Source organism: Coregonus lavaretus, assembly GCF_964263955.1.
Source record: "Coregonus lavaretus genome assembly, chromosome: 18".
NCBI lineage: Eukaryota > Metazoa > Chordata > Actinopteri > Salmoniformes > Salmonidae > Coregonus > Coregonus lavaretus.
In genome coordinates, this window is record NC_140005.1 from 41,221,646 (window position 1) to 41,293,734 (window position 72,089).

Consider the following 72,089-nt stretch of genomic DNA (forward strand, 5'->3'; position numbering starts at 1 on the left):
GAGAGAGAGAGAGAGAGAGAGAGAGAGAGAGAGAGAGAGAGAGAGAGAGAGAGAGAGAGAGAGAGAGAGAGAGAGAGAGTAGAACAGGAAGTGTGGACTGTGGCAGGGAATCTGTTTCAAATAGAAGGGGAAGTACAGCGTTGGATGCTACAACGTGTGTGGAGTTTGGCTTGTATCCAACACAACATCCATACTATATATTATTATTATAATACCGTATATTAATAGTGGAGATGTGATATTGAACCATTAGGTGACAGCATATTTGAGATAAGTGACATCTATGTGAAAGTGCCTATGTGACATAAGCAGAAAATATTCTCAATTAAATTACAAATTCAATTCAAATTAGCTTTGATGGCATGAATGGGGGCACAGCTGTTGCCAAAGCAATGCAATTATAGTAGTATAACAATTCAATGATTCAATTAGGTTCATTCATACATTCAATTCTCTCTACCTCTGACTATCTCTCTATCTCTCTATTCTGCACACACTGATTTGATGTAACACGTTTGTGCTGCCTGCCAGTCACCTTACATGATCTATGCTCTCGTTGCTCTCACATACATTTCCCTCTCTGCAAACTGAGGTGAAGTCAATGTTAATAAGTCCCAAATGGCACCCTATTCCTTATATAGTGCACTACATTTAACAAGGGAATAAGGTGCCATTTGGGAGGTACCATTGTGACTGCACAGGACTGGCCAAAAGGCATAACAACCTGTCACTACCGGTTATAGGGAGCACTTTGATGCCACATCTCACTGAGCGTGAGTCCCAAATGGCACCCTAATACAGTATCTTCCCTATATAGTGCACTACTTTTGACCAGAGCCCTATGGCTCCCCCTATGGGCCCAGGTCAATTGTAGTGCACTATAATGGGAATAGGGTGCCACTTGGGATGCAAGTAGAGCACTAGGCTAACTGTAATAACAGCAATAGAAATAACAACAGAGTGCTGCGAGGCATCTATCGTGTCACCACAGTTATCTGGTTACATAACATGCCCACACAGCATCAACTGGAAACGCACCTTACTGTCGCTGAAAGATGCACATGACATGGGTATAGTATACCATTTAGAAATGTACATTGTACTCGTCACAATTTATTCAAGCGTCCAAGATTGGGGTGACATGCACCTGGGCGGTCGTTATAGGTTTAATATATTTTTGGGGAGATACACTCCCCTACGTATTTATTTGGACAGTGAAGTTAAAACTTTTAATTTGGCTCTATACTACAGCATTTTGGATTTGAGATCAGAATTGAAAGCACTTTATGTATCTAGTCCCCCCATTTGATGGTGTCATAAGTATTTGGACAAATTCACGTGTACGTTTTGTCAAAAGTGTATTATTTGGTCCCATATTCCTAGCACTCAATGACTACATCATGCTTGTGACTCTACAAACTTGCTGGATGCATTTGCAGTTTGTTTTGGTTATGTTTCATATTGTGTTGTGCCCAATAGAAATGAATGGTAAATAATGTATTGTGTCATTTTGGAGTCACTTTTGTTGTAGATAAGAATAAAATATGTTTCTGCACACTTCTACATTCATTTGGATGCTATCATGATTACGGATAATCATGAATGAATTGTGAATAATGATGACAGAGGCAGAAATATCTTACCCAAAAAATATGCTAACCTCCCCTGTTATTGGTAATGGTGAGGAGTTCGCATGTTTTGGGGGCATGATCTTTGTACATCTGTAACTTTCTCACTCATCAATATTCACGATTCATTAATGAGTACCCTTAAGTAAAACTGCGAAAAATGTACGGAATATAAAGTGTTATGTTTGGGGCAAATCCAACACAACACATCACTGAGTACCACTCTTCATATTTTAAAACATGGTGGTGGCTGCATCATGTTATGGGTATACTTGTCATCGGCAAGGTCTAGGGAGTTTATGATAAAAATAAACAGAATAGAGCTAAGCACAGGCAAAATCCTAGAGGAAAACCTGGTTCAGTCTGCTTTCCAACAGACAATGGGAGACAAATTCACCTTTCAGCAGGACAATAACCTAAAACTCAAGGCCAAATATACATTGGAGTTGCTTACCAAGATGACATTGAATGTTCCTGAGTGGCCTAGTTACAGTTTTGACTTAAATCGGCTTGAAAATCTATGGCAAGACTTGAAAATGTCTGTCTAGCAATGAACAACAACCAATTTGACAGAGCTTGAAGAATTTTTAAAAGAATAATGTGCAAATATTGTACAATCCATGTGTGCAAAGGTCTTAGAGACTTACCCAGAAAGACTCACAGCTGTAATTGCTGCCAAAGGTGATTCTAACATGTATTGACTCAGGGGGTTGAATACTTATCTAATCAAGATATGAGGGTTTTCTTCATAATTTTTTACAAATGTTAGAATTTTTCTTCCACTTTGACATTATAGTATTTTGTGTAGATCGTACAACAAATGACTATTAAATCCATTTTAATCCCACTTTGTAACACAACAAAATGTGGAAAAAGTAAAAGGGTGTGAATACTTTCTGAAGGCACTGTAAGCTTAGTATTCACAGTGAAGCACACAGACAAAGTTCTAGCTTATTGTAATAACGTGCTCTACGGCCCTTTCAAACTCTTCGGGGAAAGATCGATCATGACTACCAAGGGGGTGTAAATCTAGAGCCTATCTAAGTACAGTTCCAATAGCTTTGTCTTTATAGCCATTTGACCTTTTTAAATAAAACATGTGGGGGGAAACGTATAAATAAAGGTTGCAGTGAATGTCTTCCGCTTCAGAAGAGACCGAGCGGCTGCAATTACCCTGTCAGTGTCCCAAATGGCACCCTATTCCCTTTATAGTGCACTACTTTTGAGTGTTAGATTCCTCCAGTGAACTGTCTAGTCGACCAAGTAACTAACCAGTATGAGTCATGAGGTTCCACATACTTGTGATAATATTTAAAGGAGGTTCTTGATGTTTGTCCTGGAAGGGAAGTGATGACCTAACAGAACCAGGGCTCTGTCACAAATGGCACCCTATTCCTTATATAGTGCACTACTTTTGATCACGAAGGAGGTTCACCCAGGGCAAGGCTTGACCATTACAGTCTGGCCGTGCTGACCCTTGCGAATTCCCCAAATGTGGAAATCTCAACTGCATTATTTGTGGTAGTGGGGGACTGCTTCCACGCTGTTCCCTGATGAAAACAAACAAATGAGTGTAGGAGTTACTACGGTACTTATGAGTCAACTGTAATTATGAGTCAACGGTACGGTACTGGTACTCCCTGTATATAGCCATGTTATTTTTTTTGTTGGAAAAGGACCCGGAAGTAAGCATTTCACTGTTAGTCTACACCTGTTGTTTGATTTGAAGAGCTGAGACACAGCTTCACAGGAATTTCTGTCATTATAGAGTTTATTTCTCCATTGTTCCCTCCTGGGGTCCAGTTGTTTATTAGACCTTGTTGAAATCCAGCAGTTACATTTCCCTAACTGCATCCCAAATGGCACCATATTCCCTATATAGTGCATTACATTTGACCAGGGCTCTGGTCAAAAGTACTGCACTATATATTTGTATTTATTAAGGCTCCTCATTAGCTGCTGCCAAAGCTCCTCATTAGCTACTCTTCCTGGGGTCCAAACAAGATTAACGCATTTACATCACAAAAAATAACAATTAAACAGTACATCATACAACACATTATTACACTACATATCTACAATACAACATTTATAATACCACAGTACAACAATATTACAACATTACAATGTACGTGTGTGTGCGTGTGTTAGCGAGCGTATGCGTGTGTGTGTCTGTGTGTGTCTCTTCACAGTCCGCATTGTTCCATAGGTGTAGTTTTATCTTCTTTTTTTAAAAATCTGATTTTACTGCTTGCATGAGTCACTTGATGTGGAACAGAGTTCCATGTAGTCATGGCTCTATGTAGTACTGTGCATTTCCCAGAGTCTGTTCTGGACTGTGAAGAGACCCCTGGTGGCATGTCTTGTGGGTTATGCATGGGTGTCTGAGCTGTGTGCTAGTCGTTTAAACAGAAAGGTTGGTGCTTTCAACATGTTAATAGTTTCAGTTTCAAGTTGTATTAGTCGTATGCATGGTATACATCGTCCAACGAATGCTTACTTGCAGGTTTCTTCAACAATGCAACAACATTAAGAATACGAACATAAAGTAAATGGCAGTAGAATAGAATAAACATTTTAGCATAAGTATAATACAGGAAGGCACAATTTATAGTACAATTGGGGAAGGGGAGGATGGGGGACAAGTATATACATTGAGCATTATAATAAAAGTCTGGTAGTAGCAGTTGTGATGTGTGCTAAGGTACGGAGAATCAGAGCAGGTGGTCAGTCCAGTTCAAGTGTTCAGCAGTCTGATGGCTTGTAGATAGAAACTGTCTATTTTGAGCCTGTTGGTATCAGACCTCATGCTCCGATAGTCTGCCTGACTGTAAGGGAGACAACAGCTCATGTCCGGGGTGTGTGGGGTCCTTGATGATGCTGCGTGCCTTCTTCAGGCACTGTTTTGAGTAGATGTCCTGGATGGGTCCCAGTGATGTACTGGGCCACTTTCACCACCCGCTGGAGGGCCTTGCAGTTGTGGACGGAGCAATTTCCGTACCAGGCTGTGATGCAACCGGTCAGGACGCTCTCAATGGTGCAGCAGTAGTATTTGGAGAAGACCGGGGCGGCATTCCAAATTTCTTCATCCACCTTAGGAAGTAGAGACTCCGTTGCGCCCTCTTGACAAGAGTGGTGGTGTTGTTGGTCCATGACAAGTCCTCGGTGATGTGGACGCAGAGGAACTTAAAACTCGTGATGCTCTCTACTACAGTCCCATTGATGTGGATTGGGGCATGTTCCCTCCTCCGCTTCCTGAAGTCAACAATCAACTCCTTTGTTTTTCTGAAGTTGAGGAAGAGGTTATTGTCATGACACCACAATGCCAGTTCACTTACCTCCTACCTACAGGCTGACTCGTCATTGTTAGTTATCAGGCCTACAACCATGGTGTCATCAGCAAACTGGATGATGGAGTTGGTGTCGTGCAAAGCCACGCAGTCGTGGGTGAACAGCGAGTACAGTAGAGGACTGAGGTCACCCCTGGGGGGGCCCAGTGTTAACAGTCAGTGTGGAGGAGGTGTTATTGCCAATCCTCACAGCCTGTGGTCTGCCCGTCAGGAAGTCCAGGATCCAGTTGCAGAGGGTGGTGCCCAGACCCAGGGCTCTGAGATTGATGTCGAGATTGGAGGGAACATTAGTGTTGAATGCTGAACTGTAGTCAATGAACTGTAGTCTCACATAGGTGTTCCTCTTGTCCAGATGTGTTACGGCCGTGTGAATAGGGATGGAAATGGCATCTTCCGTGGATCTGTTGGAGCGGTAGGCCATTTGGAGTGGGTCCAGTGTGCCTGGCATGCTGGACTTGATGTGGGCCATGACCAGCCTCTCGAAGCACTTCATGATGACTGAGGTGAGCGCGTCTGGGCGATAGTCATTTGGGCATGTCACCTTGTTTTTCTTGGGCACTGGGACAATGGTGGTCTCCTTAAAGCAGCTGGGGACTACAGCCTGGGACAGGGACAGGTTGAAGATGTCTGAGAAGACGCCCGCCAGCTGATCAGCACACACTCTGAGGACGCGGCCAGGGATGCAATCTGGGCCGGCGGCATTGTGAGTATTCACTCTTTTGAGAGTTTTCCTCACGCCAGCCTCAGAGAGCGAAAGCACCTGGTTGTCCAGAGCAGCAAGTCTTCCTGGATGGCTCGGTATAATACCTCTCATAAAGACAAGAAGTGATGCAGTCAATCTCTCCTTTACTTTGAGCCATGTTAGCTCTCCGTGTACATTTAAGGACCAGCCATGCTACTTTGTTCTGGGCCAACTGTAATTTGCCTATGTCCCTCTTTGTGGCACTTAACCATATGACTGGGCAGTAGTCCAGGTGTGGCAAAACTAGGGCCTGTGTGACTTGTTTTGTTGATAGCGATGTCAGATCTCTCTCCAGCTTAGCTGTCACGCCTACTCCTGCTCCCTCCCTCCAGCGCTCAACGTTGCTGGTGTACTAACCACCAGTCCTGGCAACCCACATTGCGCACACCTGGCAACCATCATTGCGCACATCTGCTCCCCATCGTTAAGCACTCCTGGACTTCATCACCACCCTGATTATTCTCCCTTCATAAAGCCCTCACCAACCTCAGTCATCAGGCAGTATTGGTTCTGTTTTCATGTCCAGATGCTTCTCTTGATTTGTAACTCTCCATGTTCGTTATTATTAAACTCACCATATGCGCCAGCTTCCTGACTCCCTGCGTCTTCGTTACATTAGCTAAAGTTACTAAGGGTTGGTAGCAGGCTGATTGGTCGACTGTTTGAACCAATAAAGGGTGCTTTGCTATTCTTGGGAAGGGGAATGAGTTTTGCTTCCCTCCAGGCCTGAGGGCACCACTTTCCCGTAGGCTTAGATTGAAGAGATGGCAAATAGGAGTTGCAATATAATCCGCTGTCATCTTCAGTAATTTTCCATAGAAGTTGTCAGTCCTAGGTAGTTTGTCATTGTTGATAGACAACAATAAAACGATTTAACTCTTCCACACTCACGTCACAGAATTCTAAATTACAATGCTTGCCTTTCATAATTTGGTCAGTTATGTATAGATGTGTAGGTTCAGTTTGTTGTTGGCATGTGATGTCATGCCTTCGTTTGCTAATCTTGCCAATTAAAAAATGATTAAAGTAGTTGGCAATATCAGTGGGTTTTGTGATGAATGATGGAGCTGAGTTCACCTTTTTGCTCAAAATTTCATTTAAGGTGCTCCAAAGTTTTGTGCTATCATCCCTTATATCATTTATCTTTGTTTCATAGTACAGTTTCTTCTTCTTTTTGTTTAGTTTAGCCACATGATTTCTCAATTTACAGTACGTTTGCCAATTGGCTGTGCAGCCAGACATAATGTATTTGTCATTCCTTTTGCCTTGTCCCTCTCAACCATACACTTTTTCAATTACTCAGCAATCCATGGGGATTTAACCGTTTTTAGTCATTTTATTAATGGGTGCATGCTTATTAGTAATTGAAATAAGCAATTTCATAAATGATTCAAGTGCAGAGTCTGGTTGCTCCTCATTACACACCAATACATAGTCTCTACATCTAACATAGGAATCACTACAAAACCTCTTGTATGACCACTGATTCACTATATTTGGCAAGCTTTTGAAACTTTGGTTTTCCTAGATATGGCTACAATGTATATTATGATCACCACATCCAATGGATGTGGATACCGCTTTAGAGCATTATGTTAATTCTTTTGTAAATACCCTGGTAGGTTGACTGATAACCTGAACCAGGTTGCAGGCACTAGTTACAGTTTGAAGCTTTTTCTTGAGTGGACAGCTTGATGAAAGCCAGTCAATTTTTAGGTCACACAGAAAATATACCTCTGTTGTATCACATACATTATCAAGCATTTCACACATATTATCCAGATACTGACTGTTAGCACTTGGTGGTCTATAGCAACGTCCCACAATGATAGGCTTTAGGTGAGACACATTCCCCCATTGGGAAAGGGGGATACTTAGTCAGTTGTACAACTGAATGGATACAACTGAAATGTGTCCTTCGCATTTAACCCAACCCCTCTGAATCAGAGAGGTGCGGAGGGCTGCCTTAATCGACATCCACGGCGCCCGGGGAACAGCAGGTTAACTGCCTTGCTCAGGGGCAGAAGCCCAGATTTTTATCTTGTCAGCTCGGGGATTCAATCCAGCAACCTTTCGGTTACTGGCCCAACGCTCCTACCCGCCAGGCTACCTGCCTACTTGACTCTTCCGTAGATATTATAACCATGTATTGCTACCACTGTATCATAAAAGGAATGATCTAATCGAGTTTCAGAGATAACATTCATATACTGGCTATCTGTTACAAACAAGTTATCGATTTCATGTTTCTTGTTTCTTGGGCTACATATGTTCATGTGGGCTATTTTTAGCACTTTTCTGAGATGCTTGATTGCTTTTATCGCTTTACTGGGAGGCTTATCAGAGGTAGACATGACAGTGATATTTCTATTTGAGCTGATAGTGCAGGGAGAACTGCACACAGTGGGGGAATATAGAGTACCATTTAGGAAGCAACCTTGTGTTTATTCTCAAGGGAGCCCGTGCTGCTATTTTTGTCCAGTGTGTATACACAGAGAGACAGACACATGGATGGAGACAGAGACAAGGGCATGGTTTTCTCCCTAAAAATACTCTAGATTTTTACAGCCTACAACTATAGAGAGAAGACCTGTCAGCAGAGTCCCTTTCTCAACATTATGTATTTGTGAAACAAATTCATACGGCAAACACACACTCAGTAACAGTCGTGGGTTTTGAAGCATTTTATACTAAAGGCATAAGCTGAAAAACAGAGGACACTGAAGGGAAACACCAGTCAAACTCCAAGAACAAGTGATGCCTTGTTGTCCGTGGCGTGCACCAGTACACACACACACAGGCAGATGTAAGAAGCATAAAACACACCCTATATACTGATGTCATCCAGCTCTTTAAAAACAGAGTAAGTGTAGCAGGAGAAAGTGAGGAGAGCTGTAATGGGGAACCAAAGCTCTGATGGCCTGTACCACATCAAGCCTGGGGCTCTGGGTATGGTTTTCCTCCTCTCTCTATGGAACCCCCCTGAAAGCACAGTGTTATTACAGTCCAGAATGATCATGTTGCTGGGTGAGGCTTAGGGCCAAGGGGGAGGGGGTAGGTAGCAAATTGGGAATGGCCCATCTTGTTTCTAGATTAACTGCACTTCCTTATCCAGGGGTGTGGAGGAGGACCTCCCTAAAACCACCCTACATGGGTAGGGGGGGAGGGGAGCGCTCTAACCCTAACCTGAGTCACGGTTTCCACCTCAGTGGTGCTGGGCGCATTAGACCACTAAAGAAAACAGATTTCAGAGGTTCTGCTTTTCCCACACTGGGAAACGCTCCGTTTCTGGGCTGCGTTTCAGAATTCAACACATGAACTTAATATACCATTTCATTGTTTATTTCAGCAACTGTGTTTTTTTCTTTGCATGATAATTTCCTGTGAATCTGATTCTGTACTATTCAACAAGCATGGGATAACTCTGGAAGTCCAGTCCTTTTATGTATTTTTACTTCCATACAGCACAGCACACATCTATTTAAAGCCCCAGTCAAAAATGTGATTTTCCTGTGTTTTATATATATTCCACGCTATGAGGTTGGAATACTGAGAAATTGTGCAAATTATGATAATGCGCTTTTAAGAGCTGTTTGAAAAGGCTGCTTGAAATTTCAGCCTGTTTTGATGGGATGGGGTTTTGGTAAATGAGTTAATAGACAAATAAGAAAGAGAGTTCCGAACCTCTCTGCCAATAACAGCTAGTTTTCAGTTTTCCCCCTCCCAACTCAGACCACTCCCAGACAGTCCTAGCAAAATTCTTGCTTGAGAAATGTCTCTTGCTAAGAAGCTATTTTTGTAAATTTTTTGACCATTTTAATTGAAAACAATCACAGTAAGGTACTTAATTGCTACCCAGAAATTGATATTGGCTGAATTGGGCCTTTAAGTAATTAGTGGGAAAGAGAGGTATTTTTGTGTTGAGGCCTGCCTGTTTGACTTGAAGCCCCTGGTCCAGAAACCAGAAGGGGTTTGCTGCCTCAAACCACAAACATCCAGCTGAAAAACAACCATTTGTTATATGATCCTGCCTCTCTCACTGGCTGACTGGACCAGAGGTGCAAGGATGGATGTTTATGTGCGTGTGTGCCCTTCTTCTGCCTCCTGTGTGATTAATGAGGAGAGTGAGTGTAGTGCTATGTGAGGAGTGACCAAACACAACACTGCAACTCAGCACTACACATCTATTGTGACACGACAGCACTACACTCACTCACTCTCTTACAGCCAATAAGCGGGATGGACAGAGACACATGTGTATACAATATATATACAGTGCATGTCACAGGGACGGCCTGTTCAATAGGGCGATATGGGCGACGCACTGCCAAACGGGAAAAGGAAGGGATTTTTTTTCTAATCAATTATATCACGGCAACAGTAGTTATCAGTGTTCACGTCTGATCTGCCAGCCACTAAATGTCAAATCAGGCTAAAGTCGTGTCACGGTTCAGACAGACGACCAGAGGACCACAATTGCGTCACACCAGAAAGTTTATTAAAACTTAAGGGAAAAGGGAAGTAGGGAGTGAATGAAGGCTCCAGGGGTAACAGGGATCCCGTCCAATGTGCTGGGTCTGTGCCCCCCCCAGTGGCAGCGATGCGTCCTATGAAGCCGGTGGTGGGTGGTCCAGAAGTCCTGGGGGGGGGAGACACAGACACAACAGGGCGGAATGAAACAAGGCAGCAGTACAGTTCAAGGGACATCCAAAATACGTAGTAGCAAGGCAGAAGGCTGGTCAGAGTTACCGGGATTGAAGAGTAGTCAGGAGTCGTAATGGCAGAAGCAGGTCTGGATCTCCTGGGGCAGAAGAGTATCCAAAAATCAGGCAGGTCCGGGGTCACAAAACCAGGGTGAGCCAGAAGCGCGAGCAAACAGGTTCCGGGTGTGAGCTTTGCAGACGATCTGACACCGGAGAGCTGAAAGACAGGGCCTTAAATACTGGGAGAGGTAGTGGGTAATGCAGCGCAGCTGGCAGAGTAATTAGAGCAGAGCAGAGCAGGGACAGGTGGAGCTAGTTAGGCTGAGTAGAGAGAGTGGTGAGCAGAGTGGAAGAAAATAAAGGTGGTAACCCGGTGGAGTGAGAGGCCCATGACAGAACCCCCCCCCCAAGGGACGGCCCCAGAAGTCCCAAGAGCAACACCACGCCGGGCGGGAGGAGGGGAGCCGGAGGAGGGCTAGAACTCCTCCGAACGGTCCGAGTGAACGTCCTCATCCTCGGAGGAAGCCGGAGGGCCGTGGTCGGGAGATGGGACAGGTCCCGAGACAGGATCAGGCACAGGACAGGAAGCCGAGCGGGCAGGACGGTTAGGGACCCCTCTGGGGCGGCCCCTACGGATTGCAGGTTGATCAGGATGCCGTTGGTGGAAAGCGGTGATGAGAGTCCTATCCACAATCCGACTAGCTGGCACCCAGGTCCTTTCCTCAGGTCCATAGCCCTCCCAGTCAATGAGGTACTGGAGACCCCTACCCCTCCGTCTGGACCGAAGCAGGCGGCGGACGGTGTAAACCAGACCACCATCGACGAGCCGTGGAGGAGGAGGACAAGGCGCAGCAGGGACCAGCGGACTCTCATGGATGGGCTTAATCTTAGACACATGGAAAGTGGGGTGCACCCTCAGGGAATTAGGCAGTTGGAGCCGGACAGCAGTTGGGCTAATCACTCTTATGATAGGGAATGGGCCAATGAACCGAGGTGCCAGCTTCTGCGACTCCACCCTGAGTGGCAGGTTCTTCGATGACAACCACACCCTTTGACCAACATGGTAGGTGGGAGCAGGAATTCTCCGACGGTTGGCCCCGGTAGTGTAGCTGGCAACGGATCTGAGGAGTGTGGCTCGGGCTTGTGACCAGGTGCGGCGACATCGACGGGCAAAAGCAAGTGCAGATGGGCAAGTAACCTCCTCTTCCTGGCTGGCAAATAGAGGAGGCTGGTATCCATAAACACATTGGAAAGGGGACATACCGATGGCAGAGCAGGTCAGAGAATTGTGTGCGTACTCCACCCATGTCAATTGCTGCGACCAGGAGTGGGGGTTGCGTGAAGTCATGCATCGCAGTGCCTTCTCGAGCTCCTGATTAGCCCGCTCTGACTGCCCATTGGATTGGGGATGGAATCCGGAAGTCAGACTGACTGTGGCTCCCAGCAGGTGACAGAACTCCTTCCAAAAAGCGGAGGAGAATTGTGGACCACGGTCAGAAACTACATCCTTTGGCAGTCCGTGGATCCGGAAGACGTGTTCCAGGACCACCTGGGCGGTCTCCTTGGCGGTTGGGAGCTTGGGGAGGGGAATGAAGTGTGCCATCTTGCTGAAACGGTCAACGATGGTGAGAATGACGGTCATGCCACTTGAAGGGGGCAGCCCCGTGACAAAGTCAAGGGCGATGTGAGACCAGGGACGTCTGGGCACAGGCAGGGGCTGCAGCAATCCGGCTGGGGGCTGGCAGGACGACTTGTGTTGGTTGCAGATGGGGCAGGCTTGGACGAATTCCCGTACATCCTTCCTCAGAGAGGGCCACCAGAACCTCTGGGCGAGCAGGTTGTAAGTGCGGGTGGAGCCAGGGTGACAAGCTAGGCGGGAGTCATGTCCCCACTGAACGACCTGGGACCTCAGGTCTTCGGGGACAAAAAGGCGGTCAGCTGGGCAAGTGCTGGGACCTGGCTGGTTACGGAGAGCCTCCAGCACCTGTTCCTCAACAGCCCAGGTCAGAGCTGCAACGATGCAGGGACTTGGCAGAATCGACACAGGGTCCTTGGAGGGGGTGTCATCCTTCTGGAATTGACGGGAGAGGGCGTCTGGCTTGGTGTTGCGTGATCCAGGCCGGTATGACAGAGTGAAATTAAACCTGGTGAAGAACAGGGCCCAGCGGGACTGCCTGGAGTTCAACCGTTTGGCCGTGCGGATGTACTCCAAGTTCTTATGATCGGTCCAAACGAGAAATGGAATGGTGGACCCCTCCAGCCAGTGACGCCACTCCTCCAAGGCAAGCTTCACAGCCAGCAGCTCACGGTTCCCTATGTCGTAATTGCACTCAGAGGGGGACAACCGACGTGAGAAAAAGGCACAGGGATGGAGCTTCCTATCCTCCGCAGCCCACTGAGAAATCACAGCCCCAACTCCCACATCCGAGGCGTCCACCTCCACAATGAATTGCCGGTCCACATCAGGCATCTGGAGGATGGGAGCGGAGGTGAACCTCACCTTGAGGGTACTGAAGGCTTTGTCGGCTGCTGGGGTCCAGGTGAAGGGTTGCTTGGTGCTGGTTAGAGCAGTGAGAGGGGCAGCAACGGTACTGTAGTTCCGGATAAACTTCCTATAGAAGTTAGCAAACCCCAGAAACTGTTGCAGCTTCTTTCTGTTCTCCGGAACTGGCCATGAAGAGACTGCTGATACTTTGGCAGGATCCATTTGGATACTTCCCTCTGCCACTATGTACCCCAGGAAGGCCACTGTCTTGACGTGAAACTCACATTTCTCTGCCTTGGCGTAGAGGGAATTCTCCAGAAGACGATGAAGGACTTGCTGGACATGGCGGGTGTGTTCAGACAGGTTTCTGGAGTAGATTAAGATGTCATCCAGGTAAACGAAGACAAACTTGTTTAACATGTCCCGCAGTACATCATTCACTAGAGCCTGGAACACAGCAGGAGCATTGGTGAGGCCAAAAGGCATAACCAGATACTCGTAGTGGCCTGTTGGTGTATTGAATGCGGTTTTCCATTCATCTCCCTCCCGGATCCGCACTAGGTGGTAAGCGTTTCTGAGATCCAACTTGGTAAAAACAGTGGCTCCCTGGAGCAACTCAAAAGCAGAGGTGAGCAGAGGCAGAGGGTAACGGTTTTTCACTGTGATGTCGTTGAGTCCCCTGTAGTCGATGCAGGGGCGAAGAGATCCGTCCTTCTTCCCCACAAAGAAGAAGCCAGCACCAGCAGGAGATGAAGATGAACGGATTAATCCTGCGGACAGAGAGCCATTGATGTAGTCCTCCATGGACTTTCTTTCAGGAGCAGACAACGAATAAAGACGACCCTTTGGAGGGGCTGTTCCAGGGAGGAGGTCGATGGCACAGTCGTACGGTCGGTGAGGGGGCAGAGATGTGGCTCTTGCTTTGTTAAACACCTCTCTGAGACCATGGTAGCATTCTGGGACATTGGAGAGGTCAGGAGCGGAGTTAGTAGGTGCTGGCCGAGGGGGTAGTGCGGCAGCAAGCAGGCAGGTACGGTGGCAGTCCTCTCCCCACTCCCTGATCACCCCGGTCACCCAGTCGAGCTGAGGGTTGTGCCGGCGGAGCCATGGGTAACCCAGGATGAGGGGTTGGCCTGGAGAGGGGAGCAGGTGAAACTGGATAGTTTCTTGATGGTTTCCGGACAGACCCATCGAGACCGGGGCCGTGACATGAGTGACCGATCCGAGTAAGTGTCCGTCCAGTGCCCGGGCAGGAATAGGAGGTGTCAAACGGAGGTTCTCCAGTCCCAGTTGGCGTGCCAGCTTGATGTCCATTATGTTGGCTTCGGCGCCAGAATCCACCAGAGCAGCCAGGGTGTGAGTTGAGTCAGAGAGGCGGAGGTGAACTTGCAGCAGGGGTTTGCGGTCGGAGGACTGGATGGTCATTGAACTCAACCGGACTCCCCCTATGCCCGGTGAGCTTCGGCCCTTTAAAGGGCAGGTTACCACACGATGTCCATCACCTCCACAATAGAGGCAGAGGTTTGAGGTGAAGCGGCGCTGGCGCTCTGCAGGAGTGAGAGAGGCTCGCCCAATCTCCATAGGCTCAGACTGATCAAGCTGACCTGGGTGAGTGGCAGTAGATGACAGGAGCCCAGTCGGATCTCTCCGAATGCCGGTAGTAGGTGGACCTTGGCGCCCCCTCTCACGACGACGGGTCTGTATCCTTCTGTCGATCCTGACAGTCAGTGCGATGGCTTCATCAAGAGTGGAAGGCAGTTCATGGGAGACCAACTCGTCCTTGATATAGTCAGCCAAACTATGGAAGAACGCGTCCACCAACGATGGTGTGTTCCAAGAACTTCGTCTAGCCAGGGTTCGGAAGTCGATGGAATGGTCTGCGACTGTACGTCTGCCTTGTCGAATACTGAACAGTTCACGAGACGCCTCTGCGGTTGGTGAATCCAGGTCAAACACCTTCAGCATCTCCTCAGCAAACAGGTCGAAGGTTGCACATGCGGGGGTTTGACGTTCGAACTCTGCTGTTCCCCAGAGTCGAGCTCGGCCCGTCAGGTGAGTGATGGCATACCCAACTTTAGCCCCCTCCGTGGCGAAGGTCCTTGGCTGCAAGGAGAACTGAAGTCGGCAGCTAGTCAGGAATGGCCGGACCTGGGTTGAATCGCCGTTGAACCGCTCGGGGTTTCCAATCTTGGGTTCCGGAGCAGCGGCTGCAATGACCGGGGCAGGTAACTCGGGGGCAGGGCTGGTGGGCAGACTGGCTGGGGTAAGGTTGGTGAGGAGTTGAATGATCATGGCGAGTTGTTGTTGCTGCTGCTGGAACTGCTGCTCATGCTCATCGGTTTCCATGTCGGGGAAAGTGTGCGCTGAGTCCATAATGGTCAGATCGTACTGTCACGGTTCAGACAGACGACCAGAGGACCACAATTGCGTCACACCAGAAAGTTTATTAAAACTTAAGGGAAAAGGGAAGTAGGGAGTGAATGAAGGCTCCAGGGGTAACAGGGATCCCGTCCAATGTGCTGGGTCTGTGCCCCCCCCAGTGGCAGCGATGCGTCCTATGAAGCCGGTGGTGGGTGGTCCAGAAGTCCTGGGGGGGGGAGACACAGACACAACAGGGCGGAATGAAACAAGGCAGCAGTACAGTTCAAGGGACATCCAAAATACGTAGTAGCAAGGCAGAAGGCTGGTCAGAGTTACCGGGATTGAAGAGTAGTCAGGAGTCGTAATGGCAGAAGCAGGTCTGGATCTCCTGGGGCAGAAGAGTATCCAAAAATCAGGCAGGTCCGGGGTCACAAAACCAGGGTGAGCCAGAAGCGCGAGCAAACAGGTTCCGGGTGTGAGCTTTGCAGACGATCTGACACCGGAGAGCTGAAAGACAGGGCCTTAAATACTGGGAGAGGTAGTGGGTAATGCAGCGCAGCTGGCAGAGTAATTAGAGCAGAGCAGAGCAGGGACAGGTGGAGCTAGTTAGGCTGAGTAGAGAGAGTGGTGAGCAGAGTGGAAGAAAATAAAGGTGGTAACCCGGTGGAGTGAGAGGCCCATGACAAGTCGTGCTTCAAATGGCCCCGCCCGTTTTTGGGGCGATTTCAGTCAAGTTGAAAATCGCCCAGAAGTCTCTCATAGCCTGTCATGTAAAATCTATTTTTTTCAAATTTCAAAGCTTTCAATACATTCTCTATGGGTGTCTGTGGGCTTGCACTTACGCGCTTTCGTCATACGTGACGTAACCATGAACGTAACTAAGACAATAGCGGCTAGCAGCGTCTCTGTTGCGACCTGCAGTGTGGCGTTATTTTATGTTTTTAATTTGTAGACTTAGTTTACAAACATTCTGCCAACCATGGATTTCCAGTGGTTGGTTTTGGACTGATCTTGTTGATCGTGTACATACCCGCTACGAACGGACTAAATAATGAAAACGCTGCTGGCAGCGGAATTCCAATACAGCTGGGAGACTTGGCTGGATGACAGAGTCCCGGACAGAGAAGTGGAGCCGGCCGGCTTCACCCTGGTCAGAGCGGACCGCGATCCTGGTAAGAGAGCGACTCTGTACCCCGACATTGAACTGCTTTCTGTGTCATTGCGACCTTACTATCTGCCCCGTGAGTTCCCCCAATTGTTTGTTACCGTTGTGTACTGTTGATAATCACAAGTTTACTGGAGAACTGAGACCAAGTAGAGACTTTGGACAGGGTGGATATGGTATAATAAAGGCAGTTTATTCAGAGGTAAAGATATCTGGAATCGCGTGCACGGACTCGTTCGTCAAACTCTTAGGGAGAAGAGAGCCCCGAAAACATTGTGTGCAGACATTTTATACAATAAATGATGTAGGTTGAATCTAGTAGTTCTGATCTTCTGATTGGTCCTGATGAGTTGGGCGAGGTCCCCTCCACTGTTGCATTGGCTCTGAGTCGGGTTCTCTGTCTTCAAATGTTCAGCCTAAAGAGAGGGGATTTTTGTGTGTGTGTGTGTGTGTGTTTAACAGTGATGATGTGTGTGTGTGTGTGTGTGTGTGTGTTATCAGTGATGATGTGTGTGTGTGTGTGTGTGTGTGTCCTCAGAGCAAGAACTCGTGAGTTGGAAGAACTGAGAGACCTATGGCGTGGGTGTTGTCCTTGGCCACCTGCTGACAAGGCTGACAAGATAGGACTCTTTTGTCCATTGTTATAGGATAGGAACAGCATTGATTGAAAACAAACGCCCAACACAAAATGGGTCATGCACAAGATTTTAGTCAGACCAAGCTATAACATTATATATTTACTACGACAGTACATTCAACCAAAAGCTAATATAACAAAGGCATCAGAGATTATTTATAATCTGTCACAGAAACTGGAATCCATCTCCCCAGATCAGTCAATAAATGCTTCTGGTATTGACTTATATGCTGCCCCTGTCTTCATGTTGTTGCTGGACATATATTTTTTAAAATGTGTGTAGGTCACCTAAATCATCAGAAAAATTGCCCCTCCTGAGAATTTTTTCAGGAGCCGCCACTGGTGCATGTGATACATGTATCACGATAGAATCCTCCAGAGCCCATACCAGGAATCCTCCAGAGCTGAGCACCCTCCCCAGTCCATCCTCCGTCCTCTCTACTTCATGACCAGGAAGTCGATAAGTGGTAGAGTGGACGAGGAGTGTGTCAATTCGTTAGTAGGCAAACGGAAGACGGTCCTCCCCTCCTCCATAGCCTCCTTTTGGCGAGGAAGCACAAGTGTATCCTACCGCGGAAGAGTTTTGAAATATGCCACCACGCCCCCTTTGAATCAGCGGTTGTATTGTAGGAGTAGAAAAGCATGCACACATTTAAAATTGATATGCTACTAATCATTTTATCTACACTGAACAAAAATATAAACACAACATGTAAAGTGTTGGTCCCATGTTTCATGAGTTAAAATAAAAAATCCCAGAAGTTTTCCATACGCACAAAAGGCTTATTTCTCTCAAATGTTGAGCACAAATGTTTTTATATCCCTGTTAGTGAGTATTTCTCCTTTGCCAAGGTAATCCATCCACCTGACAGGTGTGGCATATCAAGAAGCTGATTAAACAGCATTATCATTACACAGGTGCACCTTGTGTTGGGGACAATAAAAGGCCACTTTAAAATGTGCAGTTTTGTCACATAACACAATGCCACAGATGTCTCAAGTTTTGAGGGAGCATGCAATTGGCACGCTGACTGAAGGAATGTCCACCAGAGCTGTTGCCAGAGAATTGAATGTTAATTTTTCTACCATAAACTGCCTCCAACTTCGTTTTAGAGAATTTGGCAGTACGTCCAACTGGCCACACAAACGCAGACCAAGTGTAACCACGCCAGCCCAGGACCTCCACATCCAGCTTCTTCACCTGTGGGATCGTCTGAGGAGGGATGGGGGTGCTGAGGAGTATTTCTGTCTGTAATAAAGCCCTTTTGTGGGGAAAAACTCATTCTGACGCTCCCAGGGCCACCCATGGCTGCACCCCTGACCAGTCATGTGAAATCCATAGATTAGGGCCTAATGATTTCTTTCAATTGACTGATTTCCTATATGAACTGTAACTCAGTAAAATCTTAGAAATTGTTGCATGTTACGTTTATATTTTAGTTCAGTATATAAAATTTATTGCACAACTAACTTAATTTGTTTTTATCACTTTACACATTTATTAGGGGGTCCACCCCTATAAACGTAATTTGCCTGATGACAAGTAAGTGGAGAAGGAGATTCTCATTGCATACAAGCGCATTTTCGTCCAGGTTCACTCTCCTCGCCGCCTCTCCTTGTCACGCTCTGGCTCCGGGACTTTGTATGTTGAGCCAGGGTGTGTTCGTTTTGTTGTGTTTTGGTTGTGGTTTCTTGGTTTGGTCAATGACTCCCAATTGGAGGTAACGAGTGTCAGCTGTCGGCTCGTTATCTCTGATTGGGAGCCATATTTAAACTGTGTGTTTTCACCTTGTGGTTGTGGGTTTTTGTTCCATGTTTCAGTCTGTGTACTGTGGACTTTACGAATCGTCTATTGTTTTGGTTTTGGCACTTTATTAATAAAGTCTATCATGTTCGCTCAACACGCTGCGTATTGGTCTGCTCCTTTGGAAGACGATCGTGACAGAAAAACCCACCACAAAGGGACCAAGCAGCGTATACAGGAACACCCGCAGGAGAGAACGCTGATGGATGTCCTCCTCGGCTGGGGACATATTACGCAGGAGGAGGCCGTCCGGTACCGGAGGGCGATGAAGGGGGAGAACCTGGCAGGAGAGGAGCAACGGCGTCAGCAGGGCCATCGTCGGATGGAAGAGAGGCAACCCCAAAAAGTTTTTTGGGGGGGGCACATGGCTTGGGCGGCTGGGCAGCAGGAGGCTGCCACAGGGAGACGTGGAGAGAAGGCTACCGGATTACGGGAGCCATTGGCGAGTAGAGGGAGGGAAGTAGTTGAGGCACGGCGTGAGAGACTGAGGTGTGTTACCAGTCCGGTCCGGCCCGTTCCTGATCCCCGGTTAAGGCCAGTGGTGTGTGTTCCCAGTACGGACCGGCCTGTTCCTACTCCACGCACCAAGCCCACGGTGTGCGTCGCCAGTCCAGCCCGGCCGGTTCCTGCTCCACGTACTAAGCCTACGGTGTACGTCGCCAGCCCAGCCCGGCCTGTTCCTGCTCCACGCACCAAGCCTACGGGGTGCGTTGCCAGCCCAGCCCGGCCTGTCCCTGCTCCACGTACTAAGCCTACGGTGTACGTCGCCAGCCCAGCCCGGCCTGTTCCTGCTCCACGCACCAAGCCTACGGGGTGCGTCGCCAGCCCAGCCCGGCCTGTTCCTGCTCCACGTACGAAGCCTACGGGGTGCGTCGCCAGCCCAGCCCGGCCTGTTCCTGCTCCACGTAAGAAGCCTACGGTGTGCGTCGCCAGCCCAGCCCGGCCTATCCCTGCTCCACGCACCAAGCCTACGGGGTGCGTTGCCAGCCCAGCCCGGCCTGTCCCTGCTCTACGCACAAAGCCTACGGTGTGCGTCGCCAGCCCGACCCGGCCTGTTCCTGCCACCCGCACCAAGTCTACGGTGCGCGTCGCCAGCCCGGTCCGGCCTGTTCCTGCCACCCGCACCAAGTCTACGGTGCGCGTCGCCAGCCCGGTCCAGCCCGTTCCTGCTACTCGCACCAAGACAAGGGTGCGAGTCGTCAGCCTGGTCCAGCCTGTTCCTGCTACTCGCACCAAGCCAAGGGTGCGAGTCGTCAGCCTGGTTCAGCCCGTTCCTGCTACTCGCACCAAGCCAAGGGTGCGAGTCGTCAGCCTGGTTCAGCTCGTCCCTGCTACTCGCACCAAGCCAAGGGTGCGAGTCGTCAGCCTGGTTCAGCTCGTCCCTGCTACTCGCACCAAGCCAAGGGTGCGAGCCGTCAGCCTGATCCAGCCCATTCCTGCTACTCGCACCAAGCCAGGGATGCGAGTCGTCAGCCTGGTGAGGGTCGTTCCGAATCCACGCATCAAGTCTAGGGTGCGTATCGTCGGCCAGGTCCGGTCCGTTCCTGCCTCACGCGCCAAGCCAGGTGTGTGCGTCGTCAGTCCAAATCCTACCAGCTGGGTCAGATCGGACTGGGGGCGCTACGGGGGGATAGAAGAGGGGTGGTGGTCAAGCCCGGAGCCGGAGCCGCCTCCGAGGAGCAACACCCACCCAGCCCTCCCCTGTTTGGGGTTTTTGAGGCGCGGTCGCAGTCCGCGCCTTTAGGGGGGGGTACTGTCACGCTCTGGCTCCGGGACTTTGTATGTTGAGCCAGGGTGTGTTCGTTTTGTTGTGTTTTGGTTGTGGTTTCTTGGTTTGGTCAATGACTCCCAATTGGAGGTAACGAGTGTCAGCTGTCGGCTCGTTATCTCTGATTGGGAGCCATATTTAAACTGTGTGTTTTCACCTTGTGGTTGTGGGTTTTTGTTCCATGTTTCAGTCTGTGTACTGTGGACTTTACGAATCGTCTATTGTTTTGGTTTTGGCACTTTATTAATAAAGTCTATCATGTTCGCTCAACACGCTGCGTATTGGTCTGCTCCTTTGGAAGACGATCGTGACACTCCTCGATTACCTTTGAACTTTTTCCAAAGCAGGCGAGAGAAGAAGGAGGAGAGAGGACGCAGGAGTTTAGCAAATCTAATTGAGAAAAGGCCATTGACACCACAGCCCCTGCTAAACAGAGCAAGTGTAGAAGGCTACTTAAGCTGCAATGAGTGACAGGGCTGATTAGTGGCAAGTAGGGACGTGACACACTCCCAATCCCCCCCTAATCCCACTGGTGTAGTGTTAGTGCTGGTATACTCAAGTAAATTCAATTCACCATTTCCAGGGTTTACCCACCTATTACGCTAGAATAGATGTGTTTTTTGACATTAGATTTGACCCACCTATTTACTCATGGCGATCAAGGTTTACTCACAGCTTTCTATGACTTCTATTTCCGGGGTGGGGTTATCATCCTTTTGGGAGGAACTGACTGAGACAAGCCAGTCACTTTCAATGGAGGGAAATGACATCTCAGGAGTATATCTCGTCCACAAGTCGGCCCTCTGTCTCTATCTCTCTGGCGTAGCAATTGATCCTGGGGATGGGGTTAAACAGGAGAGAGGAGGATAAATATGAAACTCTTGTATTGCCCAATGCCTATGGTCCTCTGTTGGTGGTGAGTGAGGAGAATTAACAGTGTAGTAAATGCAGTAGGCCTACCACATTTAAACAAATTAAAAAATAATTAAAAAATATATAATAATAAACGTTCACATATAAATAGTTTTTATGGACTGAAAAGATACCAAAGTATGTTTTTTTGGAACTGCTGAAAAGTATGCAGGGTAAAATTGCTCCTATGATAGCACAAATGTAAATGTTGATTTTTCAAGACAGTGGAAAATAAGTGCAAGATCGCTCCCCACTGGACAATAGTGGTTTTACAAGATCAAATCCTGTCACAAAAATTTTTTATGAACTAAATGCTTGTGCTGTCCTTACAAGACTTAAGTAAATACATCTATAAATGAGAGTAACTGCTAAAAATGAAACTTCTAGAAGTCATTGTAAAACATCACAGTATTTTGCCCATTGTGAGTCAAGGTACTAGAGAGTTGGATTCAAACATGAGTTGATTCTTTATTTAAAGAAAGCAGTAAGAAAGCGCATGGAAACAGATATTTCAAGCCACATTTCAAAGCACCTTCATAGTTGGTTTGAAGTCAGATACAAATCTGATTCCTGGCTATGTCGCCTAACTAGTGTCTGAATGGTCAAATCGGATTTATTTGCCCTCAAGTGGTTTTTAGACTGTTATTTGGCATACACCATATATACGTGGACACCCCTTCAAATTAGTGGATTCGGCTATTTCAGTCACACCCGTTGCTGACAGGTGTATAGAATCAAGCACAAAGCCATGCAATCTCCATTGACAAACATTGGCAGTAGAATGGCCTTACTGAAGAGCTCAGTGACTTTCAACGTGGCACCGTCATAGGATGCCACCTTTCCAACAAGTCAGTTCGTAAAATGTCTGCCCTGTAAGAGCTGCCCCGGTCAACTGTAAGTGCTGTTATTGTGAAGTGGAAACGTCTAGGAGCAACAATGGCTCAGCCGCGAAGTGGTAGGCCACACAAGCTCACAGAATGGGACCGCCGAGTGCTGAAGCACGTAGCGCGTAAAAAACGTCTGTCCTCGGTTGTAACACTCTCTACCGAGTTCCAAACTGCCTCTGGAAGCAACGGCAGCACAAGAACTGTTCGTCGGGAGCTTAATTAAATGGGTTTCCATGGCCGAGCAGCCGCACACAAGCCTAAGATCACCATGCGCAATGCCAAGCGTCGGCTGGAGTGGTGGGCTTGTAAGTAAGCATTTCACGGTAAGGTCTACACCTGTTGTATTCGGCGCATGTGACAAATAAGATTTGATTTGACTTGTAAAGCTCACCGCCATTGGACTCTGGAGCAGTGGAAACGGGTTCTCTGGATAGATGTATCATGCTTCACCATCTGGCAGTCCGACGGACGAATCTGGGTTTGGCGGATGCCAGTAGAACGCTACCTGCCCGAATGTATAGTGCCAACTGTAAAGTTTGGTGGAGGAGGAATAATGGTCTGGGGCTGTTTTTCATGGTTCAGGCCCCTTAGTTCCAGTGAAGGGAAATCTTAACGCTACAGCATACAATGACATTCTAGACGATTCTGTGCTTCCAACTTTGTGGCAACAGTTTGGGGAAGGTCGTTTCCTGTTTCAGCATGACGATGCCCCCGTGCACAAGGCGAGGTTCATACAGAAATGGTTTGTCAAGATCGGTATGGAAGAACTTTTTTACATTTACATTTACGTCATTTAGCAGACGCTCTTATCCGCTCTTATTTTTTTCGTTTGTATTTTTAATTTTTTAATTTAATTTTTTTTTTTTTTTTTTGGGGGGGGGGGGTAGAAGGATTACTTTATCCTATCCCAGGTATTCCTTAAAGAGGTGGGGTTTCAAATGTCTCCGGAAGGTGGTGAGTGACTCCGCTGTCCTGGCGTCGTGAGGGAGCTTGTTCCACCATTGGGGTGCCAGAGCAGCGAACAGTTTTGACTGGGCTGAGCGGGAACTATGCTTCCGCAGAGGAAGGGGAGCCAGCAGGCCAGAGGTGGATGAACGCAATGCCCTCGTTTGGGTGTAGGGACTGATCAGAGCCTGAAGGTACGGAGGTGCCGTTCCCCTCACAGCTCCATAGGCAAGCACCATGGTCTTGTAACAGATGCGAGCTTCAACTGGAAGCCAGTGGAGTGTGCGGAGGAGGGGGGTGACGTGAGAGAACTTGGGAAGGTTGAACACCAGACGGGCTGCGGCATTCTGGATGAGTTGTAGGGGTTTAATGGCACAGGCAGGGAGCCCAGCCAACAGCGAGTTGCAGTAATCCAGACGGGAACTTGATTGGCCTGCACAGAGCCTTGACCTCAACCCCATCAAACACCTTTGGGATGAATTGGAACGCCGACTGCGAGCCACGCCTAATCGCCCAACATCAGTGCCCGACCTCACCAATGCTCTTGTGGCTGAATGGAAGTGGGGACCAACTCCATATTAATGCCCATGATTTTGGAATGAGATGTTCGACGAGCACGTGTCCACATACTTTTGGTAATGTAGTGTATCTGTGATCAACATCTGTATTCCCAGTCATGTGAAATCCATAGATAAGGGCCTAATGAATTTATTTAAATTGACTGATTTCCTTATATAAACTGTAACTCAGTAAAATCATTGAAAATGTTGCATGTTGCATTTATATTCTTGTTCAGTGTATAATTTAGGTCACCTGCTAAAATTATCTAATATAGCTATTAAAAAAATAGATTTGCCCCTGGTGGGACTAATATACAATGAAATCAATGTGTATTTTTCACCATGTAAGGTACAATTCAACATAAGGGAAAATGGTGTATTCTTATTTGTCAGGATGCCTACATATCTTACTTCCTGTATTGTCCCCATGGGGCCATTTTGTTGCAGTATCATGGACACGTTTAAAGTGGCATTTAAATACAGTAGAAAACAAATTGACAATATAACATTCATAACAGTTACAACCAATAAAAAGAGACTAGCCTGCTGGCCTTACTGGGTCAACAGGAACATTAGCCCGAGCTATTTAGGAGGGATATCCCACCTGGCACAAATGATTGTCTAGTTCTTATTTTTCTGCAGGGGGGCGCCGTATACCTGCACTACACCTCTGCTGTTACTACAGTGGGTGGCAGCATAGGCCTCTCCAACCCAGCTCCTCTTTAAATTACATTTAACTCTTGCAAGAAAACGGCTGACAATCTCTTTAAGTGTTCGAGAACAATATGTTTTTTTTTTTTTTTTTTTCATCATGGAGCCTGTGCACATTCCATGTGACAAGTTGGATTTTGTTGGTCTTTACTTCCAAATTTCTATGTAGCTAAATAATACAAAACACAAACGGATTAAAAGTCTAAATTGCTTTACTGACAATAATGCAATATTAAACTAAATCTGATGTTCAGATCTACAAATGTTTGACATATGACATGTTACAGAGGGTAGTCGTGATCCAGAAAAGTCCAGCATACTGTAGATGAGCAGCCGACATGATGATGACACAATTTACTGTCAACTGTAAAAGGTAATGCAGTAGCACAGGAGTGTGCAGTGCTTCTCAAATGTAAAATGTATGTGTTTCCACACTCTCGTCTTAATAAGGTCATACTCAAGAGAATGCCCTCGAAGACCGCACTAGGAGCATGGGGAGTGAGGAGCACGGGAGTATGCATATTGAGACACATCCCTAGTTTGTCCAAAATAGAAGAACCAGAGTGACCATAAGAGTTGGCAAGACAGCACAAACAGATCTGGGACCAGGCTATTAAAGAACTCCCTTAATAATTGACAACACATTACATGACAGCACATTACCAATCAATAATAATATGGAAGAACATCACACACAGGTGAACACAACATAAGATACAAATCCAAAATACAGTCCACTGCCAGCTTTACAAAGGGGTGGATATTATCTTAACAGTGGAGATTGACAAAACAAGGTTATTTACATTTTACAGCACAATATCTTTGTAACAGTTTGGTGTTGTGAACGCGCCCCAGTATGGCTCTGTTAGGAAAAATCCACTTGAACACCTCTCCAACTGCTAATTACTAGTGGGAAACTCGTTTATCATCCCTGAGCTCCGACTTCTCCCACATGCTGTCCTCTGACGTCACCTACTAAGGAAATGACCTCGATAACATCATTTTCAGCACTTAAATGCAACAAAATATTTATGTAAAGACTCTATTAATATGGTTTTTGAACACTACAACTTGTTTACAAGCATGATAGCTGTACTTTTAGTGTATGGTTGACACAGCTTGTTGGCCATTAGCAAATCGGCATTTGTCAACGAGTTCAAAGTACATGAATGCATCCAACTGGTATTTACGACTTCACAACTGCTAATTACCACTTTCCCACTTGGTTATGAACTCAGTATTAAAGGGGAGCTGAACTTCCTGATTTAGCCTCGGTTTCAATTCTCCTCATTAGGAAATGCGAATGAGAACAAGATCTGGGTTTTGGAAGAGTGCTTTGATGTGGGTGTCTCCTGTGTGTGTGTTCGAATGAGGGAAGGGTTTGTACTTTCACTCTGACAAAACAGTACAGTTACTCACCCTTCTAGATAACTTGAAACCGTCTAACCAGGTCTTGTGTCTGAAAGTAGCCTAGACTAGCTAGCGAACTTATTTAGCCAATTAGCTTCTGCCGGCCGGTGTGCGACGTGGCAAAATTGGTTTGACTTTGGATATCCTATCTTTGGTGCTAGTTAGGGACAGACAATAAATTAGACAATGTAAATGGGAAAATATTTTAATATTGCACACCTTTCAGTATATGTATATGAATTTCTACAATTTATAGTTGGTTTAACATTTTTAAGTAATTGAAATCGGGAGCTATTGACATTTTAAAATATTGCCCCAAATACATTGTGTAATTCTATCTAGCCCCATAGGGATGTCGAATGTCAAACCAAATTGACCATGGCATTGCGCTCTGAATTGATGATTACTTGGGTGCTGCCAGCTGGGGGCAGGATTGAAAAAAACACAACCCAAGTAAAACTGTTACGGTACCCTTCATTCCATGACATACCCCTTTTTCATAATCATCTTGCAAACCTCTGTTATGGACGAGACCGACTTTATGACTGAAATGATCCCATTTACACTTTGTAGTCAATTTTGACACTAGAATAAATTTTTCTGACTCATACCGATGCCACATCAGCTGTTTTTAAAAGGAGAAATTCCTTATTACGTTCAGTTGCGCTTTAATGATCCATATTGAACAATATTCACCAGGGAGGTTTAGCACCACAATCCTTCATACAGTGGTGTGAAACTTAATAAAAACCAGGCAGGCAGCAGATAGCAGTTCCCTTCCACCAGAGATTAAACCGTCCAGTCTTGTAGAGCTAGAGCAGAGCATCGTAACTCAAGTCAACATCTTTGTGTGATTGCTGATTAAAGACCAAATGGAAACATGAAGGGTCCCGAAGAGATTTGATCATAGGTTCCTGTATAAAAGCATGCTAACTGCACTGCACTCATTATAAGGGGGAAAGAGGATCCAGATGTACTACTGCACAATATTTAACCATTATGGAGTATCATGGCGGGTGGATGCACGGTCTGTCAAGGAAGACTTGGATGAAAATAAATTATGGGATTTCTGAGGTACAAAAAGGTGAACAAAACAAACATAGCAAGTACATATTAGATTACATGGAAAATATCATACAATGAAATTATGCTCAAAACACAAGCTGCATATCATTTGTTAAAACAGGGATTAACGCACAAGAGATTCAATAAAAACAAAATAAATGCATAGCATAAAACAGTGGCCAAAAAATTATACAGTTCTACTGCACTCCATACATAAACCTCACCCAATTTATCGGTTCATTAGGGCACGCGATGGAAAACGTTTTAAAACATTTTGCAATGGAAAATGAAAATGAGCATTTTGTATTGGACAAATTTGGATAAACCCTCCCTGTTCCACTCTGTTTTCTTCAAAAGATACCTAATGAACACAACCCTGCTGTTGGGAGTGTACAGTAGCACCTCCAGTCCAGGAGAAAATGCTGGTGGTGAAAGCAGAGCGGTCATCAGAATCCGGAGCACTCCCGTTGAAGCAGATACAGGAAGCAAGAAGTCGCCGGGGCGTCGCTAAGGCTCTCTGTAAGCTGTCTGCTGTAAACTCTACTGCTGCCAGGTCTAATATTCATAAAGCACCTAAGAGTAGGAGTGGTGATCTAGGATCAGTTACCCCTGCTCATGTAATCTTATTTATTATGATCTAAAATGCAAAACTGATCCTAGATCAATATTCCTATTCTGAGGCGCTTTATAAATATGAGCTCAGGCCCCTTCCCCGTCTCCCATGTGCGTTAAGTGGCATCTGCAGTTCCCCTCCAGGCCTCTAGGAGTCCTCCTCCTCATCCTCACGGTTGCCAACCACCCTCTTTCGCAGGGCCTCCTCTGGGTAACCCGGCCCTCTGGCCTCGGGATGGCCCTCTGGAGATGCTCTCCTCCTCCAGACATCCTCCTGTTCTCCATCTTCATCGTCCTCATCATCATCTTCCTCTCCATCCGCCTCCTGCTCTTCCTCTAGCTGCTGAATAAGCCTGGCTTGTTCCATCGTCTGTTTCTCTGGAACAGGACAATAACAAAGACAATATGAATAACAGTACATGACAATAACAAATATGTTACATTACATATCGCACCCTCCATGCCATTGCTCCTAAACTAAAACATAACTGTATGTAATGACTAAGTCACTGGGACACAACTTAGGAAGAATACAAAAAAGACGAATGTCTGTTCTCTGTAAAGAAACATTTATGATGAATTATTACCTATATTCCTCTATACATTCTCTAGGAGTTCTTGCTTAATGTCAGCACATAACAGGGCGGCAGGTAGCTTAGTGGGTAAGAGCGTTGTGCCAGTAACCGAAAGGTCGCTGGTTCTAATCCCCGAGCCGACTAGGTGAAAAATCTGTCGATGTGCCCTTAAGCAAGGCACTTAACCCTAATTGCTCCTGTAAGTCGCTCTGGATAAGAGCGTCTGCTAAATGACTAAAATGTAAATGTAAATGTAATATTTCACAAAGTTACATTTGCATGAACATGGATTCTCTGTCATCTCATACTCACTCTGGTAGTAGTTTGGTGAGTTAAATCGTCGTGATGGGAAGACAAAATCGGCTATGAACACCAGTATCTGGGAAGAGAAGGCACAAGGGATGCTGGTTAGGTTATTGAGGAGAGCAGAGTTGATGTTACTGTAAGATGTTGATATATATTGCTCTCATTGCCACCAATAACCTCCAAAGTCATACACTTTTCCTACAAAATATAATGAGATGCATTTGCTCCATTGTTTACATTTTTGTTGGTGGCCCACTATATGAGGTTATGCACATACTACTAAATAATAACAATACTTTATTTGACAGATGCCTTTCAGGACACCTTACATTATAAGTACATTCAAATCAAAGTGCAAGTAAAATCAAATCCTAGTGCAATTAAAATCAATCAAACAAAGACCAGACGAGACAGGACAGATCACATAGGGATCACATATTAAGGAGTATGATTTTAACGTACCAGTCCCAGGGCTAGGCCAGAGAAGAGAGTGGCCAGTCCAAAGATGACATATGAGCCCCACACTGGAATGCCCAACTGCTCTGTCAGGTAGTTATGGCAACGCTGGAGGGGAGAGGACAACAGAACGTCAATTGTCAGTTTCAGGCAGGAATGCAATAAAAGGTAAGTTAAAGTAAGTCAAATGTAAAATGCAAGTCAAATGGTAAGTAAACCACCCTGACCATGTGTAAGAGGAACATTCTCTTCAATTGTTCATGTCAACGAATCACGTGAAAATGTGTCCCAAATAGCAGCCTATTCCCTATACAGTGCCTTCAGAAAGTATTCACACCCCTTGACTTTTTCCACATTTTGTTGTGTTACAGCCAGAATTTAAAATTGATTAAATTTAGATTTTGTCACTGGCCTACACAATACCCCATAATGTCAAAGTGGAATTAATTTGAGAAATCTTTACAAATTAATTAAAAATGAAAAGCTGAAATATCTTGAGTCAATAAGTATTCAACCCCTTTGTTATGGCAAGCCTAAAAGTTCAGGAGTAAAAATGTGCTTAACAAGTCACATAATAAGTTGCATGGAATCACTCTGTGTGCAATAATAGTGTTTAACGTGATTTTTGAATGACTACCTCATCTCTGTACGACACATATACAAATAATTATCTGTAAGGTCCCTCAGTTGAGCAGTGAATTTCAAACAGATTCAACCACAAAGACCAGGGAGGTTTTCCAATGCCACGCAAAGAAGGGCACCTATTGGTAGAATAAAAAAATTAAAAAAATAAAAAAAGAGCAGACATTCAATATTTCTTTGAGCATGGTGAAGTTATTAATTACACTTTAGATGGAGTATCAATACACCTATTCACTACAAAGATACAGGCGTCCTTCCTAACTCAGTTGCCAGAGAGGAAGGAAACCGCTCAGGGATTTCACCATGGGGCCAATGGTGACTTTAAAACAGTTACAGAGTTTAATGGCTGTAATAGGAGAAAACTGAGGATGGATCAACAACATTGTAGTTACTCCACAATACTAACCTAATTGACAGAGTGAAAATAATGAAGCATGTACATAATACAAATATTCCAAAACATGCATCCTTTTTGCAACAAGGCACTAAAGTAATACTGCAAAAAAATGTGGCAAAGCAATTTACTTTTTGCCATGAATACTAGATGTTATGTTTGGGGCAAATCCAATACAACACATTACTGAGTACCACTCTCCATATTTTCAAGCATAGTGGTGGCTGCATCATGTTATGGGTATGCTTGTAATCGTTAAGGACTGTAGAGTTTTTCAGGATAAAAAAGAAACCTAATGGAGCTAAGCACAGGCAAAATCCTAGAGGAAATCCTGGTTCAGTCTGCTTTCCACCAGACACTAGGAGATGAACTCGCCTTTCAGCAGGTGAATAACCTAAAACACAAGGCCAAATCTACACTGGAGTTGCTTACCAAGAAGACTGTGAATGTTCCTGAGTGGCGGAGTTACAGTTTTGAATTAAATCTGCTTGAAAATCTATGGCAAGACTTGAAAATGGTTGTCTAGCAATGATCAACAACCAATTTGACAGAGCTTGAATAATTATTTTAAGAATAATGGGCAAATATTGTACAATCCAGGTGTGCAAACTTACCCAGAAAGACTCACAGCTGTAATCACTGCCAAGGGTGATTCTAACATGTAAATGAGATATTTCTAGATTTCATTTTCAATAAATTTGCTAAAATTTCTAAAAACATGTTTTCACTTTGTCATTATAGGATATTGTGTGTAGATGGCTGAGAATCCATTTTGAATTCAGGCTGAAACACATCAAAATGTGGAATAAGTCAACCCTAAAGGCCTTGTTCAAAAGTAGTGCACTACATAGAGAAGAGAGCGCCATTTGGGATGCTGCCATAATGTTGGTGTGGTATGAATGGGGTCTAACAGCACGCAGGGAGAAGGCAACAGCAGGACTCACCCTAATGAACATTGACAACTTGAAGAGAGCTGACATTGTGTTCATCCTGCAGAGGAAGAAATACCTTTTAGACTTTTTAATGAGACAGCTAATAATCAACAGCTAAAAACAAAGACTGTAACCTGGTTAAAGTGTCAGAGTGGCTGACAGAGGGGGAAATAAGCATGGTTGCATCCCAAATGGCATCCTATTTCCTATATAGGGCTCTACTTTTGACCAGGGCTATGGTCAAAATTAGTGCACTATATAGGGAGTAGGGTGCCATTTGGGGCGCACATTTGGGTCTGTTGGTTTTGTGTCTATACCGAAAACTAAGTGGCTAAGTAACTACCAGGAGAGGTTGGAGTGTAGCGTTTGATATTTCCTGTGGTTCTGAAGTCTAGTGTGTGTGTCACTGTCAGTGATAAGAAGAACGATTGTGGTTAAGAATGAGTAAATATAAGTTGTGGTCTTCATGAGACGACTCTACATGGAAATGTACGGTAGCAATTTATTCACTGTATCATCTACTCCTATATCACATACTGGGTACAGTCACCCAGTACATGGTATGGTCTTAAATATCTCAACAATCCTTTTAGACCGAAACGACAAATATGTATGAAACATCCTTCCTCTAAGGCAGTCACCAACCTTTTGATTCAAGATCACTTTCGCAGTCAAAAAGCAAGCAGAGATCTGCAGCTCAAATTATTTTTAAAACATGACTTAAAATGTAAGCCTATGCACCACTAACATAATAAAAACAGTTCCGTAGGAATGAGGTTTGTGCAGTAGGCCTAATACATTATCACAGCATATTGGCTATGCTTGGCCTGCCAATATTGTTCTCCTCAGACCATATTATATTTCAAAACTCAAGCTTTGATAACAAAATAGATCAGTTGTTGTATCACTCGCGAGGCACCGCTGAGCATAAATTGAAATAACTTGCTAATAATTAATTTTTATTTTACTGAACTGATTGTAGCTGCATCTGATGGTCAGTCTCAGGGAGGAAGAGAGCAGTAGAGGGTCTGCCTCTCCTCTCACAGTCACTGCTCCTTTCCTCCAGCGAGACTAACCAGAGAGAGGGGACAGTCTTCCAGCTGATGGCGAAACTCGAGTCGCACTGCATTATTTCTGCCTCATGCACAAATTCATGTTGTTCCTATGACCAGAGAAAGTGAAATATTCCTTGGTATTAAAATAAACACTACGAGCTGCTAATACCAAAAACGCAGGCCTATCGATAAACATGAACTCACTCATAAAAACAGCAGCTCTTTGCTGTATTCTTTGAGTCTCTCTCTGGTCATGGTTTTAAAAGTCTAGCCAGCGCAGTAGGTGCACTTGATTTAGCCACAGCTCTCGTGGTCCGCTGGGTAGGCGGAGTTTGTCCTTTCAGACAAATTAAATGGTTCAAAATGGAAACACTGTGCCTACCTGGCGCGAAGTGCTTCTGAATCAAATGCACCTACCGCCAACAGCGCAAGATGAATAAAGAAAAACAGTACACTAAGAAGATAGGCAGAAACTACTTCTCCAATAGAAATCCTCAATCACACTTGTAGGCGATGTCATGGCGACGTTGGATAGCTAAGCGCAGAAACACGTCATCGGGTCTAACGGTCGTCTCCCGCCGAACTGCGTAGGATGTCAAATCAAAAGGCACTCCTTCGATATCAAGTCGTTTTTGATTAAAATTTGAACGTGTCAGTTTGTCACTTTCACAAGGTTGGAGTAATAACGTTCAACTACTTAAGACTTTGGCTCGAATCTAGGCGGTGCCTTTAGATTGAGAAAATTAACAACCAAGGAAGATTTTTTTACTTCTCTCATTTGGCTTCTCAAACCCCAGCCTGGTCTGCTTGGTCTGTTTTGCAAGCTTTCCCAGAAGTCTCGTGATGTTGCGCCTCTAGGTTTAGAAACTCTGTGACAAGGCTTTACCGTTGGCTTTTCTACAGAAATGTTTGGTGATCGACTAGGAATGCGATCGACTGGTTGGTGACCACTGCTCTAAATAGGGATGGGCATTTGACCTTTGAGTTGTCATAAGATTCTTTCCAGTACTCGATTACTGGAATGAAGAAAAAAAAGCTATAAAAAAAAAAAAATAGGCCGGCACTGGATTTTCTTTGTTCACATTCATCTATATGCCAACAGTGAGCAACAATGCCTAATTTATCATAACCACTACAGATAACAAACCCTAATTGCTAAATTGCCTCGGAAAGTATTCAGAACCCTTGACTTTTTCCACATTGTTATGTTACAGCCTTATTCTAAAATGTATTAAATTGTTTTTCCCCCTCATCAATCTACACACAATACCCCATAATGACAAAGGAAAAACAGGTTTTTAGAAATGTTTGCTTATTTATTCAAAAAAACAAACAGAAATATTACATTTACATAAGTATTCTCAGTACTTTGTTGAAGCACCTTTGGCAGCAATTACAGCATTGAGTCTTCTTGGGTATGATGCTACAAGCTTGGCACACCTGTATTTGGGAAGCTTCTCCCATTCATCTCTGCAGATCCTCTCAAGCTCTGTCAGGTTGGATGGGGAGCGTCGCTGCACAGCTATTTTCAGGTCTCTCTTGAGATGTTTGATCAGGTTTAAGTCCGGGCTCTGGCTGGGCCACTCAACAACATTCAGAGACTTGTCCCAAAGCCACTCCTGTGTTGTCTTGGCTGTGTGCTTAGGGTCGTTGTCCTGTTGGAAGGTGAACCTTTGCCCCAGTCTGAGGTCCTGAGAGCTCTGGAGCAGGTTTTCACCAAGAATCTCTCTGTACTTTGCTCCGTTCATCTTTGCCTCGATCCTGACTAGTCTCCCAGTCCCTGCCGCTGAAAAACATCCCCACAGCATGATTCTGCCACCACCATGCTTCACCGTAGGGATGGTGCCAGGTTTCCTCCAGACATGACGCTTGGCATTCAGGCCAAAGAGTTCAATCTTGGTTTCATCAGACCAGAGAATCTTGTCTCTCATGGTCTGAGAGTCTTTAGGTGCTTTTTGGCAAACTCCAAGTGGGCTGTCATGTGCCTTTTACAGAAGAGTGGCTTCTGTCTGGCCACTCTACCATAAAGGCCTGATTGGTGGAGTGCTGCAGAGATGGTTGTTTTTTTGGTACCCTTTCCCAGATCTTTGCCCCAACACAATACTGCCTCGGAGCTCTACGGACAATTCCTTCGACCTCATGGCTTGGTTTTTGCTCTGACATGCACTGTCAACTGTGGGACCTTATTTAGACAGGTGTGTGCCTTTCCAAATCATGTCTAATCAATTGAATTTACCACAGGTGGACTCCAATAAAGTTGTAGAAACATCTCAAGAATGATCAATGGAAACAGGATGCACCAGAGCTCAATTTCGAGTCTCAGAGCAAAGGGTCTGAATACTTATGTAAATAAGGTATTTCTGCTTTGTCATTATGGGGTATTGTGTGTAGATTGATGAGGATTTTGTAATTTTTTAAAATCCATTTTAGAATAAGGCTGTAACGTAACAAAATGTGGAAAAAGTCAAGGGTCTGAATACTTTCCGAAGGCACTGTATATACACAAAAATATGTGGACACCCCTTCAAATTAGTGGATTTGGTTATTTCAGCCAGACCCGTTGCTGACGGGTGTATTATATTATATAGTGGAACACAATCTTCAAAAAAGGTAGTAACCTCAGCAGTGTGGCGCTTGCTTGTAGAAGCCTATGGCTGTGCAATGGCATAGCCTTTTTTGTTAATTTAGCAGACAAGACGCTCTTATTTCCCGAGCACTTACAGTAGGGAAAAAAAGTATTTAGTCAGCCACCAATTGTGCAAGTTCTCCCACTTAAAAAGATGAGAGGCCTGTAATTTTCATCATAGGTACACGTCAACTATGACAGACAAAATGAGAAGAAAAAAAAATCCAGAAAATCACATTGTAGGATTTTTAATGAATTTATTTGCAAATTATGGTGGAAAATAAGTATTTGGTCAATAACAAAAGTTTCTCAATACTTTGTTATATACCCTTTGTTGGCAATGACACAGGTCAAACGTTTTCTGTAAGTCTTCACAAGGTTTTCACACACTGTTGCTGGTATTTTGGCCCATTCCTCCATGCAGATCTCCTCTAGAGCAGTGATGTTTTGGGGCTGTCGCTGGGCAACACAGACTTTCAACTCTCTCCAAAGATTTTCTATGGGGTTGAGATCTGGAGACTGGCTAGGCCACTCCAGGACCTTGAAATGCTTCTTACGAAGCCACTCCTTCGTTGCCCGGGCGGTGTGTTTGGGATCATTGTCATGCTGAAAGACCCAGCCACGTTTCATCTTCAATGCCCTTGCTGATGGAAGGAGGTTTTCACTCAAAATTTCACGATACATGGCCCCATTCATTCTTTCCTTTACACGGATCAGTCGTCCTGGTCCCTTTGCAGAAAAACAGCCCCAAAGCATGATGTTTCCACCCCCATGCTTCACAGTAGGTATGGTGTTCTTTGGATGCAACTCAGCATTCTTTGTCCTCCAAACACAACTTTTTTTTTTTTTTACCAAAAAGTTCTATTTTGGTTTCATCTGACCATATGACATTCTCCCAATCCTCTTCTGGATCATCCAAATGCACTCTAGCAAACTTCAGACGGGCCTGGACATGTACTGGCTTAAGCAGGGGGACACGTCTTGCACTGCAGGATTTGAGTCCCTGGCGGCGTAGTGTGTTACTGATGGTAGGCTTTGTTACTTTGGTCCCAGCTCTCTGCAGGTCATTCACTAGGTCCCCCCGTGTGGTTCTGGGATTTTTGCTCACCGTTCTTGTGATCATTTTGACCCCACGGGGTGAGATCTTGCGTGGAGCCCCAGATCGAGGGAGATTATCAGTGGTCTTGTATGTCTTCCATTTCCTAATAATTGCTCCCACAGTTGATTTCTTCAAACCAAGCTGCTTACCTATTGCAGATTCAGTCTTCCCAGCCTGGTGCAGGTCTACAATTTTGTTTCTGGTGTCCTTTGACAGCTCTTTGGTCTTGGCCATAGCGGAGTTTGGAGTGTTACTGTTTGAGGTTGTGGACAGGTGTCTTTTATACTGATAACAAGTTCAAACAGGTGCCATTAATACAGGAAACGAGTGGAGGACAGAGGAGCCTCTTAAAGAAGAAGTTACAGGTCTGTGAGCCAGAAATCTTGCTTGTTTGTAGGTGACCAAATACTTATTGTCCACCATAATTTGCAAATAAATTCATTAAAAATCCTACAATGTGATTTTCTGAAGAAAAAAAATCTCAATTTGTCTGTCATAGTTGACGTGTACCTATGATGAAAATTACAGGCCTCTCATCTTTTTAAGTGGGAGAACTTGCACAATTGGTGGCTGACTAAATACTTTTTTCCCCCACTGTATCACAGTCAAGACAACTATTTTATAGTAAAAAACATGACACAATAACAGAATAAAATAGAACAGAATAGTGCGAAGAGTGATCAGTTGTTGAAAGAAACATTTTCCAGATTTACAAACCAAAATCGATCTTCTTTTCGATATACAGATGTTCGATTTAGTTTATTATGCCTGTTCCTTGGAATTTTCTAAATGGATTAACAATTCTACATTGAACACTGCATGGGGATGAATTATGTCCAGGACATCTGTTTGGTGAGTAGGCCTAGTCTTAAAGATTCTGATGAAAATACGCACTGTCTTTATCAAACTACTGTTTTTGCATATTACCAGTGTGGAACCTGTCTATGTTTAGGGGGGGGGGGGGGGGGGGGGTAATAGCCTAGGCTAACCAATTCTAAATGCCACTAGCAGTTCGCAAAGTAGGGTTGTCTCTAAAGTTAGTTATCACAACCACAAACTCATAAACCCTGCCTGTTTCTACAATGTTGCTTCTTAAAATCTGATTTTAAACCTAACCTTAACCACACCGTTAACCTTATGACTAACCTTAAATTAAGACCAAAAAGCTAAACAAATATTTCATGATTTTTAACAATATAGACCATTTTGACTTTGTGGCTGTGGTAACTAGTGACAAGCGCAAAGTAGCCTAAGCGGAAAATGACGCAATTTTTCCAAAACTGTTGGAACACATACACCCTACTTCAGTCAACCAGTCCATTTAGAATTTGTGATAAAACTGTCATTATTTGGAAAAGGAATGTAGATTGTGTATCTCATCAATTAGATTGTTTTTTTAATAGGCATTTATTTCTGTAGGCGCGAGAAGTAGAGGGAGTGCGTGAGACATGGAGGGAAAGGGAATTTAGGGAACAGAACTGTGTGATGCTTGGCTTGTTTTTTTTTCTCGTTTTTTTTCCGCAAATGCATATGTACAAATGGAACAATAGAGTTGAAGCAAATGAACGTCGTCTTCGAGACAATTTACCAAATAGTTTTATAGTATTTGAAAAAAAAATTGATCTCTGGTTAAAGATCGAGTTGACGTCAGTTCGAGTACTCATGCCCATCCCTAACTCTAAATGACCTTTTCATAAAATGTCAGAAAGATCCAAAAAGGATTTTGTTTAAGTTTCACACAGAACGACCCAGTTAGGAAAGGAGACTGACAATCAATCAATCCACTCACATGAAGGAAGATGGTCCGAACCAGGAAGACACCGGTTCAATGCCCTGCCACTTCTTCTCATCAATAAAGCTTAGGAAGTCATCTTTGGTGCGAGCCCCCTGGTACCTCCTAAACACACCATCCTTACAGCTGATTTACACACACACACACACACACACACACACACACACACACACACACACACACACACACACACACACACACACACACACACACACACACACACACACACACACACACAGTGTGATCATAGAGATCTAGCACACAATTGAAGACAGGTTAACAAGCCAATATTGTGGCATTAACCACAATAAGGACAGAAGCAGTTTATTTGCCTAATGTGCCACTAAGTTACAGTTGAAGTCGGAAGTTTACATACACTTAGGTTGGAGTCATTAAAACTCGTTTTTCAACCACTCCACACATTTCTTGTAAACAAACTATAGTTTTAGTTGGCAAGTTGGTTAGGACATCTACTTTGTGCATGACACAAGTAATTTTTCAAACAATTGTTTACAGACAGATTATTTCACTTATAATTCACTGTATCACAATTCCAGTGGGTCAGAAGTTTACATACACTAAGTTGACTGTGCCTTTAAACAGCTTGGAAAATTCCAGGAAATGTCATGGCTTTATAAGTTTCTGATAGGCTAATTGACATCATTTGAGTCAATTGGAGGTGTACCTGTGGATGTATTTCAAGGCCTACCTTCAAACTGCCTCTTTGCTTGACATCATGGGAAAATCAAAAGAAATCAGCCAAGACCTCAGAAAAAACATTGTAGACCTCCACAAGTCTGGTTCATCCTTGGGAGCAATTTCCAAACGCCTGAAGGTACCACGTTCATCTATACAAACAATAGTACGCAAGTATAAACACCATGGGACCACGTAGCCGTCATACCGCTCAGGAAGGAGACACATTCTGTCTCCTAGAGATGAACGTACTTTGGTGCAAAAAGTGCAAATCAATCCCAGAACAACAGCAAAGGACCTTGTGAAGATGCTGGAGGAAACAGGTACAAAAGTATCTATATCCACAGTAAAACGAGTCCTATATCGACAGCAAGGAAGAAGCCACTGCTCCAAAACCGCCATAAAAAAGCCAGACTACGGTTTGCAACTGCACATGGGGACAAAGATCATACTTTTTGGAGAAATGTCCTCTGGTCTGATTAAACAAAAACAGAACTGTTTGGCCATAATGACCATCGTTATGTTTGGAGGAAAAAGGGGCAGGCTTGCAAGCCGAAGAACACCATCCCAACCGTGAAGCACGGGGGTGGCAGCATCATGCTGTGGATGTGCTTTGCTGCAGGAGGGACTGGTACACTTCATAAAATAGATGGCATCATGAGGAAGGAAAATTATGTGGATATATTGAAGCAACATCTCAAGACATCAGTCAGGAAGTTAAAGCTTGGTTGCAAATGGGTCTTCCAAATGGACAATGACCCCAAGCATACTTCCAAAGTTGTGGCAAAATGGCTTAAGGACAACAAAGTCAAGGTATTGGAGTGGCCATCACAAAGCCCTGACCTCAATCCTATAGAAAATGTGTGGGCAGAACAGAAAAGGCGTGTGCGAGCAAGGAGGCCTCCAAACCTGACTCAGTTACACCAGCTCTGTCAGGAGGAATGGGCCGAAATTCACCCAACTTATTGTGGGAAGCTTGTGGAAGGCTACCCAAAACGTTTGACCCAAGTTAAACAATTTAAAGGCAATGCTACCAAATACTAATTGAGTGTATGTAAACTTCTGACACACTGGGAATGTGATGAAAGAAATAAAAGCTGAAATACACTGCTCAAAAAAATAAAGGGAACACTAAAATAACACATCCTAGATCTGAATGAATTAAATACTCTTATTAAATACTTTTTTCTTTACATAGTTGAATGTGCTGACAACAAATTCACACAAAAATTATCAATGGAAATCAAATTTATCAACCCATGGAGGTCTGGATTTGGAGTCACCCTCAAAATTGAAAAGTGGAAAACCACACTACAGGCTGATCCAACTTTGATGTAATGTCCTTAAAACAAGTCAAAATGAGGCTCAGTAGTGTGTGTGGCCTCCACGTGACTGTATGACCTCCCTACAACGCCTGGGCATGCTCCTGATGAGGTGGCGGATGGTCTCCTGAGGGATCTCCTCCCAGACCTGGACTAAAGCATCCGCCAACTCCTGGACAGTCTGTGGTGCAACGTGGCGTTGGTGGATGGAGCGAGACATGATGTTCCAGATGTGCTCAATTGGATTCAGGTCTGGGGAACGGGCGGGCCAGTCCATAGCATCAATGCCTTCCTCTTGCAGGAACTGCTGACACTCCAGCCAGATGAGGTCTAGCATTGTCTTGCATTAGGAGGAACCCAGGGCCAACCGCACCAGCATATGGTCTCACAAGGGGTCTGAGGATCTCATCTCGGTACCTAATGGCAGTCAGGCTACCTCTGGAGAGCACATGGAGGGCTGTGCGGCCCCCCAAAGAAATGCCACCCCACACCATGACTGACCCACCGCGAAACCGGTCATGCTGAGGGATGTTGCAGGCAGCAGAACGTTCTCCACGGAGTCTCCAGACTCTGTCACATCTGTCACGTGCTCAGTGTGAACCTGCTTTCATATGTGAAGAGCACAGGGCGCCAGTGGCGAATTTGCCAATCTTGGTGTTCTCTGGCAAATGCCAAACGTCCTGCACGGTGTTGGGCTGTAAGCACAACCCCCACCTGTGGACGTCGGGCCCTCATACCACCCTCATGGAGTCTGTTTCTGACCGTTTGAGCAGACACATGCACATTTGTGGCCTGCTGGAGGTCATTTTGCAGGGCTCTGGCAGTGCTCCTCCTGCTCCTCCTTGCACAAAGGCGGAGGTAGCAGTCCTGCTGCTGGGTTGTTGCCCTCCTACGGCCTCCTCCACGTCTCCTGATGTACTGGCCTGTCTCCTGGTAGCGCCTCCATGCTCTGGACACTACACTGACAGACACAGCAAACCTTCTTGCCACAGCTCGCATTGATGTGCCATCCTGGATGAGCTGCACTACCTGAGCCACTTGTGTGGGTTGTAGACTCCGTCTCATGCTACCACTAGAGTGAAAGCACCGGCAGCATTCAAAAGTGACCAAAACATCAGCCAGGAAGCATAGGAACTGAGAAGTGGTCTGTGGGCACCACCTGCAAAACCAGTCCTTTATTGGGGGTGTCTTGCTAATTGCCTATAATTTCCACCTGTTGTCTATTCTATTTGCACAACAGCATGTGAAATGTATTGTCAATCAGTGTTGCTTCCTAAGTGGACAGTTTGATTTCACAGAAGTGTGATTGACTTGGAGTTACATTGTGTTGTTTAAGTGTTCCCTTTATTTTTTTGAGCAGTGTAAATCATTCTCTCTACTATTATTCTGACATTTCACATTCTTAAAATAAAGTGGTCATCCTAACTGACCTAAGACAGGGAATTTTTACTAGGATTAAATGTCAGGAATTGTGAAAAACTGAGTTTAAATGTATTTGGCTAAGGTGTATGTAAACTTCCGACTTCAACTGTATATAGGGTTATATAATTACAGTTCTTCTACCATTGACAGTCATTTACTTTTTTAGTCTAAACTGGGCGTAGGATCACTACATTAGCAAAAAAGAGATGTGAGAAAGAAACACTAACATTTCCTCTTCCAGACAAAGTCTGAAGCTATCTAACAGCATCTCACATTCCAGTGAGGGTTATAAACTGAAATGTGTAGGTTAGATGATCACAATTACTGATGAGACTGTGTGAGTGTAGTCTACATAGACTGGTTGAGGTTTGTAGGCGTGCATCTGTGAGAAGAACAGGATGAGAGACATACAGTAACTTGAAGTTACAGAGAGAGAACTTACTGGTAGATGGTCGGAAGTGATGTTATAATGAATCGTCCACTCAAACCTAAGGTGCGGGAAGGAGAGAGCAGAATGTTAGTGAATATGACTTAATATCTCTGAATGACCAACATCATCTTGTTCTTGACTAATATTACAGGTCTACAAAAACCTGAGATACTAGGCCTAACAAGTTCTACCAATTGTAACAAGTCCTACCAATGGTAACAAGTCCTACCAATGGTAATAATGGACCATAGCTAGATCAAATGACATGCATTGTCTACACTACAAAACATAGTGGGTGTAATCCTTTCTCTGAAAGGATTAGGGTGCAGTTGCCCATAGACAGTGATATTGGGTCAGTTTTGCATTTTCCCTACTAATAGTTAAGGTTAGGATTGGGGGATGGGAAGCTGATTCTAGATCTGTACCTAGGGGAAACTTCATCCCGGAGCTCTGTGAAACGTGAGAAGGGAAGTAATTGACAAGCACACGGTCAGGCAGGCAGTCAGTCAGGCAGCCAGGGAAGGAGAGTATACATACCAGGCTGTTCAGTAACATCCACTTTCGCTATGTTGACCCCCATGTCCTCCCCCCAATCGGCGAAATCATTCCACACGGGCTGGAGCTGCTGGCACGCCGGACACCACGGGGCAAAGCTGCCGGGGAAGAGTGAGTTGAGGCCAAACATTGGCATGAAAATAACATTAGCTAGACAGTTTTCAAACAAAATAAACTGACAACTACACAAGATTCAATGGCAGCTGTTGTCAACATGTTATGAATGGTCAACATTATCCATACCTATGACTAAAAAAAGAAAAAGTTTTACAATCTGAGTTCTTCATATGGACACTGAAGTATACCTTAGCTAGGTCAACACATAACCTACCCCATTCATTGACGCTAACCACCTTTAGCGCCTATGGACGATAGTATCTTCTGGCAGGGGGAGTTTTGTTAACATTTACATTTTAGTCATTTAGCAGACACTCTTATCCAGAGCGACTTACAGTTAGTGAATACATATTATTATTATTATTTATTTATTTATTTTTTATACTGGCCCCCCGTGGGAATCGAACCCACAACCCTGGCGTTGCAAACGCCATGCTCTATCAACTGAGCTACATCCCCTGCCGGCCATTCCCTCCCCTACCCTGGATGACGCTGGGCCAATTGTGCGCCGCCCCATGGGTCTCCCGGTCGCGGCCGGCTGCGACAGAGCCTGGATTCGAACCAGGATCTCTAGTGGCACAGTTAGCGCTGCGATGCGGCGCCTTAGACCACTGCGCCACTCGGGAGGTTGTTAAGAGCCTCAACGCTCGTTCTGAACGTTAAAATGCATCGCTTGCGGTACGGTTTTGGAAACATATGAAACGTATCTTTCATATTAGCGAGATATAATAATAAAAAAACTATCTAATTTCTTCATATACACCTTTATAGGGTTAGTGTTCCCACACAGCCATATCTCCATGTTACAGTGCTTGTTTACGGAAGACAGAGGCAGCCACCTGTGCTAATTAGCTATCTAGCGTGCTCCAAACACCTGGGTGTAAGTAACTGGTGAGGAAGTGTAGTTCATCAACTGGAGGCACACACAGCGTATGGATCTGTGCAAAACTGCTACAGTAAGTAACTTTTTAATTTGAAAGATTATTTGTCGCTGATATGAAAGATAAAGGGCATAATAGCATATGTTTAAAAAAACGTTTTGCAATCGATGATTATTGATGTTTATAAACGTTAAAACACAGTGTCGGAATTGTAGATCACACGCAGCCAACCGTGGGAGAAGCTAACTGCTGAAAACCAAACTGAGAAGGCTTTTCAAGAGCTATACATAACCTTTCTAGTTAAAGGGGCAATCTGCAGTTCAAATAACAACAAAGTGGATACCCCGCCACCTTTTTGGGTAAACAGAAGAGCTAAACAGCAAGCTATACAGTGTTTGTTTACAATTGTATTGTTTACAAACAATGGAGTAAAACAAGCTTATATTTTGGGTTCTAATGGGGTTAGACTGTTGAACTAAACTCATAAATTATATTCTTCAAGAATCAATGGCTATATAGCTATCATTAAAAGTCAAAAAAAATGTATGTACCCATCGCAGATTGCCCCTTTAAGATCTTAACTACACCATAAAGTAGAGGGCTGTGACCTGCGGATCCCGACAGATCATTGCGGCGCGGTCTGCATGTTTCATGCTGCGGTTAGGAGCGGGCGGTCAAGACAGACAACTTTGGGAATTAACATATTTTTGTTGTCCCGCAGATTATTTGGAAACATTAGTCTTTCTGCTTTCTACTCGTCAGCCTACCTATTGTAATAAAAGCACATCTTTGTTGCATTATTCACACACTCTCAGAATTCGCTGCTTCAAGTTAAAGTAGCCTACCTCTCCTCGTTGGGTGTGCAAGATCAAGTGCACCTAGTATATGTGTGGTCTCCATCAAAAATGCTGACCGTGCCGCAATAATCTCTGTCGGGATTTCCAAAAATGTCATGGCATGGGGCCCCCATACATTTTGTTATAATGTTTGAGTCACTCAGATAGCATAAGAACACCGCATAAGCCATGGCAAAATGTGTAAAATTGCAGGAAATTGGCTTTAAAACTGCACATTTTCTCTCTGCCCCATGACAAAATGTGTAGAATTGCAGGAAATTAGCTTTAAAACAGCAATTCTCTGTGGCCAAGAAGGCCTCTAAATTGTTACGTTTGAATTGGTGCCGTTAGACACGCCCCCCTCCACTCACTAACGTTGCACCTCTGCTGAAAGAAAATCCTAGTGGAAACACTGCTAATTCTATGTAGATACCTAACAACAATACTCAGTATCCAGCAGCCAAACGCTAGCCTTCCACCTCATTGGACCTGATTATCGTGTGTACTTGAAAGCATTTCATTTAGATTCCTAGCTGCAAGCCTATGCAACAATGTAACTAGCTATCTACGCTAGCTTGTTAAGATCAGAAGTAGCTGATTAGGTGTGGTCTGGAAATCAACACGTGCCGATTCAAGACTACAAAAAACGGACTATTGCAAAACAACGTAGCTGTATGGCTAGCTAACCTAGCTAAGCAGTTAGCTTGGCATGCTTGCTAGCTGTACTTACAACTCAATCATCCATTCCCCTGCCAAGATGTCTTCCCAGTTTCCGTCAGTGATCTCTTTGAGGCTGCTCGGTTTGGCCAAAGCTGGCTGCGACGTCAGGTAAATCACCAAAATTAGTGAACATGTTAGAAGATTCGATTTTGATCGCAAAGGTAAAGAAGATAACATAGCATCGCCAATTTTGTGATCCAGCAAGGGCGCCATGTTTAGTCAACTCGTCGTCGCCCGTCTCTACTTCGCTCGTTACTAGTTACCACAGCCACAAAGTCATAATTATGGCTAAACCCCGCCTATTTATACAATTTCTCTTCTTCAAATCAGATTTGAAACCTAACCTTAACCACACTGCTAACATTATGGCCAACCCTAACCTTATATTTAAAAAAGAAAGCAAATTCTAACGATAATTTGACTTTGTGGCTGTGGTAACTAGACTAGTGGCAACTTTTTTTTTTTTTGCATTACACGAACATTGTACAAACCAATATATATCACACATAAGAACAAAAAAAGACAAAATAAAAAAAGTATACATAAAACCAGAGACACAAAAACTACGCTATAGACAAGTTACATTTTGATAAATACTGTAGACACTTCTTTGATAATTTGTGTTTATATATTTTAGGGATGTTATATAATATTGGGGGATTTTTTTTTTGAAGAATATTGAAAATGTATTTTTTTTACCCATGAACTTCATTTTATGGATGAACAATTTCCCCAATAAAATGAATAAATTCACAATGTATTGGCAGTCACTGTGCGTGTATGTAAAATAAACAAGAATATCACATTTGGTAATGCTTATAGGTTTACCCGTCTTATCACTAGTATATATTTTCATATCTGTCCAAAATATTTAACTATGCAAACAATCACAAAATAAATGCTCTATAGTCTCGCCTTCCAATTTACAAAAGCTACATTCCTTTTCTACATTAATTACATATTTAGAAATAAGACTATTACAAAGGATCTTGTAAGAGACTTATCTTACTTTATTAGTTATCAAATATTTATGTGGATTAGTCCACGCACGCTCATTTCACATCAAATGAAGATGCGCATAGAAAAATTGCAGCAGGGGTAAACTTCCTTTTAATAACTTCTCGGACTAAATTGTTATTACATTTCTTATCTAATATATTGATGCCATTAATTTCTACACTATCACTGTAATGGCAACCCTCTACATCCTTTTAGCCCAGCTACCTCTAAAACCGCCCCTCAGCAGTTTTCTAAACAACTGTAAAATATACAGCTCACATTGACAGCTCTTTAATATCACATTAAAAGGCATAATTAGTGGGATTTTATATCCTAGTTTAGCAATTTTTTCTAACGCAAAATATTTGTGTTTGTTGCATAGTTCGCTGCCGCTTTTGGTCACGTGACACGCAAATAACGTGTTGCATTCAAGACCGCAACGTCGTAAAATCATCCCTCCATGCTTAATCTATACCACTAGCAGGTGGCACTGTTGCAGGTCCCCCAGTGTCCGGTCTGGAGCGTGAAATCACGAGCTCTGCTGGTCGGCTACTGTGTAGGAAGTAGCCCTGAATGCTGATTGGCTGACAGCCGTGGTATATCAGACCGTATACCAGGGGTATGACAAAACATTTATTTTTACTGCTCTAAATACGTTGGTAACCAGTTTATAATAGCAATAAGTCACCTCGGGGGTTTGTGATATATGGTCAATATCCACGGCTAAGGGCTGTGTCCAGGCACTCCGCGTTGCATTGGCCTAAGAACAGCCCTTAGCCGTGGTATATTGGCCATATACCACACTCCCTCGGGTCTTATTGCTTAATTAGACGGCCCTTTTGGGCTCTATAATGTGTTTATTATGATCAAGTTCGTTCACCGCTATGAATTCTTTTCAAGTTCACTACAAATCGAGATTTCTTTTAAATATATATATATTTATATATTTTTTTAAATTATTATTATTAACAACAAATCAGTACAAAAGTACATGGGGGAACACAAGTATATATAAACAATATACACTGCTCAAAAAAATAAAGGGAACACTAAAATAACACATCCTAGATCTGAATGAATGAAATAATCTTATTAAATACTTTTTTCTTTACATAGTTGAATGTGCTGACAACAAAATCACACAAAAATTATCAAATGTATCAACCCATGGAGGTCTGGATTTGGAGTCACCCTCAAAATTAAAGTGGAAAACCACACTACAGGCTGATCCAACTTTGATGTAATGTCCTTAAAACAAGTCAAAATGTTGCTCAGTAGTGTGTGTGGCCTCCACGTGCCTGTATGACCTCCCTACAACGCCTGGGCATGCTCCTGATGAGGTGGCGGATGGTCTCCTGAGGGATCTCCTCCCAGACCTGGACTAAAGCATCCGCCAACTCCTGGACAGTCTGTGGTGCAACGTGGCGTTGGTGGATGGAGCGAGACATGATGTCCCAGATGTGCTCAATTGGATTCAGGTCTGGGGAACGGGCGGGCCAGTCCATAGCATCAATGCCTTCCTCTTGCAGGAACTGCTGACACACTCCAGCCACGTGAGGTCTAGCATTGTCTTGCATTAGGAGGAACCCATGGCCAACCACACCAGCATATGGTCTCACAAGGGGTCTGAGGATCTCATCTCGGTACCTAATGGCAGTCAGGCTACCTCTGGCGAGCACATGGAGGGCTGTGCGGCCCCCCAAAGAAATGCCACCCCACACCATGACTGACCCACGCCAAACCGGTCATGCTGGAGGATGTTGCAGGCAGCAGCACGTTCTCCACGGCGTCTCCAGACTCTGTCACGTCTGTCACATGTGCTCAGTGTGAACCTGCTTTCATCTGTGAAGAGCACAGGGCACCAGTGGCAAATTTGCCAATCTTGGTGTTCTCTGGCAAATGCCAAACGTCCTGCACAGTGTTGGGCTGTAAGCACAACCCCCACCTGTGTACGTCGGGCCCTCATACCACCCCAATGGAGTCTGTTTCTGACCGTTTGAGCAGACACATGCACATTTGTGGCCTGCTGGAGGTCATTTTGCAGGGCTCTGGCAGTGCTCTTCCTTGCACAAAGGCGGAGGTAGCATTCCTGCTGCTGGGTTGTTGCCCTCCTACGGCCTCCTCCACGTCTCCTGATGTACTGGCCTGTCTCCTGGTAGCGCCTCCATGCTCTGGACACTACGCTGACAGACACAGCAAACCTTCTTGCCACAGCTCGCATTGATGTGCCATCCTGGATGAGCTGCACTACCTGAGCCACTTGTGTGGGCTGTAGACTCCGTCTCATGCTACCACTAGAGTGAAAGCACCGGCAGCATTCAAAAGTGACCAAAACATCAGCCAGGAAGCATAGGAACTGAGAAGTGGTCTGTGGTCACCACCTGCAAAACCAGTCCTTTATTGGGGGTGTCTTGCTAATTGCCTATAATTTCCACCTGTTGTCTATCCCATTTGCACAACAACATGTGACATTTATTGTCAATCAGTGTTGCTTCCTAAGTGGACAGTTTGATTTCACAGAAGTGTGATTGACTTGGAGTTACATTGTGTTGTTTAAGTGTTCCCTTAATTTTTTTGAGCAGTGTACAAAGGACAAATTGGGCTAGGGGGTACAATATCACATTACACAAGGACCTTAAGGGACAAAAACAGCTTTTTTATTGGTAGAGTATTTAATTGTCTTAAAATATAGTTCAATTTATTTTTGTACGGTAAGAAAATGTGTTGTTTTGTTTGTAAATTTACATTTGTGAATGTGAAATTTGGCCAAAAGATAAACTCGTTTTTCAGCCACTCCACACATTTCTTGTTAACAAACTATAGTTTTGGCAAGTCGGTTAGGACATCTACTTTGTGCATGACACAAGTAATTTTTCCAACAATTGTTTACAGACAGATTATTTAACTTGTAATTCACTGTATCACAATTCCAGTGGGTCAGAAGTTTACATACACTAAGTTGACTGTGCCTTTAAACAGCTTGGAAAATTCCAGGAAATGATGTCATGGCTTTAGAAGCTTCTGATCGGCTAATTGACATCATTTGAGTCAATTGGATGTATTTCAAGGCCTACCTTCAAACTCAGTGCCTCTTTGCTTGACATCATGGGAAAATCAAAATAAATCAGCCAAGACCTCAGAAAAAAATTTGTAGACCTCCACAAGTCTGGTTCATCCTTGGGAGCAATTTCCAAACGCCTAAAGGTACCACGTTCATCTGTACAAACAATAGTATGCAAGTATAAACACCATGGGACCACGCAGACATCATACCGCTCAGGAAGGAGACGCGTTCTGTCTCCTAGAGATGAACGTACTTTGGTGCGAAAAGTGCAAATCAATCCCAGAACAACAGCAAAGGACCTTGTGAAGATGCTGGAGGAAACAGGTACAAAAGTATCTATATCCACAGTAAAACGAGTCTTATATCGACATAACCTGAAAGGCCGCTCAGCAAGGAAGAAGCCACTGCTCCAAAACTGCCATAAAAAAGCAAGACTACGGTTTGCAGCTGCACATGGGGACAAAGATCGTACTTTTTGGAGAAATGTCCTCTAGTCTGATGAAACAAAAATAGAACTGTTTGGCCATAATGACCATCGTTATGTTTGGAGGAAAAAGGGGCAGGCTTGCAAGCCGAAGAACACCATCCCAACCGTGAAGCGCAGGGTTGGCAGCATCATGCTGTGGGGGTGCTTTGCTGCAGGAGGGACTGGTGCACTTCATAAAATAGATGGCATCATGAGGAAGGAAAATTATGTGGATATATTGAAGCAACATCTCAAGACATCAGTCAGGAAGTTAAAGCTTGGTCGCAAATGGGTCTTCCAAATGGACAATGACCCCAAGCATACTTCCAAAGTTGTGCCAAAATGGCTTAAGGACAACAAAGTCAAGGTATTGGAGTGGCCATCACAAAGCCCTGACATCAATCCTATAGAACATTTGTGGGCAGAACTGAAAAAGTGTGTGCGAGCAAGGAGGCCTACAAACCTGACTCAGTTACACCAGTTCTGTCAGGGGGAATGGGCCACAATTCACCCAACTTATTGTGGGAAGCATGTGGAAGGCTACCCGAAACGTTTGACCCAAGTTAAACAATTTAAAGGCAATGCTACCAAATACTAATTGAGTGTATGTAAACTTCTGACCCACTGGGAATGTGATGAAATAAATAAAAGCTGAAATAAATCATTCTCTCTACTATTATTCTGAAATTTCACATTCTTAAAATAAAGTGGTGATCCTAACTGACTTAAGACAGGGAATTTTTACTAGGATTAAATGTCAGAAATTGTGAAAAACTGAGTTTAAATGTATTTTACTAAGGTGTATTGTCACGCCCTGGCTCGGGGGACTCTCGTATGTTGAGCCAGGGTGTTAGTTTCTATGTTTTGTGTTGTAGGTTGTGGGTCTAGTTTGTATTTCTATGTTGGCCTGAGTGACTCCCAATCAGAGGCAACGAGTGTCAGCTGGTTGTCTCTGATTGGGAGCCATATTTAAACTGTCTGTCTTTCCCTTTGGGTTTGTGGTTTCTTGTTCTTATTTGGTTTTGTGTTAAACCGTAGACATCACGTTATCGTCTGTTGTTTTGATCGTGTGATCAGTATAATAATAAATATGTTCACCTTCAACGCTGCGCCTTGGTCTCTCCCTGACGATCGTGACAGAAGAAACCACCAAGATGTGACCAAGCAGCGTGTCCAGGAGCCATCGCCAGGGAGATCTCTAACAGATCTCCTTCGCCTCCTCGACTGGGTCAAGCCGGATGAGGAGGAGAGGGGCTTGACATTGTGGCAGAAGGGCGAACGGCTGGCGAGGGACATGGAGACCTTGGCCACGGGTAGGAGTGAAGCCCAGAATTTTTTTAGGGGGGGGCTAACGCCGTGGACGATGGGCCAGCAGGAGACCGCGGCAGAGCGGCCCAGCGGATTGGCAGAGGAGGCCGCCAGGTTACGGGGGCCACTGGTCGAAGAGGGGGTGGAAGATGTAGAGGCACGGCGAGAGGTACTGGCGTGTGTTGCCAGTCCGGTCCGGCCTGTTCCTGATCCCCACGTAGGGCCAGTGGTGTGTGTTCCCAGTACGGTCCGGCCTGTTCCTGCCACTCGCACCAAGTCTACGGTGCGCATCGCCAGCTCGGCCCGGCCCATTCCTGCTCCCCGCACCAAGTCAGTGGTGCGTTTCGTCAGCCCTGTCCGGCCCGTTCCTGCTCTCCGCACCAAGTCTGTGGTGCGCGTCGCCAGCCCAGTCCGGCCCATTCCTGCTCCCCGCACCAAGTCTGTGGTGCGTTTCGTCAGCCCTGTCCGGCCCGTTCCTGCTCCCCGCACCAAGTCAGTGGTGCGCGTCGTCAGCCCGGCACGGCCCGTTCCTGCTCCCCGCACCAAGTCAGTGGTGAGCTTCGTCAGCCCGGTCCGGCCCGCTCCTACTCCCCGCACCAAGTCAGTGGTGCGTTTCGTCAGCCCGGCTCGGCCCGCTCCTGCTCCCCACACCAAGCCAGTGGTGTGCGTCGTCAGTCCGGCACGGCCCGTGCCTGTTCCACCGGTGGCGGGTCCGGCACCGGTCAGGTGCTGCGTCACGCCGGAGCTAGAGCAATCCGCTCCACCAGTGTTCAGTTCAGCTCTGGTCAGCAGGGCCAGACCGGACCAGGGGTACTTTGGGGGGTTAGAGAAGGAGTGGGGATCATGCCCGGAGCCGGATCCGCCGCCTAGGCGGAGTGCCCACCCGGTCCCTCCCCTGTTGTGTTTGGTTGGCGCGGTCGGAGTCCGCGCCTTTAGGGGGGGGTACTGTCACGCCCTGGCTCGGGGGACTCTCGTATGTTGAGCCAGCGTGTTAGTTTCTATGTTTTGTGTTGTAGGTTGTGGGTCTAGTTTGTATTTCTATGTTGGCCTGAGTGACTCCCAATCAGAGGCAACGAGTGTCAGCTGGTTGTCTCTGATTGGGAGCCATATTTAAACTGTCTGTCTTTCCCTTTGGGTTTGTGGTTTCTTGTTCTTATTTGGTTTTGTGTTAAACCGTAGACATCACGTTATCGTCTGTTGTTTTGATCGTGTGATCAGTATAATAATAAATATGTTCACCTTCAACGCTGCGCCTTGGTCTCTCCCTGACGATCGTGACATGTATGTAAACTTACTTCACCTGTATATATACTGTAGCTAAGAAAGTAATACTAAGTGTATGCTATGTAGTAAGCTGTTAGTAGCCCATGTGCCTCACCCTAATAATTTGGTCCCTTTCCCCCTCCTAACTTAACCTACGGTTTTGACTTGGTGGTGCATAATGTAGCCTATAGCCTGTTTTAGAGAAATGTAATCATCAAATATTGTAAGAGCTTTCGTTGTCTGCTTTTATGCCCTCTTTATTTATCCTACGGTTCTGACTTGGTGTAAAGAGAGAATACTGTAAGAACGACCCATGTTCTGAATTATTTCGCTGTACATTTCAAAAGTGCTGAACAAATAGTTATATTGACTACGTCCATCTTAGCTCGTTTATTAATGTCTTCATCGAAATTACGGATTGCCTCTTATCCGCTCATCGTTCCTGTCACACTCTGGCTCCGGGACTTGTATTTGAGCCAGGGTGTATTCGTTTTGTGGGGGTTTGTTTTGGTTAGGTTGGGAATAGGGTGTGTTCATTTGGGTGTGTGTGGTTTTGGTTAGGTCTTGTGTAGTCATGTGACTCCCAATCGGAGGTAACGAGTGTCAGCTGTCGGCTCGTTATCTCTGATTGGGAGCCATATTTATCTGTATGTTTTCCTTTGGGTGTTGTGGGTTTTTGTTCCATGTTCTGTCAGTATTGCAGAGGACTTCACGAATCGTTCTTGTTTTGTTGTTTTGTTCCAGACTTTGAATTAATAAAGTCATGTTCGCTCAACGCGCTGCGCTTTGGTCTACTCATTTGGAAGACGTTCGTGACAGAAAAACCCACCACACCAAGACCAAGCAGCGTGTCCAGGAGCAGGCAGCCTGGACGTGGGAGCAGATCTTGGACGGGCAGGGGTCCTGGACCTGGGAGGAAATCCTGGCCGGGATGGATCGCCGGCCATGGAGTGAGACGGTGGAGGCGCGCCGTAGAGAGGAGCTACGGCGTGATCAGGGTCGTCGTCGGACGGTCGTGAGTCAACCCCAGAAAATTTTTAGGGGTGGCACACGGCATGGACGACGGGGCTGACGGAGGAGAAAAGGGGGAGTATCCAGGAGGCCACCAGGCCAGGGGTACACCGCCCTGTACGTCCTGTGCGGATGCCTCACACAGAGTGTGTGAGGGTAGGCATTCAGCCAGGACGGGTGGTGGCCGCTGTTCACTCCAGGCCTCCTATCCGTCTCCACAGCCCGGTCCGGCCTGTTCCTGCCACCCGCACCAAGTCTACGGTGCGCGTCGCCAGCCCGGTCCGGCCTGTTCCTGCCACCCGCACCAAGTCTACGGTGCGCGTCGCCAGCCCGGTCCGGCCTGTTCCTGCCACCCGCACCAAGTCTACGGTGCGCGTCGCCAGCCCGGTCCGGCCTGTTCCTGCAACCCGCACCAAGTCTACGGTGCGCGTCGCCAGCCCGGTCCGGCCTGTTCCTGCCACCCGCACCAAGTCTACGGTGTGCGTCGCCAGCCCAGCCCGGCCTGTTCCTGCTCCCCGCACTAGCCCTGAGATGCGTGTCCTCAGCCCGGGACCACCAGTTCCGGCACCACGCACCAGGCCTATAGTGCGTCTCGGCCGGCCAGAGTCTGCCGTCTGCCCAACGGCGCCTGAACTGCCCGTCTGCCCAACGGCGCCTGAACTGTCCGTCTGTCCAACGGCGCTTGAACTGCCCGTCTGCCCAAAGGCGCCTGAACTGCCTGTCTGCCCAACGCCGTCTGAACTGTCCGTCTGCCAAGCGCTGCATGAACTGCCCGTCTGTACTGAGCCTGCAAAGCCGCCCGTCTGCCATGAGCCTTCAGAGCCGTCCGCCAGACCGGAGCCGCTAAAGCCTTCCGCCAGACAGGAGCCGCTAGAGCCTTCCGCCAGACAGGATCAGCCAGAGCCTTCCGCCAGACAGGATCAGCCAGAGCCTTCCGCCAGACAGGATCAGCCAGAGCCTTCCGCCAGACAGGATCAGCCAGATCCTTCCGCCAGACAGGATCAGCCAGAGCCTTCCGCCAGACAGGATCAGCCAGAGCCGTCCGCCAGACAGGATCAGCCAGAGCCTTCCGCCAGCCATGAGCAGCCAGATCCGTCAGCCTGCCATGAGCAGCCAGATCCGTCAGCCAGCCATGAGCAGCCAGATCCGTCAGCCTGCCATGAGCAGCCAGATCCGTCAGCCAGCCATGAGCAGCCAGATCCGTCAGCCAGCCATGAGCAGCCAGATCCGTCAGCCAGCCATGAGCAGCCAGATCCGTCAGCCAGCCATGAGCCAGCCAGCCAGGATCTGCCATTCAGTCCGGTGCTGCCCCTTAGTCCGGTGCTGCCCCTTAGTCTGGTGCTGCCCCTTATCCTGGTGCTGCCCCTTAGTCCGGTGCTGACCCTTAGTCCGGTGCTGCCTCTTCGTCCGGTGCTGCCCCTTAATCCGGTGGGGGTAAGTTGGAGGGTGGTCAGTTGGAGGAGGCTACGGAAGCGGGTAGTGACTATGGTGGGGTGGGGACCACGACCAGAGCCAGAACCACCGCCGAAGAGGTATGCCCACCCAGCCCTCCCTTGGTTAGCCCTAGTTGAGGCGCGGTCGCAGTCCGCGCCTTTAGGGGGGGGTACTGTCACACTCTGGCTCCGGGACTTGTATTTGAGCCAGGGTGTATTCGTTTTGTGGGGGTTTGTTTTGGTTAGGTTGGGAATAGGGTGTGTTCATTTGGGTGTGTGTGGTTTTGGTTAGGTCTTGTGTAGTCATGTGACTCCCAATCGGAGGTAACGAGTGTCAGCTGTCGGCTCGTTATCTCTGATTGGGAGCCATATTTATCTGTATGTTTTCCTTTGGGTGTTGTGGGTTTTTGTTCCATGTTCTGTCAGTATTGCAGAGGACTTCACGAATCGTTCTTGTTTTGTTGTTTTGTTCCAGACTTTGAATTAATAAAGTCATGTTCGCTCAACGCGCTGCGCTTTGGTCTACTCATTTGGAAGACGTTCGTGACAGTTCCCTTATGCCATAGTTTGTACATCTCAATTGTCAGTAGAAAGCACATTTGTCTAAGCAAGTCAGCCATATCAGCTATGTTTTAAAAAAAGGCAGTAAACAAGGCTGAATTAACTGTTTCGCTGCCAGACAAGGCTCCGCTGGTAGCCAGATGTAGCGGTGTTAAGGATTCACTCCATGGTGCTGAAAGGAAAGCTCTGCTGTTGGGACAGCTTTATGTAGGGCCTAACAGTTTGTGGGCACCGTTTGTCACCGTTATAGTGCAATTAATATATTGTTTAGTGTTATGTTGTATAGTGGCTTTGCTGGCATGGCTCTAAAAATATTTTGGGGAGTTTGCCCCACCAAGATTTACATGCTAAAATCGCCACTGTCCGTGAGCTAACAAGGCGCTACACTGGGGCGTTGGGAAAACATTAGGTTTTTGTCTGCTGACATACTAGCTCGGCTCCAGGCATTGATTAGATGAAAGCCTGTGGCAGAAACTATCTACACTGGAAACGTATAGTGAAGCAAAGGCGGTGTGTGTGTGTGCAGAGTGTGAATTATACCGTGACATTTGGGGGTCTTTATTTTCACAGGACTCCCTATTTATGGCAGGCCCGCTCATTAGGCAGGATTAGGCGGCCATTTTCTGAGCTAAACTGACATTTACATTTGAGTCATTTAGCAGACGCTTCTTATCCAGAGCGACTTACAGTTAGTGCATACATTATTTGTATATTTTTCATACTGGCCCCCCGTGGGAATCGAACCCACAACCCTGGCGTTGCAAACGCCATGCTCTACCAACATCCCTGCCGGCCATTCCCTCCCCTACCCTGGACGACGCTGAGCCAATTGTGTGCCGCCCCATGGGTCTCCTGCTACGACAGAGCCTGGATTCGAACCAGGATCGCTAGTGGCATAGCTAGCACTGTGCCACTCGGGAGACGCACCTCCAACAACAACACATAAAACCTCACATAATTTTGCCCAAAAACAATGACAATTTCTCTCAACCATTGGCATATGGACTTTTTAGGTGAGTGCTGATGCCACCCTTTATAAGCATTGCCCACTTTGTCAAAGGCAAAATATTTTGCTTGTCTATTCCCAGCGCGCGCCTCTCCAGGGCACTGTTGGAGAGACGCATCTCTGCAGCACTCCACCAACGTTGCGTCAAAAAAATTATCTAACATATATCATGTAGCAGATATAGGATATGGTAGAAAGAGTATGTGGCCTTTTCTGTAGCCTACAGGCTGGAGATAAAATGTATGACAATGTAATGAGAAGGACACTTTTTACATCATGCAGGTTTCTCAGATCAAATAGCCTAACCTAAATGGCGCTCAATCAACAACAACAAAAAAGAACTGTCATGTTAACAAACAACATATCTGTCACGATCGTTTACTGATGAGACGGACCAAGGCGCAGCGTGATAAGCGTACATTTTATTAAGTACTTAACTCACGACAAAACAACAAACAAACGAAACGTGAAGTCCTAGGTTACACAAAACAAACCTTAACGGAACAAGATCCCACACCGACTAGTGCCAAACAGGCTGCCTAAGTATGGTCCCCAATCAGAGACAACGAGCAACAGCTGCCTCTGATTGGGAACCACCCTGGCCAACATAGATCTACACGATCTAGAAAACACAACATAGAAAATATGACATAGAAACTCCACACCCTGGCTCAACATTTAAGAGTCCCCAGAGCCTTTGTTTACATTTGATAGTTATAAATGCTACAAATAGCATTCTAATTAACTAGCCTAGCGCTAGCTAGTAGCGAACTAAATAAAAGCAGTGACGACGGACATTAATCAAAACGAGGCAGAGGCAGCGAACATGCACGCATGACTGTAGCTAAATCGCTTTGGATAAAAGCGTCTGGTAAATGCCATAGCTAGCTATATTATTATATATTAGAACTGCCACTCATACGCCAGCAATCAGGACAGAATGGAATGAACTAACGGTATAGCTAGCTATGAATGCATGCGTGTGAACTGTTATCAAACACTGTTTACTGAGTCAAACCTGTCAGCGAAACTTTGACGGGATTCGATTATCTGGCCAGGTTACCCCGGTTGGAGGAGTTTGTGTATGTTGAAAAGGGATTGCATTCGTTTTGGAACCCGGCTGCCTCCCGGGCTTGAGCCAGGTCCGCCATTCAAAGCCCATGGCGAAATTGGCTCAAAACAAAAGTGATGTAGCCTAGGCTAGATTAAGCACATGGAGTAATCAGTAGGATTCTGTGTTTTCACATAAATGCTTCATCTGCCTTCCAAATGAAAAGTAGTAAAATATTATTACATATATTTTATGTAAAAGAGATGTATGTTTCTGGATGATGCCTTTTGTTGACAACATGACCGAATGGTGCAGATTACTGTTCCATTTGAGAAGGGCGGTCCTCCCTCACCGCTTTTGCCTGTTCATGTCAAGGGGCCATAGACCGGTGCACTCAGGTTAATAGAACGCCTTCTTTGTGTTGCTAGCTAGTAGCCCTATCAGTGGAGGCTGGTGGGAGGAACTATAGGAGGACGGGCTCATTGTAATGGTTCGAATGGAATAAATGGAACGGTATCAAACACATCACACATGGAAACCACGTTTTACTCTGTTCCATGTATTCCATTCCAGCCATTACAATGAGCCCGTCCTCCTATAGCCAAATTCATTATATTTCATGTAAGCTTTTACATTTGGATATTTACTTTTTTATTTGATAACATACATTTTAATCAAAAGAGGAAAGTTTATATAAAATATCTTGAATCTGGCGTACTACTCATAGGGCTATGGTACTAGCACTGCCTCCATTAAAATATGCTTAGCTAACGTTAGCTTTGGTACTTCTCCCTCACAGAATATGCAAGTTGAGGCTTAAAGTAGCTAGCTACAGATATTGAAGCAGGATGAGCTGGACAGTGGAGGAGTGGAAGGATGGTCTTCCAGGCAAAGCCCTGCAGAAAATACAAGAGATTGAGGGACAGCTGGACAAGCTGAAGAAGGAGAGGACTCAGAAACAGTTCATGCTCGACTCACTGGAGGCTGCTCTACAGAAACAGAAACAAAAGGATGGTGACGACTTATGATGCTGAATTCAATAACGATTCTTTCTAGAAGGGGACATTTTGTCTGACGTTCAATGTTTTAAATGTGTGTGTTCTCCCGGTGGACAGTCAGAAGAGTGAGGCGTCTGCCGTAAAGAGGGAGAACCAGTCCTTAGTAGAGTCATGTGATGCCCTGGAGAAGGCCCGTCAGAAGGCAACCCACGACCAGGGGGCCAGAGAGCAACAGCTCAGCTACCTGGATGGTCAGCTCAACACCAGCAAGAAGACCATAGAACGACTGGAGCAGGAACTCATGAAGTGAGCCGCTTACTTGCTACTACTGTACACTAGGGCTGTACAAGATATTCGTTGGCTTTGTGCACATACTGTAGATAGTTAGCTAGGAATAGGATAGTTATAACATGTTAATAATAACTGTATTTCTCTCCACAGTTATAAGAATGAAAAGGACCATTCTCAGCCCTCCCACTCCTCTGATCTACAGTCCTACAGCACTCCTCAGAAGACCTTCGCCACTCCTGCTGCTACTCCCATCTACAGACAGCATGGTAGAGTACCACAATATGGCCCACTTACACTCTGAACTTAATAATAATAATATATGCCATTTAGTAGACGCTTTTGTCCAAAGCGACTTACAGTCATACATGCATACATTTTACGTATGGGTGGTCCCGGGAATCGAACCCACAATTCTGGCAATGTAAGCGCCATGCTCTACAAACTGAGCCATACAGGAGCACAATATGACTAACTTACTCGACATTTGTCAAGGTGCAGTTGTAGCTGCCATTACTAGTCTCATCTGTCTATTCTAAATGTATGGTGTGTACAGTTTGTCTCTCTCCCCCCTCCCTAGACTCCAGGCTGGAGGACCTTCAGGAGAGATACAACCAGGAGGTAGAGGAGAGGAAGAGACGGAGGCTGAACTCAAAATCACACAGGTCAAAGTGAGTTGAAATTCTCAGCAGCAACACAACACAGTCAACTGCAGTGCAGGGCTACTACATAATAATAATCCACTATGACCATACCTAGTTAAATAAAGGTTACATTTTAAAAATGACACTCTGGAATGGTCCCCTCATTCAGCAGTTGAACTGATCATACAAGCCAAAGATGTAATGTAATGTTGTAATACGATGTATAGTGATACATGGTTCTGTCTTGTCTTCTAGTTGTTGAACCAGTCGTCCGTCAGTAATAAAGACATTGCCGCCCGGCAACAGGCAGGCTCCTCAGTATTCCCAAGGCAACAGCAGGACCAGGGCTGCCAGTCCAAGGGTAATATTGAAACGCCCCTGAAGAGGCGGGGCGGGGGTGGGACATCCTCTGATGGCTTCTTGTGGAATGCAGAGGAGACGCCAATCAAACCCGGCCAGCGATTCAGCACGTCTGTATCGCAGTTTGACTCTGATGGCTCCTCCTCCCTGCAGATGGAACAGCTGATGATGCTGAAACAAGGTTAAGCCACGCTATTTTATACTAAATCTATAGTTTACAAACCCAGGTCACATTCAGTAGGCACATTTGTGAGAAAGCATGTTGTTACGGAAAACAACATGTTCCGACTAGAGAAACTTGGGTAGTGTAGTTTCAAAATTTCTGGTCCTGTTTTTTTTATGTCCTATCAGAGCTAAAGAATAACGTGTCTTAGCTGGAGCAGCGTCGGCGGTCACAGGAGAAGGATGCGAGGCTGCAGAGCGGCAGGCTCCAGGAGCTTCAAGGCCAGCTGGACCAGGCTAGGAGAGACCTGACAGACAGAGACAAGACCCTGGACAAGACCAGGGATGAACTCAGCAAGGTTACCACTCAGCACGAACAGGCTGTTGCCAAGGTTTTCAAAATGTTATCTGCTAATGCATTCCTGGTGTATTGAGCACAAGTAAATTAATAAACAATTTCTGTCTCTTCCCAGTGTGTGTCAGTGGAGCAGAAGTTGAAGCAGGTCTCTGAGGAGATATCCTGCCAGAGGCACAATGCTGAGAGCTGCAGACGAGCCCTGGAACCGAAGGTCAAGGACCAGGAGAAGGAGAGGCAGAAAGTCTGCCGTTGTTCTTTGTATCTTTAGTCTTTGTAGTCTAAATTAATTCCGCGAATCCACATTGAAGGCTCGGAACAGAACGTTTTTCTTTCACCGGTTGACAATTGCTCTGTGGCAACTTCAATCGCTGTTACCATGTTTGTTTGTTTCTTGTGAAACAGCTGTTGCTGAAGGGAGGTGTATACATTGATATTGTGTTTATGTGTAGGAGCTGTCCCACCTCCGTTGTGCATGTAATATGACAAATTATGTAAGTATTTTTGTTAAGAGAGGGATGTGATTTGAGAAGCTATAAGAGATAATTGTTTTCCATAAGCTTTGCACAGTGAGTAGTCACCGCCAGCATGCTGGAACCGCCCCTTTTGAGCAGAATGTATAAATGATAGATTAAGAAAAAACACATCAGACCAGAAAAGCGTGAAGCGGCAGCTACACGTCTAAAATGGTTGGAACTTTGAATCTCAACACGAGGTGAAGAAAAGAAACTCACCTCCCAGACAATCACTGGTACGGCTGATTAGCTGTCCTAAGTAAGGTATCTTCGAAAGCGAATTTAAGTAAGTAGGACCATCTGCTACTCTGCTCCAACTATCGTATTACGCTACTCTCATCACCCCACTGGGGAACCATCGATACGGCTGGCTATCCTATCTTCAAAGAAGCAACTTCAAGAGCGAATAGAAGGGAAATCAATTCTGTAGTTCTGTTCAGGACTACATGACAAGGTAACGGATACCGGACATCTACGAGGAAGGACAACAGTAGAAGACTGTTGGAACCATTTCGGACAATCAGACCCTTACCAGCGTGCCGTGAAAAGGCCACAACCCACTTTCTAAGGCTGCCCTGTCCACCGAGAGATCCCCGGCGCACCCAGGCATTTCACGTAAATACATTCATGATTTCTTACTCAAAGCGGGCGGCGGTTCGTGTGCGAAGTATATGGTTACTGTAGGTGAAAGTAGTTTCTGAATGTACCAATGTTAAGTGTCTCTGTCCCTCTGTCCCTCCCTTTCCATCTCTTCTTTAACTAGCAGCCATGTTGTTGTCATTCTGCTAGGGACCTGTTTTCTCCAGTCAATAACCGGTGCAGAGTGTGTGTGTTTATCCTGTGTTCCCATTTTAATTAGCTAGTAAATAAATAATTAAACAAATTTGTGTAGTACTGAATCATAAGTAAGGCTCTGGTTTTTGCAGATGCAAGGAGGTTATGACTGTTCAGAATAATTATATGATACGAGGTTATGATTAATAAGTTGACTGTTTATAAAGGTGATAGGTAAAGACCTTTTTAGAATTTAATTCGGGAGATGGTACCTCTTTAAAGAACCGCTCTCGTGGTGCCCCAGATCCTAATGAGTTAATTGTCCCTGAGACTGGAACTGCAGACCTCCAAATGTCAGCTCTCTGATGTCATGGAGATGCTGGAGACACTGGAGATGGCCAAAGGTAAGGACCTGACGAAGATCCAACTCGGATCGAAACGTTGTCTTTATCGTGCGTCTGATTAAATCACCATGGGAGCATACCAGAGTTACCCCCCAACACAAGGTGAGTTTTACACACACACAAAACACAAGACAGAACACAGCCCTGTACTGCACATGACACACACACTCACACAAGGGGGGGCAGCAAAGTCCAGAAAGTGAGCCACACACTGCAGATAAATTACACTGAGCGTCATTAGCCAGCAGAGGGCGATAGAAGCCCAGATAAACCATGTGCCATGATGGAGCTGGAGAGAAGGGAGAGAAGAGCGGGAAGGAGACTGAGGTAGAAGGAGAGTGAGAGGCAGCTTTCTTTTCTGACCATGTCATGTCACCTAAGAGAGAGTGGGAGGGTATAAAAGTTTATTCTGAGTGTGTCACTAAAAGAAAGTGTGAGAGATGATGGAGAGAGTTAGGATGACCCAGTCATCCTAACCTGGGTCACCATGTCTGCAATGGGGACCATCTCTCTCCTCCTCTCAGCTTAGAAAATTCCTGCCTGTGGCTTGCTGGAGACCTGACTACACACACATTCACTGACACACACTCACGTCATTGCTACCTCTCCGGATTTTGAAGTAGATTTTTTCCCAAGACATTCAGGAGTAACGCTGAAAGAACACCCTCTCCATAACTTCAGTTTAATGAAAGATCACAGATATCCATATTGGGGGCATATTATCTTGTGGTGAAGCATCCTAAAGCATCCCTGTGGTAGTTGCAGAGGAACTTTGTTGTAACTAGCTCATCGTACCAGGTACCTTAGAAGCCGGAGGGGTATACCCCTAAACTCTAGAAATAGGGGGAGAGTCTGTGCGTGTCTGTACATAACATAACATGACCATTAACCCTTTTCTCTCCCTCCTTTCCTCTCCCTGCAGGTGCTGAAGCCCCTTTCCCTCCAGAGCCCTGTCGGCATGGCAACCCTGACTAACAGCCCTGGTGGCAAAGGCCTGTGTGTTAGTCCCGCCCCCAGAGGCGAGGAGAGGCGTGGCCGTCGGCCCCTGAACACAAGGAATACTCCGGAACAGAGAGAAATGCAGAGAGGCTAGGATGACATCTTCACGCCAAGAGGAGAACTGCCAAGTGCAGTAACATAGCAATTAACCAGTACAATACCAAGTAAGATGAGAGAATACTGGTGTCAGACTGTCTGTTGTGTGTCTGAAATGGCAGACGTGTAAACTGCACTACTAATGTCTATCCTCTGTCTCCTCTCCGTGTGATACAGTAGTACAATGATGTAAGATATCATCCGATTCCCTAATGGCAGCTTAGATGTTTGATTTTTCTGTGTTTGTTTTGTTCGGAACCTGTTCTATATTTTCTATACCATTAATGGCATGAGAGACTTCTGTATTTCTGAGTTTTATTATTTTATAGGGAAGGTTTCCCAGACCCAAATTAACCCTACTGGACTAAAAAAGCATGCTTAATGGAGAATCCATTCCATTGAAAGTACTTTTAAGTCCAGGAATAAGCTTACATCTGTGTCTGGGAACCAGCCCATTACATCCTGTAAGATTCACCTCACTACCTAGTTCTGTAGCGTTACTGGTCTTTTCTGTGTAAATAACTAATTTATATTGATATAACTGTTTTCTCACATCGGTATACATTTGATTTCATTCTTATTAGTGAGATTTGTCTTTCATGGTATTTTCTCACACCCAGCTTTATTCAGTCAGGCAGCAACTAGTCTGTTAACACACACACCCACACACACCTCGGCTCTCTTACACACACACACACACACACACACACACACACACACACACACACACACACACACACACATACACACACACACCCACAGCTCAGGAAATCAATAGATCTGCTCCAGAGGGTGTCAGAGAGGAATACTGCCTTTTGAAGCCAGCAGCAGAAAGGTCTGTAGTGCGAGAAAGTGGGGATTGTTGATTGGAGGAGGAATGTGTGTTTATAGCTGTGTGCGTGAAGCCAGGAGTGTGCTGAGTTTAATTATTATGATCCCAGTGCGTCTTCCTTCTGACACATATATCACTTCTCTCTCTTTCGCTCTTTAGCTCTCTCTCGCTCTCTCTCCTACAGCAAGATTCTCTGGTCCCTCTCAGAACAAACACTCATTATACCATTCTGACAGGAGACCACAGTTTGTGTGTTTCTCTTGCACAAATAATTATACATTCAAAGACTGAAATGTTTTCATAATATTCCATAAGGAACAAAAAGCTCTCAGGACAACTTGTATTTTGTGTACATTACACATAGGCCTATAATGCATACAGTGTGCTATGACTTCACAGCATGCACTCACAATCTATTGGTTGGTCTTTCTACTGCTGATTTAGCCAATCACGTCATGTTTTTATTTGCATACTCATTGGGATTGATCCCTGAGGCCATTTTGAGATATTTTACTTCTCTAAAAAACCTGAAGGCCAAAAGCCAAAACCCATTGGTTCTACTTTTAACAAATAAGCCTTTTATTTAATTCAGTTGTCCTCCAAAAGTTGCTGAATCTCCTCTACTATAGCTTCACAGTTTCACAGTCCCTATTCGTATGTAGTTTCTCTCAGGTAGAGTTTTAATTAGTTTGACCTAAAGAATCTTTGCATGAAGTTGTTCCCTTAGGGATAGAGCTGTGTCTAGGAGAGGAATAAAGCTTGTATGGTTTAATCGCGGTCCCAACAGAGACTGCACTTTAAATGTCTGTTACTTTGACTCCCCCTATCCCCCCCATCTTTCCAACATTTTATTATCTCTTCAATAAAGCAAAAAAATTACGAAAGGTGTGGGACTGCCCCACTCCTCAAAACATACGGTGCGACGCTACCATTATAATGAGCCTCAGGAGTGGAGAGAGGCACATTAATAAAAAGGATACAATTAAAACTATGGGAGGTTAAGGTTTTAAGCTTCATCTTCCATTCTAAGTGACACTTGGCACCCAAATTGTCGAAATGAGATTGTTTTGTAGCCTGGACTAGTGGACCCCCCTCTTCAACTGTAGGAGGAATAATACAATGTACAGAATTTAATGTAGCTAATATTTACATTTTAGTCATTTAGCAGACGCTCTATAATACACAGTGGAAGTATATTTAGAGTTTCCAAATTGTAGAAATGGGATATTTGTGTGAAGGAGCGTCTTTAATATGATATTATCTGTGGTGTGTGTGTAGCATACATATGATTGGGTATTATATATGGAAGATTCTTACTTCTGGACATAGATATAAAAGCCTAGATAGGCTGATGTCATAGACCCCCTATACATCAGAACTTGTCTGCCATTTTAACTGGGTCCTGCTCTGATTGGGATGTCAAATAGAACTAGAATTCCTGTCTACTGTCTATGCTTCTGCAGGGGTCACCTGAATTCTGCATTTCAACTGTGTCTTGGGAAATATGTTGAGATGATTGTGTGTGGACATAGGCTTTATAGGCATGTGGGTGCATATGTGCGAGAACAAAGAGAGACAGAAGATGACAGTTTGGCCCAAAATGCCCTTTTCAGAATCATAAATCTCAGTTTCAAAGGTCACTACCATTAATAAACAGATATTTTGTTTAGTGAAACGTACAGTAGTTACACTCACAGCAGGGGATGGGCCTTCATCTTCAGATCCATGTCAATAGATATTGATCATAATGTTTTGCCAGCTCTGAATATTACTCTTCATCTTTGTGCCCTGCCCTAACACACCTGATCAACCTATGAAACACTTTGTTGAATCAGGTCTGTTAGTGTTGGGCTGGAACAAACATGTGCAGTACTGGGGATCAGATTTGTGGGTACCATAAAGTGGGAGATATGTAGCACTGTCTCAGACTTCTGATATAAACATTGGTTGTCTGTAATAGATTCATAAAATATATGAAGATTTATTTCAAAAACGCTATATCCACCATTATTTTTATATTTGTGTTTTTTCATCAGAAATGTTTGCTTATGGGGTACCTTCATGTGTGTCTATTCATAGATTATAGATTTAAATGTTTTTGTTGTTTTTGCTAAATGCGATATATCCATTGTTTAGCTGGAATGGAACGTTCGTATCCTGTATATTTGACCCTAACATGTGGTTGTCTCACCTAGCTATCTTAAGATGAATCCACTAACTGTAAGTCACTCTGGATAAGAGCATCTGCTAAATGACTAAAATGTCAAATGTAAATGTTTTACATACAGAGCTCATATAACTGTATCGATTATAAAAAATGTATCATTTGTACAGTTCTTTATTTTTAAAATGTAGTTATTTGTTACATTTCACTGTGTAAAACCTAGCAGCACTACTTATTGCTCTGAGAGTGAGGCGGATAGATTGCATTTTGGAGAGAAAAAACATGATTATTTGTCTCTCTGAATGAAAGCAGCAACTCCAGCAACAGCCAGTCTGTTGTAACAGCATTTTACACCAACATTTCCCCAGGCCTCAGCTAGCCCACAGCTCCCATGGCAGACACACACACACACACACACACACACACACACACACACACACACACACACACACACACACACACACACACACACACACACACACACACACACACACACACACACACACACACACACACACACACACACACACACACACACACACACACACACACACACACACACACACACACACACACACACACACTCACTCACTCACTCACTCACTCACTCACTCACTCACTCACTCACTATTTACACTTACACTGACACTCCAACACACACACACACACTTAATTTGCTCACACACATAATATGCACACACATTCATACTGACTCCACACACACATATACAATCATCATATCCGCTGCTGCTACTCTGTTTATCACATATCCTGATGCCTAGTCATCACCTTACCCCTATACAGGGGCTTGTGAAAGTATTCACCCCCCTTGGCATTTTTCCTATTTTGTTGCTTTACAGCCTGGAATTAAAATTTATTTTTTGGGGGGGGTTGTATCATTTGATTTACACAACATGCCTACCACTTTGAAAATGCAAAATTTTTTTTTTTTGTGAAACAAACAAGCGTGCATAACTATTCACCACCCCCCCCCCCAAAAAAGAAAGTCAATACTTTGTAGAGCCACCTTTTGCAGCAATTACAGCTGCAAGTCTCTTGGGGTATGTCTCTATAAGCCCATCATAGAGGGAACCGTGATGTCACCTGTGGAGTGATGACACTGCGTTAATAGCAGGATGTCAGCATGATAACTCTGAGGGGGCAGTAAGGATTCTCTCTCTCTCTCTCTCTCTCTCTCTCTCTCTCTACTGTGTTACTGTACACTGTTGGGCTGGAGAGTGTCACTGGAGAGTCTCACAGTAATGTCTATCAGAGGATATAGGTAGTTCATTTGATTAGGAACGGTGATGAGTGCAACTGCGACTTCAAAATCAGAGTCAGCCCTTTCCCCAATAGGACATTTCCTCTTGGTTTAATGGTCAAGACGTTGGTTTCTCCCGTCGGGCCGAGACCCGGGTTCAGATCCTGTGTGTGTGTGTGTGTTAGTTTTTCCCAGCCACTGTGCTTCTGCATCTGCATTGCTTGCTCTTTGGGGTTTTAGGCTGGGTAACCGTAAAGCAATTTGTGACAGCTGCGGAAGTAAAAAGGGCTTTATAAAATACATTTGATTGATGTGTTTGTTTGTGTGTGTGTGTGTGTGTGTGAGTGAGTGAGTGAGTGAGTGAGAGGGAGAGAGGGAGAGAGAGAGAGAGATACATACCTCCTCTTTGGTCTTCTTAGAGATGACTCTGAGCCAGTCTCCTATCATGCTGAGAACAGCAGCGAAGTACGCCAGCCCCACCAGGATCCAGAACCACACCACAGGCTTGTAGTAGTCCAGATACTCAATCTCTGAACCACCTGGAGAGGACACACACACGCATGCACACACACGCACACAACCCCTTACTTTCTCTCTTTATCTCCGCCTGACCAGGTCCTTGTTCTACTTCTGACCCTGCAGTACATTCTATCTACAGTGGCTTGCGAAAGTATTTTGGGGGGTTTGTATCGTTTGATTTACACAACATGCCTACCATTTTGAAGATGCAAAATATTTTTTATTGTGAAACAAACAAGAAATTAGACAAGAAAACAGAAAACTTGAGCGTGCATAACTATTCACCCCCCCCCCCCCCCCCCCCCCAAAGTCAATACTTTGTAGAGCCACCTTTTGCAGCAATTACAGCTGCAAGTCTCTTGGGGTATGTCTCTATAAGCTTGGCACATCTAGCCACTGGCAAAACTGCTCCAGCTCCTTCAAGTTGGATGGGTTCCGCTGTAAAGCAATCTTTAAGTCATTCCACAGATTCTCAATTGGATTGAGGTCTGGGCTTTGACTAGGCCATTCCAAGACATTTAAATGTTTCCACTTAAACCACTCGACTGTTGCTTTAGCAGTATGCTTAGGGTCATTGTCCTGCTGGAAGGTGAACCTCCGTCCCAGTCTCAAATCTCTGGAAGACTGAAACAGGTTTCCCTCAAGAATGTCCCTGTATTTAGCTCCATCCATCATTCCTTCAATTCTGACCAGTTTCCCAGTCCCTGCTGATGAAAAACATCCCCACAGCATGATGCTGCCACCACTATGCTTCACTGTTCTCGGGGTGATGAGAAGTGTTGGGTTTGCACCAGACATAGCGTTTTCCTTGATGGCCAAAAAGCTCAATTTTAGTCTCATCTGACCAGAGTACCTTCTTCCATATGTTTGGAAAGTCTCCCACATGGCTTTTGGTGAACACCAAACGTGTTTGCTTATTTTTTTCTTTAAGCAATGACTTTTTTCTGGCCACTCTTCCATAAAGCCCAGCTCTGTGGAGTGTACGGCTTAAAGTGGTCCTATGGACAGATACTCCAATCTCCGCTGTGGAGCTTTGCAGCTCCTTCAGGGTTATCTTTGGTCTCTTTGTTGCCTCGGATTAATGCCCTCCTTGTCTGGTCCGTGAGTTTTGGTGGGCGGCCCTCTCTTGGCAGGTTTGTTGTGGTGTCATATTCTTTCCATTAAAAAAAAATAGATTTAATGGTGCTCCGTGGGATGTTCAGATATTTTTTTATAACCCAACCCTGATCTGTACTTCTCCACAACTTTGTCCCTGACCTGTTTGGAGAGCTCCTTGGTCTTCATGGTTCTGCTTGCTTGGTGGTGCCCCTTGCTTAGTGGTGTTGCAGACTCTGGGGCCTTTCAGAACAGGTACTGAGATCATGTGACACTTAGATTGCACACAGGTGGATTTTATTTAACTAATTATGTGACTTCTGAAGGTAATTGGTTGCACCAGATCTTATTTAGGGGCTTCATAGCAAAGGGGGTGAATACATATGCACGCACCACTTTTCCGTTATTTATTTTTATGAAGTTTTTGAAACAAGTTATTTTTTTCATTTCACTTCACCAATTTGGACTATTTTGTGTATGTCCATTACATGAAATCCAAATAAAAATCAATTTCAATTACAGGTTGTAATGCAACAAAATAGGAAAAACGCCAAGGGGGATTAATACTTTTGCAAGGCAGTGTACATATCTACCCCTATCACTCCAGTATCCCTGCACATTGTAAATATGGTATTGGCACTGACCCTGGAACTGACCCTCTATAGTAGCTTACTTTCTCGTGTTCTTATTTCTATTTTGTGTGTGTTTTTGTTCTACTTTACTCTTTTTATAGTACTAGTACTGATATTGATTACTGCCTTGTTGGGAAAGAGCTTGCAAGAAAGGCATTTCATGTACCTGTGCATGTGACAACTTGAAACACACACACTGAAAGCCGATATACTCCAAAGCACGTACACACACACCCCGCCCTCTCTCTCTCTCCCAGAGCGAGCGGATGCAGTCCCGGAGGGCCGTGCTGTGCTGTTCGTGTTGCTGATCCTGTCTGTGGAAGTCAGCAGTAAAAGCTGAGCCATTAACAACTGGGCCTGGGAGATGCGCTGGGACAGGATATGATGTGCTAGCTCGGCCGAGCAATGTTTTGACTGGTTCTGAGACGGGTGTGTGTGTGGGAGTTGTGTGTTTTGACTGCCGCTGAGACGGGTGCGTGTGTGTTCGTTATGACTGATGTGTGCGTGTCGGTGTATGCATGAACTGCTCTATTCTCTCCCCGGCAACGCTGTCTAAGCAACCGTAGCCGGGGGCCAACGCCTGGGCGAAGCCACAGCAGGAAGTTGAAACTGGTGAATGAGGGATGGAGGGAGGGAGGAGAGGGGGGAACCAAGGACATCAGGGGATGTTGCTGTAGTGGGAGAGCAGGCCCAAGGACCCCTGCACTGTGCTGAGTCAAGGAGTTAGAGGGCCTTGTTTTGCCCAATTTAAAGTGGATTCCGAGTCTGGTCTTGTCCCATCTGTATGTGGTTCAGTCAACTCCCCTGACACACATCCTGTGTCTGAGTGTAGTCTGAATGTGTGTTGTTACTTGTGACAGTCATGTTACTGTAAATGCACTATAAAAAGAGTTTGGCCTATTCTCCTGGATGATTTTAAGGGTCGGACTTTGGCCATTTGAACGGGGACTCTGTTCAACAGCCTTTACAGTATATGAAGCACAACCCAACCTGAATAGAGTAACATGACAATGGAGAAGACTGTTGGTCACTGTAATTTATACGCACATTTGGGGTATTATCAACAGTCAAATACTGTAAATTATGGTGCATTGTGGGAACATTTGTGTTTGTGGTTGGGGAAAGAACTGCTGTATTTCGAATTATACTGTAATTCCATCCCACAGAATACAGTACCGTACTGTATTTTTGGTATACTGAGTAAAGAGTTAGGCCTACAGTACAGTAGGCTACTTCTCTAGTAATAGCAGATGCTGTTGTTGGTTAATGACTTCAGGTCCCACAGTACTCCATTTAGTTACTGTCACATGTAGGTTATAATAACTTTTCTCCAAAAAGATTTAGCAGTTGAGTGATTGTACGTTATGCAGTGATACCACTGTGGGAGCTAGCTAAGTATGGTAACATCCTCCACGCTTGCACACTGCTGTGCATATCTATGCTTTATGCTGTGTGTGCGTCCGTGCGTGACTGTGTGTAGTAGCTGGTGGAATGATAATATCCGTGGGCTGCTGTATCTGAGGCCTAGGATGGTAATATCCATCTGCATACCGTCTGTCTGTCTGTTGACTTTGGCCACCCTGTCCTGCTTACATAACATCACTTCACGCTCCGAATGGCCTGTTCTGATAGGTCAACAAGGACAGACTGTCTGTTCCAACCAGAGACAGAGTCCTGGATGTCTCTCTACTCTCTCGTCATCAGATAGTTCACCCCGAAACGAAACCCTGTCACAACTTTTCATACCTCAAAAATTTTCTAAAGTCGAGTCCATATCCCACGCTATCTGTTGTGTAGAAACTGTAAACAAAAGGATACATCCGCAGGCTTCATACAAATATAGTTGTAAAATGATACTGAAGCATCCATGAAACACTCATCTATATGAAGTATCAGTTCTGTGTTTGTATGTTGTCTATTGAACACAACCACTGGACCACCACAAGTCATGTCAATAGAATAAGTCATTAGGCAGATGGGTGTTTTTGAATAAGACAGTAAACAGAAGAAGAATTGAGAATACTGTATGTTTTCAAGTCGTTAGATATATATATTTAAAAACAAATCAGTTAGATTGTGTATAGACTTCTTCTACAGACATTTTACAGAATGAACTTTATCTCTGACAGACACAGCCAGAGCTCTGGGCCCACAGCCAGAGCTCCAACAGTGTATAAATGTCCCAAACAAACAGAGAAAACAAAAAGATTAACAATCATAAAAGCCTTAACATATCTGGTGTTGTATTTGCAGAATACAGTCCAGGCATGGAGTTAATAACAGTTGAATTTATTTTAGCACAGCACATGCTAATAGTCATCAATAACCCATGTTCGAGTCAAAGCTAAATATACTGTAATAATAGCCAGACCTGGGCCAAACACACATTTAATATATTAGAAATACTTGAGGTGAGTTCGATTTAGCTTGTCCGGCACAATGGAACCAATGGTATAGTCCCAAGTGCAAACTCAGCATGCTAGCCAAGCTAAATCAAGCGCACCTGAAGTATTTGAAACAAAACAAATGCATATTGGTCCCAGATCTGACAGTAGCACAGAGACAGAGAAAAGTCAAAGACAGACAGACCAAGCCACTACTATGGCACTGCTGTGGACACAATCAAGTAACACATCGTCAGGACCTGAATGACACACGCGTAGTGTGGTGCTGCTCCTCAGGCTTGTAAGACCGTGTTAGTACAGTACTTCACAGTTCTCTATCCTCCTATCCACTCCTCTATATCTCTCCACCTAATAACTAGTGATGGTCAGTCAGAGATAGTAGTACTCTCTGAAATGATTGTTGTATCAGGGATTTCACATATGGGTTCTGTTCCAATATCCACTTTACCATCTAGCCTACCACTTAGAATGAGGCAGTGTATTGGGCTTGACTTCTAGGTGGGATGCTATAGTGGATAATGGAATTTAGCCATGGTTTGACACTGGTGTTAATGAATACAACACAGCCCTGTGGACTGTGTGCTAGACATCGCTAGAAAGAGAAGCGTTGCAGTTTATCTCCGCATAACGACGATACGAAAGCCTTTCATGGTGAAATAGTTAGCTGTGAACACAATACAATGTTGTAACTTTAAACAAAGGCAGTTAAATAAAAGTGCATTTTGAATGGCAGGTGTACACAGGTGTAAGAGAGAGAACCCTCAGGTGTGTGAGCGTGCGTGTGTAGAATGCAGAATGGTTTCATGCGTTGGAGTGTTGATGG

General features: G+C 45.1%; 1 protein-coding gene across 1 annotated transcript; it reads right to left on the reverse strand.

The window, feature by feature from the left end:
* Positions 1-26,258: 26,258 nt before the first annotated feature.
* Positions 26,259-44,858, reverse strand: LOC311146138 (thioredoxin-related transmembrane protein 1-like). The gene is made up of 8 exons (XM_084182614.1): positions 44,612-44,858; positions 42,030-42,145; positions 41,505-41,550; positions 37,620-37,748; positions 31,063-31,108; positions 29,089-29,190; positions 28,633-28,699; positions 26,259-28,123 (listed from the first exon to the last, which is right to left on the reverse strand). The coding sequence occupies exons 1-8, from the start codon at positions 44,812-44,814 to the stop codon at positions 27,894-27,896; spliced, it is 939 nt and encodes a 312-aa protein (XP_084038740.1). The 5' UTR covers positions 44,815-44,858; the 3' UTR covers positions 26,259-27,893.
* Between the last annotated feature and the right edge of the window lie 27,231 nt (positions 44,859-72,089).

Bases quoted from the DNA above. Each gene is read 5' to 3' on its own strand.
- LOC311146138 (XM_084182614.1), bottom strand. From the start codon at position 44,814: ATGGCGCCCTTGCTGGATCACAAAATTGGCGATGCTATGTTATCTTCT. The intron at 31,109-37,619 runs GTGAGTGGATTG...CTTCCTCTGCAG, and splicing joins TTCGGACCATCTTCCTTCAT to GATGAACACAATGTCAGCTC. The intron at 28,124-28,632 runs GTGAGTATGAGA...GTCCTGTTCCAG, and splicing joins CTCACCAAACTACTACCAGA to AGAAACAGACGATGGAACAA.